This window comes from Salmo salar, chromosome ssa20, assembly GCF_905237065.1.
Source record: "Salmo salar chromosome ssa20, Ssal_v3.1, whole genome shotgun sequence".
Taxonomy (NCBI): Eukaryota; Metazoa; Chordata; class Actinopteri; order Salmoniformes; family Salmonidae; genus Salmo; species Salmo salar.
Genome location: NC_059461.1, coordinates 46,246,788 through 46,318,876, shown reverse-complemented (window position 1 = coordinate 46,318,876; position 72,089 = coordinate 46,246,788). Strand labels below are relative to the sequence as shown.

General features: G+C 41.8%; 3 protein-coding genes across 4 annotated transcripts in view; all 3 read right to left on the bottom strand.

The window, feature by feature from the left end:
• Positions 1-8,897, bottom strand: part of ankk1 (ankyrin repeat and kinase domain containing 1) — a 9,887-nt gene extending 990 nt beyond the window's left edge. Inside the window, exons 1-8 of the mRNA XM_045703445.1 lie at positions 8,577-8,897; positions 7,995-8,277; positions 7,630-7,781; positions 5,651-5,709; positions 5,305-5,460; positions 1,483-1,595; positions 1,189-1,219; positions 1-821 (exon numbers count right to left, since the gene is read on the bottom strand). The exon at positions 1-821 is cut by the window's left edge and continues 990 nt beyond it. Of these exons, the coding sequence (XP_045559401.1) occupies positions 1-821; positions 1,189-1,219; positions 1,483-1,595; positions 5,305-5,460; positions 5,651-5,709; positions 7,630-7,781; positions 7,995-8,277; positions 8,577-8,761 (1,800 nt within the window). The 5' untranslated portion in view covers positions 8,762-8,897. The remainder of the gene's footprint in view (positions 822-1,188; positions 1,220-1,482; positions 1,596-5,304; positions 5,461-5,650; positions 5,710-7,629; positions 7,782-7,994; positions 8,278-8,576) is intronic.
• Positions 8,898-19,111: 10,214 nt separating this feature from the next.
• On the bottom strand, positions 19,112-22,165 carry LOC123729321 (uncharacterized). Its single transcript, XM_045704203.1, has 2 exons — positions 19,778-22,165; positions 19,112-19,506 (listed from the first exon to the last, which is right to left on the bottom strand). The coding sequence occupies exons 1-2, from the start codon at positions 22,153-22,155 to the stop codon at positions 19,269-19,271; spliced, it is 2,616 nt and encodes an 871-aa protein (XP_045560159.1). The 5' UTR covers positions 22,156-22,165; the 3' UTR covers positions 19,112-19,268.
• Positions 22,166-26,047: 3,882 nt separating this feature from the next.
• On the bottom strand, positions 26,048-71,868 carry ttc12 (tetratricopeptide repeat domain 12). Of its 2 annotated transcripts, XM_045703443.1 has the most exons (21): positions 71,675-71,868; positions 66,217-66,386; positions 65,924-65,954; positions 61,623-61,700; positions 61,382-61,503; positions 61,221-61,280; positions 60,705-60,776; positions 60,255-60,315; positions 58,865-59,053; positions 57,280-57,349; positions 56,715-56,803; positions 55,802-55,970; positions 55,290-55,382; positions 49,496-49,559; positions 49,157-49,291; positions 48,677-48,769; positions 48,270-48,338; positions 39,182-39,283; positions 38,881-38,980; positions 38,413-38,641; positions 26,048-26,552 (listed from the first exon to the last, which is right to left on the bottom strand). In XM_045703443.1, the coding sequence occupies exons 1-21, from the start codon at positions 71,727-71,729 to the stop codon at positions 26,483-26,485; spliced, it is 2,121 nt and encodes a 706-aa protein (XP_045559399.1). In that variant the 5' UTR covers positions 71,730-71,868; the 3' UTR covers positions 26,048-26,482. The 2 variants fall into 2 exon arrangements, with proteins under 2 accessions (XP_045559399.1, XP_045559400.1); XM_045703444.1 differs by lacking the exon at positions 60,705-60,776.
• Positions 71,869-72,089: the final 221 nt, after the last annotated feature.

The window sequence follows — 72,089 nt, the reverse complement described above, 5'->3', positions numbered from 1 at the left end:
GTGCATGGGCGTCCAACCCTGGAGGGTCCTGGGGTCGGGATTCGCCCCGTTGCCCAACAGTAGCCTGCAGATGCCCGTGTGTCCCTTGAGGGCGGCGAAGTGTAATGGGGTGTAGTGCCGGCTGTCCAGAGAGTTGACATCGGCGCCAGCTGTCACCAGCTGCCTGGCTATCCTGTTGTGGCCCTCCTCGGCTGCCAGGTGTAGAGCGGTGGTCAGGGAGTGGTCCGTCCCGTTGGGGTCAACTCCCTTACTGAGCAGGAGCTTGGCGATTGCGAGGTGGCCATACACACTCGCCACGTGGAGCGCCGTCCTCCCGTGGACCTCCTCGTGCTCGTCGGCGCTCCCCAGCCGCGTCAGGAGTAGACGCACAATGTTCTCGTGGCCGTTCTGAGTGGCCAGGTGAAGCGGCGTCCACCCAGCTTTCTCCTTAACGCTAGGCTGGGCGCCACTGTCCAGTAGCAGACGGACGACTCTGCTGTCGTCGCTTTGAGCGGCAAAGTGCAGAGGAGTCCACTGGTCCCCATCTCCGAGTGTAACATCTGCCTTGTGCTCCGTCAGTAAGGAACATATCTCGTGGAACTTGTGGAGCACAGCCACAATGAGAGGGGTGTATCCTCTGATGCTCTGGGAGTTTACCTCCGCACCAAGACTCAAGACATGCTTCACACTCTCTGTGTCACCACTAACCACTGTGTAGTGGAGAAGAGTGTTGTTGTCTTTGAAGAGCATAGACACATGCTCCTTCCTAAGGGCCTGTCTGAAGTTTTCAAAGTCTTTCCTTGATAGAATATTGAGAATGTCATCGCTGGTGTTGCTCATGTCTGTGAATGTAGAAATACAACATAAACCAGATAAGACACAGAGGCAGAGGTATTGCCAATGCAAATCAATCTGATACAGTATAGCAATTTGTCTGCTGCCTCATTTGATTGTGGCAGTGGCCATGGTTTATTGAAGCGTGCATGCATTTGCATACAAGTTGGCTTTGTCTAAAGGGACATGGCTTTCCTCCAATGCATTTTGTACAGTCTAAGAGCCAGAGCTAAATAAGCATTTTTTTTCACATGATCCAAAGCGACACCTTCTCCAGTTTTCCATATGTGGAAAACACTTGATAGAATTGCATTTTAAATGTCAGCCCTAGAAGCACTGCGACACACGGAACATAAGTTTCCCCGATTCACTCACCTGGAGGGTTGGCGAGTGAGCATGTGGATTTCTTAATGGAGATATAATGAAAAAGTGTTAATGGTAGTCATCATAATAGCAGCACGTCAACAAGTTAATGTTGACAGACAGACAGACAGACAGACAGACAGACAGACAGACAGACAGACAGACAGACAGACAGACAGACAGACAGACAGACAGACAGACAGACAGACTTTGTTTGAGAGCTTTGTATCTGTTATCTCAACATTGATGGTGGATGCTGTATCTGTTATCTCAACATTGATGGAGGATGCAGCACTGAGCACTCACTCTTCTGAAGCTGGGCGACAGCATGGTATAATCAGGTTTGTGTGTCTTATCCCCGTTGCTACATCCACCTATTCCCAGGATGTCGCTCAGAGCTTCTGTCTTTCGAACAGTGTCTGGAAATAAACAAACAGACAAAGAGGATTGGTCATTAAAAACATATTCTCAAATTCAGAGGGATTTGATTGATGCAGTGCATGCATCCGTCATACTCAAAATGTTAACAAGGTGTAAAAGTGTGAATACTGTATACTTTTTTATTTTCAATTCTGTTCAAACATTTGTGTTTTCGATCTTGGGAAAAACAGATTGTAAAATCCGAGGCACTATAGTTTTATGAAAACTTTTCATATTATACAGTAACTGCTGTAGTCAACACAATACTAAAGGGCACAGAAGATGAGGAACAATTACCCTGAAACAATTGCACACTTTTGGTCATACAGATTTAAGGTGTCCATTTTATAACATGTGAAGTAGAATGCAAATAACCTATTCTTATGCATAATAATGCTGTAATATGGAAAATTGCTTAGTAATGTTGCTAATTTCAATGCGGCAGTGTATGCATACACATGGTGTTAATTAGTATTCATTAACATGGCACTTTAACCCTTTGCCTTAATTGCTTGCCTAAATAGGTGACCTTTATTTTAGAATATTACAATAAGAAATCTCACATCAGTGAGCATTACATTGAACAGAGCATGTGCTCTCCGAGTCTCTCCGAGTCTCTCTGAGTCTCCTCAAAGTCTACAATCAGAAAGCTGACAGTGTACAAGCCCTGGACAGGATAATTATGATCTTTATGCAGAAACAGATGCAGATTTACTGAGTGCTGTGCATTTCAGGTCCGAGAGATGTCTGAGCACTTGGTAAATAAACAACCGGTAATTTACCAAAGTTACCATAATTTTCTGTAATTTCGGTAATTAACAGGACATCTATAGCAATCTATGGTAATTTAAGGGCTCCCGAGTGGCGCATCGGTCTAAGGCACTGCATCTCAGTGCTGGAGGTTTGATTCCAAGCTGTATCACAACCGTCTGTGATTGGGAGTCCCATAGGACGGTGCACAATTGTCCCAGCGTCGTCGGGGTTAGGGTTTGGCCGGGGTCGGCCGTCATTGTAAATAAGAATTTGTTCTTAACTGACTTGCCTAGTTAAATAAATAAAAAAACTTAGTACATTTATACTTTAATACCTTTTTTAAAAATGCATTCATATAAAGTATTCCTTTTTTTATATATATGTGTCCATTACAGCTTTGTCGTTCCATTTATTATTTTAAAATCGTCTTATTTTATCATTTTATATATTTTACATGTGAAAACAAAATAGTGAAGGTGCTGGAGGCAAAATGCAAAACAGGAGAAACTTCCAGTCAGATGCACATTTATTTTGATAAAGACTAAACTTTGTCAGTCGACCTTCATCAGAGCATAACTCCACAAACAATAGTGGGACAGATAATGCCACACAGTGGGCCAAAGTTAATTAAAGACCCATGTGATAATCTAAAGTACCCAAAAAGGCCACTTGATGTCATGTGATGAAAATGCCATAACATCCTTGAAAGTTACCAACATTCTGGTAGTTCACTGGTACATTTACCCGTCTGAGCATCTGGCCTCAGCAGTGGTGACCCGTCATTCAGGGCAGCTGGGTTAGAGCTCCACATTTTGGGCTTGCCTGTTTTGCATCTTATTTTGGCATTAATACGTGTCACATATCAGTTTGCATTCAACGTAAAAACAATAATTAAGTTAATAAAGCCGCATTCAAATATGGTCTCTTTTTTGTTAACTTGAGTAAAGCAGCTCCAACATGCAGGTGTTTCAGCCTAGCTCAGTGCTTTCTGTGGTGGTGGGGCAAGCCAGCAGAAAATATGGAACATTGCACCATGATTGGCTCAGAGTTCTGTCACTCATGGGGATACTACGTCACCGCAAAGACCTCGAAAATTCTAGCCCTTTGGGTGCTGACATAGAGTTACATTAGAAGTGCCCATCCAAGAAGGCTCAAGGTCATTGGCCACAGATAAAATGACATCAAATCACGTTATATATACAGTAGCTTTGATTGGACTGATCATGTTAACATCATACTTTCAAAATCTTAGATAGCAGTCTTCATCATGAATCAAGTTGCCAATCTACTGGCAAATCCTTTTAAATTCTTGTCAAATAATAAAGAGAAATGATAGATAAAACGTATTGGTGCTCATCGGCCATTTGACATAAACATTACACAACAAGTTGTAAATTGCAAATTCAACAATGAGTGGTTTGGAAGGAAGTAAGCACAGCACAACAAGGTGAGTCCAAAAATGTATTGTATGCTCCTGCATAAATTATGTAATATGCCAGAGAGATATGTATACTGTAGCTAAGAAAGTAATACTATGTGTATGTTGTGTAGTGAGCTGTTAGTAGCCCATGTACCTCATGCTAATAATCTTAATTTTGCCTACTTTTCTGACTTGGTGGTGCACGTGCACATGTAGCCTGTTGTAGAGAAACGTAATCATTGGATATTGTAAGAGCTTTCATTGTCTGCTTATATGCCCCAGTTATTTATCCTACAGTTCTGACTTGGTGTACAGGGAGAACTCTGTAAGAATGGAACATGTTCTGAATTCTGTTGCTGTACATTTCAAAAGTGCTGAACAAATAGTTATATTGACAACGTCCGTCCTAGCTTGCTCATTAATGTCTTAATCGAAATTACAAATTGCCTCTTATTTGCTCGTCGTTCCCTTATGCCAGAGTTTGTACATCTGAATTGTCAGTAGAAACCACATTTGTTGAAGCAAGTCAGCCATATCAGCTATGTTTTTTAAGAAGGCAGTAAATGAGGCTGAATGAACTGTTTCGCTGCCAGACAAGGCTCCGCTGATAGCCAGGTGTAGCGGTGGTAAGGTGTTGGGACTCTGCTGTTGGGACAGCTGTATGTAGGCCCTAATAGTTTGTGGACACCGTTTGTTATGGTTGTAGTGCAATGAATGTATTGTTTAGTGTTGTATTGTGTAGTGGCTTATGCTAAAATCGCCACTGGGCCTCAGCCGGTGTAAGATCGTTTACTGAACAAAGTCCACACAACATGTTCAGCCATATTGTGTCAATCTCCAACATATGGGCTTGCCTTGTTTTGAAGAAACAATGTGCTGGAGCAATCACATGGGTAATGTGTATAGCTATAGGCTTAAAAGGTTTATTTTTCTTTGAAAAGGGAAGCCTATGACACTTGGAAACAACAAAGGAGGCCCTTCATAATTTCTTTCTTCACTTTTTCTGATTAAAAAGTGGTGTCCATTCTGTTTCTATACTGTTTCTGATCGTAACAAGGGGTGGCTATTCTCCCACTTTTGTTGTCTCGAAGATAGTTTGTTTTGTTGTTGTTCTTTGCGGTTTGGTATGGAGAGGGACACACAATGTTATCCAGCCTGATCTAAGATATTTTCCTATGTCTGGCATTGATGACAATGACCATAAGAGTTGGTTGGCGGTAAGTAGACAGAGGTGGACCAGTAACCAAAGGTTCCAGGCCGGGCAATGGAAAAGTGTGAGCTGAATTTGCTACTGTAGGGCTGCTGGTGTCAGATCATTACCATTATGCCATTGAGTAAGCCACTTAGCCCCAAAAATATCTCTCCATCTTGCACTGCACAATGGCTGACCATGTGCCTCTCAACATGTGGGTGTGTCTGAGGTAGGGAAAAAAGCAGAATACTAATTTTCTTTTTAACCAAATGGACAATAACGTATCTATTCTATTCTACAGTATTTTATAGCACAAATAGATCTGGAATCAGGTGAGTGTTACCTGAGAAATCTGGCCTCTCTCTGGGATCCTGATCCCAGCACCGTTGCATTATTGTGATCATCTGCTCACATTCTTGTGGCTTGTCATCAGGGATCTTTTCCAAGCCTGGCCTTCTACCTGATGCCACCTTCATCAGCACTGTCGTTGTACTGCTTGCTGTGACACAGGAAGTTATATGTTTTTTCAGATGAGAAATGATTTTCAAAAATGTCCTCTCAATGTAAAATGTGATTATAAGCTTGTATAGTTTAACTACCTGAACTTTGTCAAACACTACTGTGTCTGTGATTAGATTATTTTATTTTTTTATCTGATACTTGAATCAGAATGCATTACCACTACTCACGTTTCCCAGCTTGATAAGGTCTCTTCTGGGTCAGGATTTCCCACATCACAATAGAGAAGCTAAATTAAAACAAGGAACACGTAAGACCACTCAATGTGGTTCTTTCTCCATATATCTAATAACACTGAAGAAAAATATAAACGCAACATCAACAATTTTACTGGGTTACAGTTCATATAAGGAAATCCGACAATTGAAATACATTTATTAGGCCCTAATCTATGGATTTCACATCAATCAATGTATTTATAAAACACTTTTTACATCAGCAGATGTCACAAAGTGCTGTACAGAAACCCAGCCTAAAACCCCAAACAGCAAACAATGCAGATGTAGAAGCACGGAGGCTAAGAAAAACTCCCTAGAAAGGCCAGAACCTAGGAAGAAACCTAGAGAGGAACCAGGCTCTGAGGGGTGGCCAGTCCTCTTCTGGCTGTGCTAGGTGGAGGTTATAGCAGAACATGGCCAAGATGTTCAAACGTTCATAGATGACCTGCAGGGTCAGATAATAATAATCACAGTGGTTGTAGATGGTGCAACAGGTCAGCACCTCAGGAGTAAATGTCAGATGGCTTTTCATAGCCGAACATGACTGGGAATACAGATATGCATCTGTTAGTGACAGATAACTTTTTTTTAAGTAGGGGCGTGGATCAGAAAATCAGTCAGTATCTGGTGTGACTACCATCATGCAGCACGACACATCTCCACACATCTCCTTCGCATATAGTTGATCAGGATGTCGAATGTTGTCCCTCTCCTCTTCAATGACTGTGCAAAGTTGCTGGATATTGGCGGGAACTGGAACACGCTGTCGTACACGTCAATCCAGAGCATTCTAAACATGCTCAATGGGTGAGATATCTCAGTGCATTCAAATTGCCAAAGATAAAATGCAATTTGGTTTGTTGTCCGTAGCTTATGCCTGCCCATACCATAACCCCACTGCCACCATGGGGCACTCTGTTCACAATGTTGACATCAGCAAACCGCTCGCCCACACAACACCATACACGCTGTCTGCAATCTGCCCGGTACAGTTGAAACTAGGATTAATCTGTGAAGAGCACACTTCTCCAGCGTGGAGAAGTGGCCATCAAAGGTGAGCATTTGCCCACTGAAGTCAATTACAACGCCGAACTGCAGTCAGGTCAAAACCCTGGTGAGAACGACAAGCATGCAGATGAGTTTCCCTGAGACGGTTTCTGACTGTTTGTGCAGAAATTCTTCAGTTGTGCAAATCAACAGTTTCATCAGCTGTCCGGGTGGCTGGTATCAGGTGAGGAAGCCGAATGTGGGCGGGATGGTTGTGAGGCCGGTTGGACCTACTGCCAATTTCTCTAAAACGACGTTGGTAGAGAAATTAATATTCAATTATCTGGCAACAGCTCTGGTGGACATTCCTGCAGTCAGTATGCTAATTTCCCGCTCCCTCAAAATTTGAGACATCTGTGGCATTGTGTTGTGTGACAGAACTGTACATTTTAGAGTGGCCTTTTACTGTCCCCAGCACAAGGTACACCTGTGTAATGATCATGCTATTTAATCAGTTTCTTTATATGTCACACTTGTCGGGTGGATGGATTGTCATGGCAAAAGAGAAATGCTCACTAACAGGGATGTAAACAAATGTGTGAACAACATTTGAGCATATGGAACATTTTTGTGCGTATGGAACATTTCTGGGATAATTTATTTCTCCTCATGAAACAAGGGACCAACACTAAACCTGTTGCGTTTATATTTTTGTTCAGAGTACATTAAATCTAAATTACATTATCAAAGATTATACATCATTAGAAACTATATTGAAAACAATCTATGACTTTAGGATCAAATACTGAAGAAATTATTGAAATATTTAGTTAGTAACTCATAATCTTTCTATTACAGAGAGAGAAAAAACTAGCCTATTAACACAGTTCTATAGTGGGCGTGTGTGAGAGTTTGTAGGAATTCGTCCTTGGCAACTACCTCACCTGTAAACATCAAACTTGGTTCCCGGATGCTCAGGGCACAGGGTGAATGTCTCTGGAGGTATGTAGAAAATGTTTCCTCTCGCAGTCAAATTTTCAATGAATTCCTTCTTGTTCCCAGCCTCCTCCCACTTAATTAAGCCAAAATCTGAAATCTTTGGAGGGGAATTTTCTTCAGACAGATAATCATTACTGTGTACGTACCACTGCATTCTTATTCAGATATAACCTTACACTTTTTAATGTTTGCATGCCTAATTAAAAGATAGTCAAGATATCATTAAGGACCCTCGTCTCACTCATTACACTTTTTAAACAGGAATAGCTGCTTAAACGGCATACCAGCATCTCTGTGGAGCTATCCTCACCTTGATGTGGAGGTGATCGTCTAGAAGGATGTTTGAAGGCTTCAGGTTCAGGTGGAGAAGTGGAGGGTTCATGCTGTGAAGGAAGTTCATGCCCATGGTGACCTCGTGAATCATCTGGAACTTCTTGGGCCACATCAACATGTGGCTGTTAAGGAGACGATCCAGGGAGCCATTACTCATGTACTCCATCACCATGGAGGGAGGGTCATTACACACCCCGTAGATGGACACAATGTACTTGAATGTCACTTTCTCCATCTTGGATGCCTCCTCTATCATTCTCCTACAAATAAAGAAAAGATAAGTGTAAGGGGGGTTGACAGGTTTTTTCCACACCTGAGCAGCGTCAGCCCAACGATTTGTATTGTCACTTTCAACCTTTCTAATCTAACACATTTATTTTCCCAGTAATTAGACCACTACTGCAAACTGCTAATTATTCAAACGCCCAAATGTGCTCTCTTTTAGTGATTGTTATTCCATTAAAAACTGGCAATTAAATGATGTGATTTATTTGGTGAAATGTCTGCTCTGTTCTAGAGTATATCTTCAAGGCCTGTAATAAAGCCACATTAACCATACCTGTAGAGACTGGTGCCAGTAAGAGTGGTATTGAAGCTTTTCAGGGCACACTTTTCCCTCCAAAGCTTGAGTTTCACTCTGTAGACCTGGCCAAAGCTGCGTTCCGTCACCTTAATCCAGTCAGCCTCAAAGTCTTCCTTCCTGAAGATCCTGAACTTCTCCAGGCCCCCTTCAACATGATCCATGGGGGCAGAGCTCCTCCTGTGTGTCACAACACCGTCTCTAATCTCACACCAACTCAGAATAATTTCTCCGTGGGGTCTCCCTTGTCCATGAAGTGTGTAGACAACTACTGAGGAGGCGAAGCAGCGAACGAGTGTGTCTAAGACTTGATAGTGGTTAACGGTGGGTTGTGGGAGGTGCCATGTCACTGCTTGTTTGCATAGCAATGTAACAAGACCGGTTTCCACTGCACTACCTGCCAAGAAAATTGCTTATGTTCCCACCAGAGACAGAAGGAAACCTGATAAACCAGGTAGCTCTAATACCTGGAATGCTGTAGTGTATATACTCACTCAAGTGCTATGATGAGCTTTTGCGCATGAGTGTTTGACAGTGTTTGACAGAGTATCAACCAATCACAATAGAGACATCCATAATGATGGGTACTTTTTCTAATCATAGCCATTTTCTCCGTTTTTAGAGGGTATCCAATGCAATCCATCCAAACAGATATTACTGTGTGATAAATGTATTGTCCAGCAGTACTTTACGTTTGGGGACTGCAATCAGGCAGGAAGAATTTAAAAAACGGTCAGAATTAAAAACCCATAAGAGTCTAAGCCGGGGGGAGGGATTGTTTTAATTGTTTTAAGAAGGTCATCCTTATGACAATTTTGATAGTTGATATATACATTTTAAGATCCCTTGAAGTATAAAAAAAATATTTTCAAAAATGATTTGATAATTGGCCTTACTGCTATTTGCCCATTCAAACGCATTGAATAACAGATTCACTACATAGAAGAACAGATAGTTCCCCCCCCAAAAAATTTAAAGGAAGTTTGTTCTGAAGTGTCTATCCTAAATCTGAAAGATATAAGATCAGGAAATGTTATATATATATTTTTTACATGTATTTAATGCCTTGTTTTTTCCCTAAACAGTCTCCACATACTGTATACTTCCCTAGAGCAAAACAACTGACAAGTACGTGTTCATGAGAGTCTCACCTTTACACAGAGGGGTCATATTAGTGTGTAGCCCAAACGGTTTGGACGCTACAGACAGAAGTTGTCAGATCGGCTGTACCGACTTCAGACGAGTCCCAATACACTTGTGGGGGTCGTGGAGGAAAACAGAGAGCACCATCATGTTCGTAAGAGTCTCATCTTTCTATTGATGGGTCATAATATATTGTAGGCCGTTCAGATGCTATAGATGATTTTGTGAGAATGTCTCATGGTCTGACAAACACCGCTCACCCTTCACTGCAGATGTGGATGTGGTGGATTGAGATGCATCCAATGCAAAACAACTGCTACAGTATTTCCAGCTTAAACTGACAGATTTGTATGGGAATTTTTGTATTATGTTAATTAGAGGACATCGACCTTAGCAGGTTAAGAGAAATTGTGTGCACAGCAGAAAAAAAATTGCCTGACTTGACACTTGATTGCCAGCAATACTTTACTTTACGATTATGGAAATGAAACCATCATTCATGTTCTGCATGATGACACAGCATGAAAGGAACATCACACGAAAAAATCTGCCGTTTTCACCTGAAAAGTGGTCCAATGTTAAAATGAATTCACATTTTCAAGCTATGAGGAAGATAATCTGGAAATTATATGGCTATTCTCTTTTCCACTCATTTTGGATTGTGTCATATCGCTGGATCTACAAAACAGACGGCCTCGGACGTCAAAGTATGTTATCAGAAGAAAACGTTTGAAGTCTGAAAACATCTGATCAAACTTTGATTTTGTCCTGTAATGATACATGAACTACTTGCTGAAGAGTCAGCTTCTTGGACCAACTGAAAACGACATTCAAAAACCTGTTAGAGAGAGCATATATGCTCATTATGATTTTTCAGACTCTGTGGGACACCGACACATTATCTCATATTATACTCTAATTTATTCTCAGACTTCACATGCGTAGTCATCCTTGATAGCCGGGGCCTCTTCTGCACAATGAACAAAAACAATGTCACATTGTGAAACTTCTCCTGTCTGGAATCTTCCTAGAGAGAGACGCGTTTCATTTGTATGACACTTGTCTTCTCTGTGCTCAGAGGAACTGCACTCAGAGTCAAAAGAAAAGTCCCCACGGAAGCTTTACGCACATGCCTGGTAACTAATTGGACGACAGCACATACAGCGCTGGGCAAATTGCACATCATTGTGCTTTGCATATTCAGATTTTCGGGTGATGCAGCAGAGGCTGTCGCAGGAGGATTGCACATGCGCCAGTCTCCAATCGTAACAATGCCATCATAACAATGTCATTCCCTAGATAGAGAACAACCTTTGACCAGGGCTTAATAGGGGATGCCCATAGAGATCTGGTCAAAAGTAGTGCACTAAATAGGGAATAGGGTGACATTTGGCACAAACATTCTGTCTTTACCTTTCTGCTCCATTAGTTTAGCCTATCTTTCAGGAAAGGTGTGAAGCGATATCCTTTATGAGTGGCCCGGGGGCATGTGAAGTCAATTCAGGAAGATGATCAAATAAAGATATCCTCCTCGAGCTATCCTTTTATCACCCATGTTGTTGTGCTTATGGCTTGCACATTTATATCATATTTACACTCTTGTAACATTTTACAAGGTATATTTGTCTGAGACAGAGTGGGTCTTTGTGAACGATTTAGAAATGTAACATTGATAGGCCTATCTTATTGATAGGCCCCTACATTTATGTGTATGGGGGAGAGGTTTGCTTAGAGGCCTATACATTGTGGTACTGTACACCATGACCTCCTGCTGTTTTTAATTCACACGTTAACAAAACAAAATGATCAGTTTCAGGATATTTCAGAACTACTGAAAGCACATTCCAAATTTCTGCCACACTCAGATTGTTTTCATCTTCCCTTCCGTCTCTCTTTTGCATCCGTCTCCTTCCCTGCAGTGCAGTTTTGAGGAGCTTTCGTATTAACGGTCCCTTGATTCATTTGGACTTGGGCTCATGTGTCTCAAAATGCCTGGAGGTTGGGATCCTGAGACTATTTCTCCTTTTATGATTCCAGCTGCGCACACTTTGTTCACCCTTTCAATTACAAGACGCCATTAAGGATTTTTTTATTAACAAATTCTCTTCAACACAATTTCCCCTTGCCTCCTAAATCTGCTCAGCTTCTTCTCCCTCCAGGCTGTCTGCGCTGGTCTCCCTTTGTGTGTGTGTGTGTGTGTTCGTGTTCTTGCATGCGCTGTGCATGTGTGTGTGTGCGATCTGTGTTTTACATATGGAGTTACTCTATCTCAAAGGCGACGTCTGCCTATTGGCTGCTTTTCATTTATCTTTGCCTGTCCAGGGAGAGAGTAAACACATAGTGACGCTTTATGCAATTCTGGCTCAAAACTTTGTCTCACAACGGGATGCTATGGATCATGGCAGCTGTTAATTTGAAAGGGGTGTATGCATGAGAGACAGATACAATGTGATCCATCTTTATTAATAGAAAAAAATAATGAAGAGTGATAGGCCTATCATTAAACAACTCAATGAGATAACAAATAGCTTTTCATTGGGATACTGCTACCTCCGGGACTTTTTTGTCAATTGGTAGGTAATAAAAGTCCAAACTCAAAACTGTTATATATCTTTTAAATAGTACATTTTGCCAATACTCCACAAATGAAATGTCCAGCCTTACATCCATTCCCCAGGTTACTCGAGACACACATTTAGCTCAAATTGCCAACTACTGTATGCCAAATTTCCTGTCGTAGGATAGCCCGAGGCAAAGTCATTATTATCCTTTGGTGATTGCTTGAGTCCTCTGGGTGCGTGATATCACTTCGAGCCCTTACCAAACAATGGCGGTCAATTTCTCTCCCATCGGATCTAGAACCAGTAGTAACCACCAATTTCAATGAAAGTTATCTTAAATGTAAAAGACACATCTAATATTAGCTAGCTAAAGGGTTTGAGTCACCTCAGCCGTTTTCTTATAAAACAACTCAGTTAGCAACGCTAGCTCGTTAACGTTACATGCTGACCACACCGCCAGCGTTGCGAGCGCGAGTGTTGCTAAATAAATGTACACATACATGTTATTCAATAATACATTTAATTTTTTTTTTTAAATGTATTCAATAATTTCATCTCAACTGTTGGCGCACGTCAATGAGTGTCTGCATAGCCAGGCACTAAAATAGAACTTGATTCTATTTTTGAAACTTCACGCACTGCAAGTCCCGCCTCTCCCATCTCCTCATTGGTTTTGAGGCGCATATACCCACTTGGGTGACTGAAAGATGAACTGAGGTCCACACTCCAGTCCAGTTGGTGATGGTAATGCATCTTAAAGTTGGTTGCCAACTGCCATATAAAGTCCACAGAAGAAGAAGAAGAAGAAGAAGAAGACTACTGAAGGAGGAGATTACATTTGCATCCAACTTTTAAGGTGCATACACCGCCACCTACTGTACTGGAGTGTGAGGCCAGTCACGACCTACCTACATTAAATTCTCTTCATTAGTCCTGTTCTTCTAAGAAAGTTAAATAGACACCACCTCCCTCCCCTTTCCTCCCCCCACTACACCACCCAAACCCCAACCCTGTCCAGCCTTTCTAACCCTTTCTCACAATTTCACCCTGTCTACGTCATACAGTTCACAAAATATCAACACATGCTCCCCCATTTCCCCCACGAAACACTCATCACACAGACTTGTTTCATGTCTCCCTATCATCCACAACGTGACATTCAGACCTGTGTGCCCAAACCGTAGTCTACTCCACACAACCTCTCTTACATCCCATACTCCCCACCTCTTCCTTTACTGACCAGTGCACGGGATAAACTACTACTAGCATCCCACTCCCTTTGCCAAAGATTGAGACGTTTTGCCCGGATCAAGGTCTTCCTTTACTGACCAGTGCACGGGATAAACTACTACTAGCATCCCACTCCCTTTGCCAAAGATTGAGACGTTTTGCCCGGATCAAGGACTTAACCTCCCTGCGGCCCAACGTGACCTGAATATCTACCCACTCGCTCCTCACCGCACACTTAGCCACCACATCAGCCTTCTGATTACCCTCCATAGCCACATGGGCAGGAGCCCATCAAAAGCTTACTACCACACCCATCCTCTCCAATCCCATTGACAGCACCATCATCTCCACAAACAAGTCTCCCCTATTCAACCTGCCTGTCTTCACACTACTCAACACTGCAGCCAAATCAGAACAGATCTCCACTCTTGAGTGGTTTCACCTCCTCCATGCTTCTCAAACCTATCATCATGGCCATCGACACGGTCGCATACACTGACACATGATCAGTTAACCGCTTACATACTCTAACATTAAAATCTTGGACATACACCCCTGCCCTACCACTGACTGAATCATTTGAACCATCTGTATATGTCCTTAAAAAAACGAATAAAACCAATTAATCTATACTGTATATTTCTTCACACACCGTCTCTCCTACCGTCAATAACATCCACACTTGGTTTCAGAAACAGCCACAGAGGAATGTTCCCCAATGCAATTGCCAGCCCTATCTCACTCTCCCCCAGTCCATATTCTACAACTTTCTGCCTGCAATCCACCTGCAATGCCTCAACAGATGTCATCCTGAAGGCACCCACACACATTTTTTTATTTTTTATTTTACCTTTATTTAACTAGGCAAGTCAGTTAATCAAGTCAGTCAAATTCTTATTTTCAATGACAGCCTAGGAACAGTGGGTTAACTGCCTTGTTCAAGGGCAGAACAACAGATTTTTACCTTGTCAGCTCGGGGATTCAATCTTTCAACCTTTCGGTTACAAGTCCAACGCCCTAACCACTAGGCTACCTGCCACCCGATCTCAGGGCCCTTGACTGTATCCTATCCAGGCGCTGTAGTACCGTTTTGGCTACCGATCCATATACAAAGCACCCAGAACCCAAAGATGACTTGATCAATGCCTGATACATACACAGCAGTGTTTGTCTATCTGACCCCCTATCGTATCCTGCCACTGTCCTCATGAGGGTCAGCACCTTCCTACACTTCATTTTAATATACTCAACAAGTCTCTTCCATATAAGCCTCTCGTAAAATCACATACCTAAATACTTAAACTCAGACACCCTGCCTATATCCTGCCGTATATTTGAAGCCTAACATATTTAACCGTACTCATAGAAAACACCACAAAGCAGGACTTGGCCACAGACATCATAAACCCCCATGTTAGAGACCAATCTTCCCAAACTCCCACAGCTTCTTGCATCTTCCTCATCACATATTTCACATTCCCACCTCTCTTCCATATAGCCCCATCATCAGCATACAAGGCCACACCCACTCCCTGTTCCACCTCCTTAAATGTGTAATCTATCATCAGGGTGAACAACACTGGACTAACCACACTTCCCTGAAGAGTACCATTGTCCACTTCAAACCACATGGACAATTCTGACCCCACCCTCAACTGTATGACCCGATCAAACAGGAAGTCCATGATCCAGTTATACAGACATCCTCCAATGCCCAACGCACTCAACTTGATCAACAACCCTTCCTTCCACATGGTATCGTAAGCTTTTTCAATGTCAAAATACACAACATTCATCATGCCTTTTATTTTCAGGGCCTTGGCTATCTCTGTACTAACTGTCACCAGGGCATCCATGGCAGACCTCCCTCTGAACAGACTTTGCCTCCAGCTATCCTACAAAAGTACATTTTGGCTACAATACAGCTTGCTAACATACTATTGGGATTGGCTTCTGAACGATCCACCAAAGGGATCTGCCAATGATTATTCCAATCTCGCAGAGTCGTAAGAGGCTACCTGAGGGGTGTGTCCTTAGATACAAACCTCAGTCAATCACTAAAACAAGCTCTTTCATGCAAGGAGATTTGATTGGGTAAGGCCCCTGGCTTCTAGTCCTCCTTTGCACTCTAATTGGTTGTTGAGTAGGGTACCTGTATCTCATCTACATGGTGTGCACAGGGACATAACTGTTTACTTTCCCAAACACAATTAAGAAGTGATGAATTACGTACCAACACATTTCATATTCTGTTCTGTTGGCAATGCTACAGTGAACACTGTATATGAGCTTTGCATACAAGGATATTAATTAGCATTTATTCATGCATGTGTATGAAAGGACCAGTCATCCACGCATCTATCTGAGCATTGTGGAAGTTGTTTAATCATTTGAGCTTGTGGCAAATCAGGAACAAATTGTTGTAGCATTTTAGGTAATATGGTGCATGATGAAGTAGTGCAGACAGAGATGTTAATGAATTGTCGGTGTAATTTGTGTCTTCGTGAGAGTAGCCAGTGATCTGTATTGTTTTTAAAAGCATTTGGCCAGAATTGGAATGATAATATGCGTCATGCTTGAGATGAAGATTGAGAATCATTGAGAGGATAATAAACTTTTTTAACAAACAATTACTTCCAGATAGTAGCAGGGTTAGAGGACTTAGTACAAGAGACTAGCAATAATAATATGGTGTTTACACAATACGCACATCATGTTTAAATTCACATGATCATAAAACATTCTCGATCATCAATTCATCTTGAATCACTGTGCACAGTTGTTTGGTGAATTAGCAATTGTTGCCATGCAAAAAAATTGACCGAGATAATCCACCATCAGGTAATGTATTCTGTACATGTGTTTCTGTGTCATATTACTACAGTGTAAAGGTAAGACATTCACTGCGTCGGTGAAGGGAGTGAGATATGGGACCACAGAAGCTCTGCCCGGGTGTCATGTGTGATAGGAGTGAATTGGATTGATTCTGGCCAGGGTCTGGTCTGGTCTGCAGGCTGACGTGATTGACCATCGTCTCCTACTTGGCTATGGTAAGATCATGTCTCCTCTACGCAGGCAGCCGCAGCACGCTCTGGACTCTGAGTAAACCATCCAATCGGCCCGCCGCCGTCTATAGGCCATCCAGAGAAGCAGCAGTGTCCCCGTCATCAGCGAACACCCCACCACCATCCCCAGTATGACAAGCATAATCTCCATCTCTGCTGCTGTGTCTGAAATTCATACAGTAACACAAGTCGTCACAAATGCCATCCTATTCCCTATATAATGCACTACTTTTGACCAGGGCCCATAGGGAATAGGGTGCCATTTGTGATGCATCCACAGTCTACACACAGCAGGCACTAATTTCCTCTCTGATAAGGATCTTTTGAGCGTATTATCAAAGACTGATCACATTTTATTACTTAGTCGCGCTAATAATTACCCATCTCCCCTGGGAGAGAAGAATTCTCTGCTCCTTTCAACATGGGACCAAAGGATATGCGGTTCCTCAGATTGGTGATAGCCTCTGGACCCTCCTCAGAGAAGAGATCTCTGGGCTGAAGACACTGCTGCAGTTAGAACAGAGAAAAACATGGCGTGTGTGCATGGAAAACGATGAGTTGGAGGAGATAACCGGTAATTACGATGTTTCTGGGTCTCTTTCCAGGTACGTGGTGTATTGTACATCCTTCCTCTGTTATTAATATGCCTCAAACATGTTGCCTCAGCTGTTGTTGTTTGATATCAATGTCACTGGAAATAAATAATTTTATACAACACATAATTAATCTTCTAACAATAGTGAGGTTTTAGTTTGAAGGCTACATGCAAGGCTATATACCTCAAACAACACATAAAGGCCTATTTTGAGCTTGAAGGCAGCACACTAGGTCATATGCTAGGCAACATACTAAACAACACATAAAGGCCTATTATCAGCTTGAAGGCTAGGCTAGGCTACAGGCTAAACAATAGAAATTGAGAGAAATGTAGCTTTATGAGCATGTGCCATCTACAGCTATTCCAATGGGCGGGACATCTCCATCTCAGTATCTCAGTAAGTTTCCTTGTTTCCCCCAATGGCTCTAAGAAAAGTGAAATAGAGCCCTAGACACCGCTTCCCTCCCCTTTCCTCCCCCCACTACACCACCCAAACCCCAACCCTGTCCAGGATCTCTAACCCTTTCACAACAATCTCTCCCTGTCTACGTCATACAGTTCACAAAATATCAACACATGCTCCCCCATTTCCCCCACGAAACACTCATCACACAGACTTGTTTCGTGTCTCCCTATCATCCACAACGTGACATTCAGACCTGTGTGCCCAAACCGTAGTCTACTCTGCACAACTTCCTCTCTCTTACATCCCATACCCCCCACCTCTTCCTTAACTGACCGGTGCAAGGGATAAAATTGCCTCGCCTTACTACTAGCATCCCAGTCTCACCCTCTCACACTCGGTATGGTTCCTGAGGCAGATGCTCAGATCGCAGTGTAGGTATGCCATGGAGTAATTAATCATCTGGAAGAGACTGATGGTGAAGCTGGCACGTTTTGACAGGATGCTGGGTAACAGCCTGATTCCTCGCGGGCTCAGTGGTGACCTGGAAGTTCACACAACAAATCACAACAACTGTGGGACTGAGAGGGGGGGGTGAGTATCGGTCGACAGGAGCAGAAAAACATTCACAGGACATTTTAGTAGACGCTCTTATCCAGAGTGACTTACAGTAGTGAATGCATACATTTCATACATTTATTTTAGTTTTTTCCCCTGTACTAGTCCCCCGTGGGAATCAAACCCACAACCCTGGCGTTGCAAACACCATGCTCTACCACCTGAGCCACATGGGATCCATGATAGGACGTGTGATAGGAACAACACTGAACTTTGTTTTGAAGTGAATTTGACGGTGAGTGTAATTCAAATAGCAAGGGTCACAAATGTTTCCGACAACAGCAAGTCAACACAAAGTAAAGAAGAGTGGAACAATGGATTTGGTGGTTATCATTGACGTCCTGTTCATATTGATCGTGACGGCCTTGCCATTTGAGGTTAAATGCCCCCTCTCCTAAAACTGTTATGAGGATGTGTTTATGTGATATGATCTTAAGACAAGTCATTTGATAAAAGCATATTCAGCACTAATTCAGGGATTTTTCAGACTTAAAAGATGGATCTTTGGAAACCATAGGCTACTCAGCCGACTAAAGCGGAGTTCCGAATGGTCTGGGAGCAAACCTGACCGCAAGGAGACATGTTTCGCTGTCCTTCAATCCTCATCCTAACTGGGGGATTAAAAAGACACCCCTCTTTCTTGTCAACACTTTTCCAAGTAAATAAAACTTCCCTGTAGGAAGTTTTATTTATATATAGGCAGTGGTGGTAGTCCACAGCTAAAGAGTTTATTTACTGTTGGTAGACATTTATTTTTTTTGCTATGCGCTCTCTAAGTGTTTCATTTGCCATCCATCCCAAAAATGCTGCTTAACTGCAATAAGCCAATCAGCAAGCAAGCCTTTGGAGGTGCTGTCTATATACGGTGAAAAAAATATTCCAACATTCAACACATGCCTGCTAACCTGGATCAAGCGGGATTGATTTGATTCCAGGACATTATTTTACTTGATTGGAATGTTAGTCAGTATTGACAGTTTAGTCCCATTCTGGAGCTGTTGGTAGTAGGGCTGCTGGAGATATTCCATATATGAAACACAACAATATGAACACCTACCTGGAAAACACACAACAAGTGGTGTTGATTTCATCAAGCTGAACAGTGGGCGAGAGACAGCAGGACTTTATCTCTAGGTTCACCTGGCTGTTGTTGGTTTTCAGTTTGATTACCACGTGGAGAATCCCCAGAGCCGGGACAAAGTCTCCGGGCAGAACGTCGCGCTCCAGGTTCAAGTTCATCTCGGCCGTGTAGTTGCCAGTGCCACAAATATCATCGGAAATTACCGCTAATCTGAAAACAGATTAGAACAAACATGAAACCTATAATTTAAAAGCAGTTGTAATGCAAATACATGTTAAAAAAAATATTGGTATTACTGTGTAGTTGCATAGGTATAGTGGCAACTTAAGGTATAGGGGCAACTTAAGGTAAAGTGTTACTACCTATCCAATTCAATTCAAATAACTTGATTAACGAATGTTGAATGTTAATATTAGAATGCACTTTTTAATGTCATAATAAATTAATTTGTTAATTAAATTAAGTATCCTGTGATAATTACCCAGTGAGGAGATCAGGGGATGATAACCCAATCCTCTGGTGCAAGGCCAATGGATCTGACCCACTCCCAGACCCCAGGAGCTTTCTACCAGACTCATGCGCTGGACTTACTCCAGACAAAGCATGGTCATTCCCGACCCCATTAGTGGTCTGGTGCAGTAGTGCACTTGGCAGGGTGTGTTCCTTGGCCCTCAATCCCATGGTCTCATCAGGTCGTGATTGGGTTAAGTTAATGTGGCTGGTGCCAGCTGAACTATCGGCAGCGAACAGCGCCGGCCATGTGCTAAACCCAGATTGCTCACTTTTCACTTCATGCACTATTGGAGCCTCTGAAGGGCTTATTTGCTCGTTATCGGCAGAAGCATGTGAGGCATTTGAATGCCGTTCCACTTTCTCCTCCGAATCTGTAAACGAGTCCCATTGGCTTTGAGATGGAGCGTCGAAAGGCATTATCTCAGAAGAAGATTGCCCTTGGCGATGATGCAAAGCCAGGCTGGCGGTAAGTGGCCCTGTGGGCGAGTAATCGTCGGTGGGTGGACTAGTTGATGTGTCATTATATGGACGAGGCGGTAAAAGGGGAACAAGGTGACTCCCCTTTAATGCCTCAGTGATGTCAGAGGTCACGATGTCCTCTTTAGCAATGTCAAAGAGAGGTGTCGCCGGTCGTTCACGTTGCAGATGTTTTCCAACAGTTATGGACTGAGAGACTGAGTTTCCTGATGTTGTTAATGTCGAAATGCTTATGTGATGCTTTCGAGCTGAAACATGTTGAATTATTGATGTGTGGGAATTAGACGTCTTTATTGCAATATTAGGCTGAATAGTTGACTGCCCAACTGTGATTAATGATTTTGCAGCGGTAAGTGAATACAGATTTCCAACACTGTTAGGTGTAGAAAATGTTGATTTCACAATCTCTGGAGAGTCGTTAAATGTTACTTTCACATTTCTGATTTGATTTGGAGGGCCTGGGACTGTGCTTCGCGAGAAAGTCGTCATAAATACTTGTTTTTTTCCTTTTGTTGAGTGTCTTTGCTGATTGCTTTGCTTATGTTTTGTTGATGCATTGGCATATTTTGTAAGCGTGACCCTATGGGTAGAGAATTGTTGTGGTTTAGACACAATATGTGGTTTCTTATTAAAAGATACAATTCGTGATAGTGTCTGGCTTGGGGTTATCACAGTCTGCACTGGCATTTTATGACTTGGCGCTTGGCTGGAGAATGACTTATTTTCTTCTTCCAGCAATTCAGAGAGATTTTCAGCCCGATGAATGTCTCTGTGTGCTGTTGCTCCCAACAGTTTAATTAAAAGATGGGAGGGAGACATGTTTGCAGACGTGCGTTTTTCCTCTCTAGCCAGTCTTTCTGTGCTTTTCATTATCCCATGGTGAACAGTACTGCTCTTGTCCATTGTCATTTCTGTCACCTCCTCAAGAGAACCTTGAGGCTGAGAGAAGTCAGACTCCTGTCCTTTGTTGTTTTTCAGCTTTAGTATGTTCACATTTTTCAATTCGTTAGGTGTTTCAAGGTTCCCAGCACTGTCTGCAAAGATTCGAAAGGTGTCACCACTCGACTTGATGTCACCGCGACCTACTGCAAGTCTTTGTTCGGTTGACCTTTTCACATCAACGTGTGTTGTTGTTGTCATCATGGCGGACACATAAATGTCTAACTTACTTGTGGTTTCAGAAATACGTTTTGTGGAAAACGTAACTCCTTTCTCTGTTGTTCTTGGCAACTGAGCATTTACTTTAGCACTTGGCTTTACTGTCTGTGACAAAACAACGGGAGGCGCAGTCCGTTTATCGATACTGTTTACATTGTCGGCACTCTTAGAATATGGCTTTTTGGACAGTGTTCTCATCATAGTTACAGATGCACGTTGCATGTTAGAGACTTCTGGCAGGAGGCTCATAGGCTGCTGCTCTTTGAACAGAACACTGGGCTGTGCTGGCAGGTGGCCAGTGGTACTCAACTCAGACATCAAAGATTTCACACTCTCTGTCAGAGCCTGAGAGGCAGGAGGAACTTTGACAGCTGCCGTGGTCCGCCTCGTAGAGCGGAAGGATGTTGTTGCACTTTGGCTTTCGATTGATGGCATTCTCATAGGCAAGGCTGATTCGTCAATGTGGTCAGTGGTGTGGCTTTTTGATGTGATTATTTCACGAGCTTGGCTAAAGAGAGAATTAAACGAGTCTAGCATACCACTTATTATTGATCCATTGTTGGGGTCGTTAGCCCCACTGATGGGGTCATTAACCCCACTGTTGGGGTCATTAACCCCACTGTTGGGGTCATTAATCCCACTGTTTTCAATGTTCTGGTCAGATAGACCATGGACAGAAGGAGATGGAGCATTGGTGAGAGGAATTGTCATAACTTGCCCAACAGCATGCTCCCGCTCTTCCCCTCCCCCATCTTCAAAACTGAATTCTGTGTCCTTATTTGTAATGTCAACACCCGCCAATGTGTGATCGCCAAGAAAACTATGAAGTAAACTGGAGGATATGTTTTGGAGTTTTACAGATGAATTATCTTGGATTTGAGAAACCAATTTTGACTGGTTTCTGAGATTCACAGTCTTCCCAGACATCTTTTCTTCTTTATCTCTGAATGATAATAATAAAGTGTGAAAGATCTCTGAAGTCGAAAGATAAGGCATGCTGGTTGTTGATAACAACGTTTTATCAAAAGATTTGCTAATATCACTCAATCTGGAAACTGTCTCATTTTCCACCTTTGTAGTGAGAAGCACTGTTCTGGTTGTGTTTGCCTTGACTTCAATCGTTCCTGAGTTTGAGAAAGATGTACTAGCAAATGAATCATTCAACATGATTTTACTGAGATTCATTTCAGAGTTTAATGAGGAAAGGGGGGTTATGAACTCATAATCTAGCCCATCCAAAACATTTACAGAGAAATCAAATGTGCTCTTTTTGGATGTTTTGGCACCATCAAATACTACTGTTTTGTCCTCTTGTTTCTTTGTTGTCACTTCAAATGAGCTCGGCATTGAGGCCTTGTGGTGTCTGGAGTTTACAGTAAGCATATTTCCATTTCCTCCAAGACTGAGTGAGCTGTCTCGGTCGAACAACGCAGACAGAACAGACATTTTTTCTGTTGACGATGGCCTTTTTTCTTGCAGGCAATTCAAACACATGTTTGTCATCACGCGCTCCGTAGTCAAAGAAACGTCCTTTCTGTCACGCAAGATGGATTCTGACTCACTCAATGGATACTTGTTTCTTTCCAATTGCAAAATCCCATTTTCATCTGCGTCTTGGCCTCGTTTTTCCTCATTGTCATTTGACTTGGCCCAGTTATCAATTATGTGAGGATGAGTGGCAGTCACCATAGGTACTCCCAGCCTCCGTCGTGTGGACATAAGAGTGATAGACTCAGCGATTCTTTGATTCCTGTTAACAAGTAGAGAGTGAAGCAGCAATTCTGAGGCTTTCTCTTTCTCCACGTCTTTGGACAAATGAGGCACAGGCATCACAGTGCCATTCTTCATTGATTCAAATCCAGCTTCATAATTAGAGATCAATGTGAGATTTGCTTCATTGGCCTCAGCTGGCATAGGTAAATCGGAGCCCTCTTTCCAAACAAAGCCTCCAGTTGACGAAGCAGCAATTGCATCTTCAGCAGTTGTGGCGTTCGTGAAATTGTGCCTTTCATGTGGCGTATGGAACAAATCTGTCCCTGGGGATGCACTTACAGCCACAGTCTGGAGGTGGCTATTCTCTGTGGGCATTGTTACTGCTCCACCATGACCTTTGTTGTTCTGCTCTTCAGACACTGACTCTATTGAGACTGGAACTTCTGCTGCTGCTGGCGGTGACGGATAGGGATAACCTTGCAGGTCTCCATTTTCAGCTTGCACTACAAGGAGATACATCTGAGTCAATCGTCTTTTCGCTGTCATGAATTGGAAATCATTTCCTATGAAAATGGTTAATATCAATCAACATAATGCAGAAATGTTTAATCATGCATAGCGAAATATCCAGCTTGCGTTCATTAAGTCGACCCAAACAGATCAATATTCATTACTATGTCACGTTTTTAATAAGAAACTCATTTGCAATGCACTCTAACTCAGAATGTATTGTATACTGTAGCAAATAACTAGCAATTTATCAAGCCTTAACAGAGACAATATCATGATTAATCTGCCAATAAGGACACTAGTCTACTGTTAACCTATTAGTAACCTCAGAACAATGGCTGCAGTGAAAATCACTCTGTAGCCATTACCATGAACTATTACCAATATTCTTTGCTTAACATCACTGCCTTGCAGGGAAAACCACAAGCAGCAAGCAGCAAGGAGCCCACCAACATATCATCAATCATACATATATCATATAAAGGCACACAAAAAGCAAATACATACCTGTGAGAATGAAAACAAATAGCATTAAATAGAAATGACTGCTCATCCTGTTTATACCAGAACAGGTGAATATTCTTCCCTCAAAAAAGTGTTGCTTGCAAACCCTGCTTGCTATTAATCCAACACAGGTGGGAGCTGTAGTTTTGTAGATATACAGCCAGTGTGATCACATACGGAGAGCTTTGTCCTCGACTCATTTCATTTTGATACATGGATTAGATTTCGGTGACATGTACTGTAAACAAGTAACAAGCTCCAGGTCTCCTCTCTCTTCAGTCATCGTGCTGCTGATACATTCATAGGTATCCCTTTTCCTACTGTTGCTCCATTTCTAAGATGGCATTATTAAAGAGAGAGCGAGAGACACACACAACCAGACACACACACAACCAGACACACACACACACACACACACACACACACACACACACACACACACACACACACACACACACAATTGCCCTTTTAATTAAACTCATGGTTGTAATCTTTACATGATTGGCAGTGATGCAAAGCTGTTAACAAGCATGCAGTGTAATGATGCATTTAGAGCAGGGGGTCCTCCATGCCATAGATAGAATATATATCCTCAAGCTGTGTACCCAGTGCCAGGGCTTATAATCACATGAACAGCCCTAAACCACAGGAATATACGCTATCATCCTAATCCATTTTCCCCAAACACATCCAGTATATTAATGCTCTTTAAAATCAATGTCAAATGTGAGCATTTCAGCCATTTCCACACATGATTAATATACAGTCGTCTCCAAAAAGATAGGCTCCGTTGATAAAGATGAGCAAAACATTTTGGAAAAGTATGTTATTTTACACGAATACAGTTGCTCAGATAAAGATAGTTTGTAGGTTAATTAACAAGTAATATTTTTTTCTCAAAAGCATAAGGGTCAAAATAATTGGCACCCCTGTTGTCAAAGTAGTTACAAGTTTAGTACTCGGTCCAGTATTCCTAGCACACAATGACTACATCAAGCTTGTGACTACAAACTTGTTAGATGCATTTGCAGTTTGTTTTGGTTGTGTTTCAGATTATTTTGTGCCCAATAGAAATGAATGGTAAATAATGTATTGTGGCATTGATGAGTGAGAAAGTTACAGAGGCACAAAAATAATACGGCCAAGACATGCTAACCTACCTATTATTGGTAATGGTGAGAGGTTAGCATAACTTGGGTGTATGATCTTTGTGCTTCTGTAACTTTCTCACTCATCATCACTCATAATTCATTCAATATTATCCGTTATCATGGTAGCATCCACAATAATGTTTAGAAACATATTCTATTCTCAATTTATAATAAAAATGACTAAATACTAAACTTAGTGGTGACAATGTTCTCCCCTATCTTTTTGAGAATACAAATATTACATGTTAAACAAAATCTTTCTCTGAGCAATTGTATTAGTATAAAATAAAATTCTCAATATTTTTGGAAATTGAGAATACAAAATAGCTCAGTATTTGTATTATTTATTTTATAAAGTATTCTTTGCTCCTCTTTATCAAGGGTGCCAATAATTTTGAACCCCACTGTATGTTAGGAAATGGCTGAGTGATGTACACTGAGTGTACAAAACATTAGGAACTCGTTTTCCAAGACATAGACTGACCAGGTGAATCCACGTGAAAGCTATGATCCCTTATCGATGTCACCTGTTAAGTCCCCTTCAATCAGTGTAGATGAAAGGGCGGCGACATGTTAAAGAAGGATTTTTAAGCCTGGAGACAATTGAGACATGGATTGTGTACAGTATGTGTGCCATTCAGAGGGTGAACTAGCCAACTTGACGTAACTGAACACTGCTAATGTTTATGACCTTGTTTGTGTACAAAATGCAAAGAACAACTAAATCCAATTAAAAATAATGACGTTTTTTTAATAGCGTGCACTCTGCTTAGCTATCCGAACATCTTAAACGCTGTTTGAAGTTAAACTTTACATATTAAGTATTACGCCAGCTGGGAGGGAGGAACTTTTTAATTTATTAGTTAGTGTTTCATAACAGAAAATTAAAAACCATGCGTGAGGCTTAGCTACATTGTCCTTGGGCAACCTGTCATAATACACAACAGAACACAGGGGGGTACATGGGAATATAAAACCGTGCTACAATAAAAAAGGCTTAAGAAACAGCTACTTCAAACAATGTCCGCCTCGGGATATGTTAAGCGTGATACGCTGAATGAAAGGTGTCATTTCCAAATGGCATATGTGAACTTTGTTTTCACGCACAAGAAAGGGATATAAAAAGACTGGGAGTCTTTTTTGGGGTCGGTTGGAGAGACTCATGTGATCAGCTTCATACAGGAGTGGAGTATCTCCAATCCGTGAAGTTCTCTGAGTTTTGCCATATGCCTAGAAACAAAAACAGAAAAGATTCATGTAAGCAAACATAATGATATCCCTCTAGGTTGACCTTTGGGTGAACCTATTCTATTCTTTTCACTCCCCTGAATTGGATGTTGTCATGGGAAGTCAAAAGAGGAGTAGAGACACAGAGCAGACTCCTTTAATTTATACGGTATTCTGCCTCTTTTCTGACACTTCGAGGTTAAACGTGTTTCTACCATCGCACATCAGTTGGGACAACAGTTACATCCATATCAGCAGGGTAGAACCAACTTGCTGAAGGCTGCTGTCTACTGCACCACAGAGTTTAGTAGGAGGATATACAGTGCCTTCAGAAAGTATTCACACCCTTGACTTATTCTACATTATTGTGTTACAGTCTGAATTCAAAATGGATTAAATAGCTTTTTTTTTATCACCCATCTCCAAACAATATCCCATAATGACAAAGGGAACACGTTATTTAAAAAAAAATTAACAAATTTACTGAGAATGAAATACAGAAATGTTAGAATCACCCTTTGGCAGTGATTACAGTGGTGAGTCTTTCTGGGTCAGTCTCTAAGAGCTTTGCACACCTGGATTGTACAATATTTGCACATTATTCTATTCACAAAATTCTCCATGCTCTGTCAAGTTGGTTGTTGATTATTGCTAGATAGCCATTTTCAAGTCTTGCCATAGATTTTCACGGCGATTGAAGTCAAAACTTTACGCTTTTTATTCAGGACATAAAGTTCCTTCTTTGGCAATTTTTTTGCAGTGTCTGTAGGAAAGCAGACTAAACCATATTTTCCTCTAGGATTTTGCCTGTGCTTATAACTGTATTCTGTTTCTTTTTATGCTATGAAACTCCCTAGACCTTACCGATGACAAGCATACTCATAACATGATGCAGCCACCACCATGCTTGAAAATATGAAGAGCAGTACTCAGTGATGTTTTGGATTTGCTCTTTGTAATCAGGACAAAAAGTTCATTTCTTTGCCACATTTTTTGTAGTATTACTTAAGTGCCTTATTGCAAACAGGATGCATATTTTGGAATATTTTTATTCTGTACAGGCTTCCTTCTCTTCACTCTGTCATTTAGGTTAGTTAGGTGGAGTAACTACAATGTTGTTAATCCATCCTCAGTTTTTTGCTATCACAGCCATTAAACTGTAACTGTTTTAAAGTCACCATTGGCCTCATGGTGAAATGTCTGAGCGGTTTCCTTCCTCTCTGGCAACTGAGTTAGGAAGGACACCTGTATCTTTGTAGTCACTTACTGTGTGAAGTAACAATGTTTATGTAACCACGTCCATTTGACTGACATCGGACCCCGAGTTGATGAGTACCTGGAGAGACTTGGACTAGTCGCCCCACAGCAGGTTGGCATGGAGAAGGGGGCGAGTAAGGGGAGAAGAACAATTATCTTTAAGACCCACCAGAGTACTCACTCCAACGAATGAGCTGGGTCTCTTGAAGGGACAGGTAGACACATAATGACCGACAGAACCACAATACAGACAACTCTGGATGTTCAGTCTGCGTACGCGTTCGGCTGGAGGCAGCCTAGCCCTGCCGAGCTGCATCGGCTCGGAAAGAGGCAACTCGGCAGTCTTCCGAGGCTCTTGGAGGAACTCGGGTAAGCTCAGAACTTATCAGGGACTTCCGGAGTTCATCAGATGCAAGGTGGGATCCTTGAGTGAGGAATTGGGACCGCAATCAGACCCCTTCTCCCTCCTACGTTCCCGTAACCATCCATCGATCCGGATGGTTAAGACGATGAGTGAGTCGAGCTCCGTTGGTAGTTCCTGGGCTGCAAGCTCATCCATTACCCCCGCCGATAATCCGTGCAGGAACGTGTCGAACAGCGCTTCCGGGTTCCAGGTACCCTCTGCTGCCAGCGTGCGGAACTCCACCGCATAGTCTGCCACACTGAGGGAGCCCTGCCAAAGCTGGAGTAACTTCCGGGCAGCCTCTCTCCCGGACACCGGAGCCTCAAAAACCTTCCTCACCTCCACCACAAATACCTCCAGACTGAGGCTGACGGCGGACTGTTGCTCCCACACCGCCGTGGCCCAGGCAAGTGCCCTCCCGGACATCAGCATAATAATGTATGCTATCTTCAAGCGGTCCGAGGGGAACGAAGAAGGCTGCAGCTTGAAAACGAGGGAGCACTGGGAGAGAAAGGCCCAGCAGTTTCTGGAATCTCCATCGTAGCGCTCTGGAGAGGTAAGCAGGGTTCCTGGGAAACCGGGGTGACGGCGCTACTACCAGCCGGGTTACTGAGGGGCTGGGAGGTTACCATCATGGTAGGCTGCCTAATAGACAGCACACGGAAGGAATTGCTCCCACAAAGCGTACAATGCTAGGTCGTGACGTTCGGCCACGTCCTGGAACCCTTCCATCAGACCACGAAGCATCTCCTAGTGTGTACCAATGGTGGCTCCTTAGGAGGAGATGGCGTAGTGGAGCTGGTCCAAGTCTGCTGGGTCAGTCATGGCCAGTTCGTACTATCAGGAATACAGTAACAATGTTTATGTAACCACAGGGGCAGGTAAACGACAGGTTAAGGCAGGCAGGGGTCGATCATCCAGAGCAGTGGCCAAGGTACAGGACGGCAAGCAGGCTCAGGATCAGGTCAGGCAGAGGTCGGTAATCCAGAGGTGGAGCAAAGGTACAGGACGGCAGGCAGGCTCAGGGTCAGAGACAGGCAGTGGTCAGCCGGGCGGGTACAGGGTCAGGACAGGCAAAGGACAAAAACCAGGATGAGAAAAAGAGAGACTAGGGAAAAACAGGAGCTGAGACAAAGCGCTGGTAGGCTTGAACAAACAAGACGAACTGGCAAGAGACAGAAAACACAGGTATAAATACACAGGGGATAATGGGGAAGATGGGTGACACCTGGAGGGTGGTGGAGACAAAATACAAGGACAGGTGAAACAGATCAGGGCGTGATACACCATGCTCAAAGGGATATTCAATGTCTGCTTTTTTTATTACCAATAAGTGCCCTTCTTTGTGAGGCATTTGTGAGGCATTGGTCTTTGTGGTTGAATCTGTGTTTGAAATTCCCTGCTCGAATGAGGGACCTTACATATAATTGTATGTGTGGTGTACAGAGATGAGATAGTCATTAAAAAGTCATGTTAAACACTATTATTGCATACAGAGTGAGTCCATGCACATTATTATGTGACTTGTTAAGCACATTTTTACTCCTGAACTTATTTAGGCTTGCCATAAGGTTAGAGCGTATGGCCAGTAACCGAAACGTTGCTGGATTGAATCCCTGAGCTGACAAGGTAAAAATCTGTTGTTCTGCCCCTGAACAAGGCAGTTCCCCGGGTAGGCTGTCATTGTAATTAAGAATTTGTTCTTAACTGACTTGCCTAGTTACATAAAGGTTAAAAAAAAAGGAAATAAGAAAGGGATTGATTACTTGACTCAATTCACATTTCAGCTTTTCATTTTTAATGCATTTTGTTAAAATGTCTAAAAACATCATTCCAATTTGACATTATAACTTTAAAGGGATACTTACTCGCTTATTTCCACTCACAGTATTTGCAGGCAAACGAGAACAGAGCAGCATAAAGAATGAGCCAGAGGTTGACACACTACCTGTACGTAAGAGTATTAGGACAAAGTGAATAAAAAAAGAGTACTTGGATTTTTTGGGGGGGCACGGAGAGTACTTTAAAAACCTGAAATATCCTGAGAATAAAGTCTAAATAAAATAGCGTGACTAAAGTGACAATATTTCGAAAATAAAGTGGCAATATCTAGAGAATAAAGTGACAATATTTTGAGAATAAACCCAACATTTTATTTTCAGAATGGTTCCCTGTTGCTGTGTGCGCCACCGTTAAAATACCTTAATTAGATGACCTGGTGAAACTATACTTTAGAATTGGCTTTAGTAACAAGAAAATCCTTGCTCTTTTAGCACATACTACCCATATTATTATAAGTATTAGGACCTGGAAGAGGTTGTGCCAGAGATAGGGTCTTTTCAGAAGGAGGAACCACACAGACTTGGATGGTTAAATACATAGGTAGAGATGGGTGGGCTGTGTGTGTATGTAGGTGTGTGTGTGTGTGTGTGTGTGTGTGTGTGTGTGTGTGTGTGTGTGTGTGTGTGTGTGGGGGGGGGGTAGTACTACTCTTCAAGCATGGTGATGGCAGCATCATGTTATAAGTAAATACATATTTAACAGGCGTACTGCGCACACACACACACACACACACACACACACACACACACACACACACACACACACACACACACACACACACACACACACACACACACACACACACACACACACACACACACACACACACACACACACACACACACACACACACACACGGTATCCCCAAAGCAATACCATTCTAATGGCCATGGTGCATTGTCAGGACATCGAATCAAGTTCTCTCTCTTGTTACCGTTACTGACTGCGAAGAGAAATGGAGTTGCATGCATCAGTCCCTTTCATGGTGCCCTTTGAATTCGCTACAATGTTGTTCTTTATCCCATACGTATGTCAACACCTTGCATAGTATCTTAGAGAGTAACAGTTAGACCAGTAGCCTATATGTCGAAATTAAGGTTACATTTGTGTGTAATGGCATGGTGTTTTATGTACATTTCTAATGAAGGCTTCTCCGCAGAAGCGACAGTTACAGGGATGATAAAAACAGCTTGATTGCATTTACATTTACATTTTAGTCATTTAGCAGACGCTCTTATCCAGAGCGACTTACAGTAGTGAATGCATACATTTCAGATTGCCTTAGCAACATCAGGGAAACTGGGCAGAAGAGAGTGCTGCTTAAAATACAGCAGTTCTGCAACATCAGTTACATACTGTAACTGTATAGGAAGCTCTGGGGACAAGTCGTCTGGATACTGAACAGCCAATAAATTGGCCGATGCAAACAGATGATTATCTTTAGCTGACAACACTTCTTGAGGGCTTGAACAAAAAAAGCAGATTGCGATTTTGTTCATGCCGGTGAACTTGCATTTGAATTGTGTATCTTAGCATGCATCACTCAAGACTAAGTTTAAAATGTGTGCAGCGCAATGGATATACACTGCTCAAAAAAATAAAGGGAACACTAAAATAACACATCCTAGATTTGAATGAATGAAATAATCTTAGTAAATACTTTTTTCTTTACATAGTTGAATGTGCTGACAACAAAATCACACAAAAATAATCAATGGAAATCCAATTTATCAACCCATGGAGGTCTGGATTTGGAGTCACACTCAAAATTGAAGTGGAAAACCACACAACAGGCTGATCCAACTTTGATGTAATGTCCTTAAAACAAGTCAAAATGAGGCTCAGTAGTGTGTGTGGCCTCCACGTGCCTGTATGACCTCCCTACAACGCCTGGGCATGCTCCTGATGAGGTGGCGGATGGTCTCCTGAGGGATCTCCTCAAAGACCTGGACTAAAGCATCCGCCAACTCCTGGACAGTCTGTGGTGCAACGTGGCGTTGGTGGATGGAGAGAGACATGATGTCCCAGATGTGCTCAATTGGATTCAGGTCTGGGGAACGGGCGGGCCAGTCCATAGCATCAATGCCTTCCTCTTGCAGGAACTGCAGACACACTCCAGCCACATGAGGTCTAGCATTGTCTTGCATTAGGAGGAACCCAGGGCCAACCGCACCAGCATATGGTCTCACAAGGGGTCTGAGGATCTCATCTCGGTACCTAATGGCAGTCAGGCTACCTCTGGCGAGCACATGGAGGGCTGTGCGGCCCCCCAAAGAAATACCACCCCACACCATGACTGACCCACCGCCAAACCGGTCATGCTGGAGGATGTTGCAGGCAGCAGAACGTTCTCCACGGCGTCTCCAGACTCTGTCACATGTGCTCAGTGTGAACCTGCTTTCATCTGTGAAGAGCACGGGCGCCAGTGGCAAATTTGCCAATCTTGGTGTTCTCTGGCAAATGCCAAACGTCCTGCACGGTGTTGGGCTGTAAGCACAACCCCCACCTGTGGACGTCGGGCCCTCATACCACCCTCATGGAGTCTGTTTCTGACCGTTTGAGCAGACACATGCACATTTGTGGCCTGCTGGAGGTCATTTTGCAGGGCTCTGGCAGTGCTTCTCCTGCTCCTCCTTGCACAAAGGCGGAGGTAGCGGTCCTGCTGCTGGGTTGTTGCCCTCCTACGGCCTCCTCCACGTCTCCTGATGTACTGGCCTGTCTCCTGAAAGCGCCTCCATGCTCTGGACACTATGCTGACAGACACAGCGTAGTGTCCAGAGCTGCACTACCTGAGCCACTTGTGTGGGTTGTAGACTCCGTCTCATGCTACCACTAGAGTGAAAGCACCGCCAGCATTCAAAAGTGACCAAAACATCAGCCAGGAAGCATAGGAACTGAGAAGCGGTCTGTGGTCACCACCTGCAGAACCACTCCTTTATTGGGGGTGTCTTGCTAATTGCCTATAATTTCCACCTGTTGTCTATTCCATTTGCACAACAGCATGTGAAATTTATTGTCAATCAGTGTTGCTTCCTAAGTGGACAGTTTGATTTCACAGAAGTGTGATTGACTTGGAGTTACGTTGTGTTGTTTAAGTGTTCCCTTTATTTTTTTGAGCAGTGTATAATGCACAATGTCTCAGTAATGACTGTCTTGGTTGGCAATACTCGGTATAGAAAACAGTCGTGCCGGCAACCTGGACCTACAGGCCGTGATGAAAACATTTGCCCACAGAAAAGCAAGGTGATGCTGTCGCATACTGTAGCTACTGTAGGCCTCAAGATAGAAAAAAGAAAGAGACAAGTACAGACACAGACACAGACACAGAAAAGCAGGAAGGAGGACTTCAGGAGACCAGAGAAGCCTCTGAAGTTGGATTTAACTTAAAATTGGATTTAATTTACCTTGAAACCTGTTGAGTTCAACAATAAATAGTGGCTTAATTTATCCTAAAGTCGACTACTTTTTTCCTCATTGTTAGGCTTTTGATGTGTAATTTTTATAAAGGTTTATAAACAGCAGTTAATTAGGAGCTACATACGGAATATAGCCTAGCTGTAGATAGTAGGCTATACTGCATAATAAAACAATCCCTAGTAAGCAAGTGTTTTGAGGGTGAACTGACTATAATTTGGGATTAATAGACTGGTTTGACGCACAACAATGTTCTATCCCAGCTGGGAGAGAGTGTCGGGATGGCTCATGTCATGCAGGGTCAGATAGGCTATATAGGACAGTTGTATATTCCCAAAAATATTTTGGTACTGTAGCTGATTAGTATGCTGTTGCATCGAAATGTGTATTTTACAATCGTCAATGTTTGAATTTCCAACTTTAATTACAAGTAATTACATTATTCCTGCTAGCCAGCTGTCTAAATGGCAGCATAGCTTTGTGTGTATAACTTTGTGAAATGTTAGACTTAACATGACAAAATTACAGCCAATTGGCATCCCAATAAACATTTATACATTAGCTAAAGCAAAGCTATGGCTACGTGCCATGGCACCACAGAAAGCCTATCATCAATTCGTTAGGCAGCCGCATAGACATTTCACAATTTCAGCACCAATAAAGGAAATCTGAGGAAAATGCTACAGAAATTCTATCAACACATCTATTGTGCTACACGCGCATCGAGGACTCTGGAGCATTGCTACTCTCCCTTCCGGGACGACTACAAGGCTCTCCCCTGCCCTCCCTTTGGCAAATCATATCACACCTCCATTCTGCTCTTCTCCAACCATAGGCAAAAACGTAAGCAGGAAGCACCTGTGGTAAGGATTGTTCAACGTTGGTCTGACCAATCGGGAATATATTCTTCAAGATTGTTTTGATTACGCGGACTGGGAAATGTTCCAGAAATAGTATCGATGTATACACGGACTCAGTGACTTTGTTCGATTAGAACTTATCCAAACCAAAAAACGTGGATAGATGGCAACATTTGAGCAAAACTGAAAGCGCAAACCACCGCATTTAACCATAGCAAGGCGACTGGGAACATGGACGTGTACAAACAGACCAGCTATGACCTCCGTAAGGCAAAGAGGCAAAACAACATTCAAGGTACAAAGTGGAGTCGCAGTTCAACATCTCAGATATGAGACATATGTGACAGGGACTCCAGACAATCATGGATTATAAAGGGAAAACTAAACTAAAGCTAAACACCTTCTTTGCCTGCTTTGAGGAAGTGAGTAAGTCATTCAGGCGTTAACCCTCGCAAGGCTGCCAGCCCAGACGGCATGCCAAACCGCATCCTCAGACCATGTGCAGACCAGCTGGCTGGAGTGTTTACGGACATATTCAATCTCTCCATATCCCAGTCTGTTGTCCCCACTTGCTTCAAGATGTCCACCATTGTTCCTGTACCCAAGAAAGCAAAAGTAACTGAACGAAATGACTATCATAGCACTCAATTCTGTCATCATGAAGTGCTTTGAGAAGCTAGTTAAGGATCATATCACCTCCACTTTACCCGACACCCTAGACCCACTACAATTTGCATACCGCCCCAACAGACCCATGGATGACGCAATCGCCATTGCACTGCACACTGCCCTATCCCACCTGAACAAAATAAATACCTATGTAAGAATGCTGTTCATTGACTACAGCTGAGTATTCGAAACCATAGTGCCCTCCAAAGCGCTAAGCTCAGGGCCCTGGGTCTGAACCTCGCCTTGTGCAACTGGGTCCTAGACTTCCTGACCCATGACTGATTGGCCACTCACGTCGCCAACTCAATCATCAAGTTTGCTGACGACACAACAGTGATAGGACTGATTACCAACAACGACTAGACAGCCTACAGCGAGAAGGTGAGAGCCCTGGCGGAGTGGTGCCAGGAAAATAACCTCTCCCTCAACGTCAACAAAATGAAGGAGCTGATCGTGGATTACAGGAGAAAGCAGAGAGAGCATTCCCCCACTCGAGAGGGTCAAAAGATTCAAGTTCCTTGGCGTGCACATCACTGAGGACCTGAAATGGTCCCTCCACACCGACAGCATGGTGAAGAAGGCACAATAGCACCTCTTCAACCTCAGGAGGCTGAAGAAATACAGCTTGGCCCCTAAGACTTCTACAGATGCACCATCAAGAACATTCTCGGCTGTATCACCACCTGGTAGGGCAGCTGCACCGCCCGCATCCGCAGAGCTCTCCATATGGTGCTGCGGTCAGCCCAACACATCACTGGGGGCACACTGCCTTCCCTCTAGGACATCTATAGCACCGGGGGCAAAGGTAGGCCAAGAAGACCATCAAAGACCTCAGTCACCCGAGCTATGGCCTGTCCACCCCGCTACCATCTAGAAGGCAGAGACAGTACAGGTGCATCAAATCTGGGAACCAAAGAGAACAGCTTCTATCTCCAGGCCATCAGACTGTTAAACAGTCACTCCTAACCAGCCTCCACCCAGTACCCTGCCCTGATCCTTAGAGACTGCTGCCCTATGTACATAGAGTCATTGAACACTGATCACTTTAATATTTATATACTGTTTTACCCACTTCATATGTATACTGAGTCAAAGTATCCAAAACATTAGGAACACCTATATAAGAACGGCTGTAAACACGTTCTTTATGAATATACTGTCCATACCGTCTATAAAAAAACATTATACATACAGTACCAGTCAAAAGTTTGGAAGCACACCTCCTCATTCAAGGGTTTTTCTTTATTTTTTACTATTTTCTACATTGTAGAATAATAGTGAAGACATCAAAACTATGAAATAACACATATGGAATTATGTAGTAACCAAAAAAGTGTTAAACAAAAATATTTTTGATTCTTCAAAGTAGTCACCCTTTGCCTTTGATAGCTTTGCACACTTTGGCATTCTCTCAACCAGCTTCATGAGGTAGTCACCTGGAATGCATTACAATTGATAGGTGTGCCTTGTTAAAATTACATTTGTGGAATTTCTTTTGGGCCAATCAGTTGTGTTGTGACAAGATAGGGGTGGTATACAGAGAATAGCCCTATTTGGTAAAATACCAAGTCCATATTATGGCAAGAACAGCTCAAATAAGCAAAGAGAAGCGACAGTCCATCATTACTTTAAGACATGAAGGTCAGTCAATGTAGAAAATTTAAAGAACCATCAAGCGCTATGATGAAAATGTCTCTCATGAGGACTGCCACAGGAAAGGAAGACCCAGAGTTACCTCTGCTGCAGAGGATAAGTTCATTAGAGTTACCAGGCTCAGAAATTGCAGAGGAGACTGCGTGAATCAGGCCTTCATGGTCGAATTGCTGCAAAGACACCACTACTAAAGGACACCAATAAGAAGAAGAGACTTGCTTGGGCCAAGAAACACGAGCAATGGACAATAGACAGGTGGAAATCTGTCCTTTGGTCTGATGAGTCCAAATTAGAGATTTTTGGTTCCAACCGCTGTGTTTTTGTGAGATGTAGAGTAGGTGAACGGATGATCTACGCATGTGTAGTTCCCACCGTGAAGAAGGAGGTGTGATGGTGTGGGGGTGCATTGCTGGTGACATTGTCAGTGATTTATTTAGAATTCAAGGCACACACCAGCATGGCTACCACAGCATTCTGCAGCGATCCTCAATCCCATCTGGTTTGTGCTTAGTGGGACTATCATTTGTTTTTCAACAGGACAATGACCCAACACACCTCCAGGCTGTGTAAGGGCTATTTGACCAATAATGAGAGTGATGGAGTGCTGCATCAGATGACCTGGCTTCCACAATCACCCGACCTCTGCCCAATTGAGATGGTTTGGGATGAGTTGGACCGCAGAGTGAAGGAAAAGCAGCCAACAAGTGCTCAGCATATGTAGGAACTCCTTCAAGACTTTTGGAAAATCATTCCAGGTGAAGCTGGTTGAGAGAATGCCAAGAGTGTGCAAAGCTGTCATGAAGGCAAAGGTTGGCTACTTTGAAGAATTTCAGATATAAAATATATTTTGATTTGTTTAACACTTTTTTGGTTACTACATGATTCCATATGTGTTATTTCATAGTTGTGATGTTTTCACAATTATTCTACACAATTATTCTGTTGAAAATAAAGAAAAACACTTGAATGAGTAGGTGTGTTCAACCTTTTGACTAGTACTGTATATTCCGGACACTGACATTGCTCGTTCTGATATTTCTTAATTTTGGAATTATGTGTGTATTATTTTGTATGGCTAGGTATTACTGCACTATTGGAGCTATAAACGTTGATTTGATGGACAGCGATCGGTAGTCTATAATCTCAGTGGTGGAAAAAGTACTCAATTGCCATACTTAAGTAAAAGAAAAGATACCTTAATATAAAATGACTTAAGTAAAAGTGAAACTCACCCAGTAGAATACTACTTGAGTAAAAGTCTAAAAGTATTTGGTTTTAAATATACTTAAGTATCAAAAGTAAAAGTATAAATCATTTCAAATGGCTTATATTAAACAAACCAGATGGCACAATTGTCTTATTTAAAAAATGTACTGATAGCCAGGGGCAAAGCACAACATGCAGACATAATTTACAAACAAAGCATTTGTGTTTAGTAAGTCCGCCAGGTCAGAGGCAGTAGGGATGACCAGTGATGTTCTCTTCATAAGTGCGTGAATTGGACCATGTTCCTGTCCTGCTAAGCATTCAAAATGTAACGAGTACTTTTGGGTGTCTCCAAAATGTATGGAGTAAAAAATATATATATTTGTTTTTAGGAATGTATGGAAGATAAGGTTCTCAAATATAAATAACTGCGTTATGCCAGTGTAAGAGCTGAGATGTTGAGGAGTGTGTGTGGGTGCATGTGCCTGCATGTGTGTGTGTATGGGTGCGTGTGTGTGTAAGCATACGTGCACGTGTGATTAATTAACATAGGAATTACCTGGGCTCTGCTTTACACAGCTTCCCCAGAGCGATGGCAGAATTTTGCTGCACAGCACTTCTCTTGGCGTCGCCCGCAGCATGGCGGAGCAGGAGCAGGACAGTGTCGGTGCCCAGGAGGCTGCTGGCTGCCCCCCGCACCCCCAGGCAGTGGCCCAGGCACAGGGCAGCATTCCCTGCCACTGCCTCCTCACTGCTGGGGCCCAGGAGCCTCCTCAGGGTGTGAAGTCCTGATGAGTAGGACAAAATAAAAGTTGCCCAATGTAATCACGTACACTCACAGACAAAAGCACACACACACAGGCACATACAAACAAAATAAAAACAGACGTGCTCATACACACAAACTAACACACACGCACGTGTGAGCACACATCTTACAATACAATATTTGTTTTTGTTATTTAGCATCTTTCACATAACACACTAGTTCAAAAACCAAGACCAATCCATCATACATGTATCTTACTTTTATCACATTTCACCCACTCCTCCTGAGCCGTTTGACTGATAGCCGTGCACACTGTGAGGGTCTTCATCAAATATTTAGTGGTGGTCTTCCCTGATCCCTGCATGGCAAGATAAAACGATTTCTTTCACACCTGATACAGTATATAGAATACTTTATATCAGTCCATATAACACATATTTATTATTTTATCAAGAAGCTGTGGAAGGGAAAGAAGGGAAAAAGGCCTCTTGAATCGGGCAGGCAGTGATCATCTAAAAGAAATATAATAAAGAAGGCAATAAATTATGCTTGGCATTACTTTCAGTAGCATCCGCATTGTCCCCACAACTCCTCTCTGCACAGCGTCTTCAGTAGCAGCGGGGGACTGTGGGAGCACTTTACTCAGCAAACCTGTGGCTCTCTGAGGCCAAGAGAAAGAACAAAATGCAGTCAGTGGGAAAATAAACAAAGTGAGTTTGGAAAGAAACAGAGCAGTCATCAACACCTGCTGCTGATATTCTGTCACATTTACTGACCCAGAAAGAGATCCTTGATGTCACACTGAATGAGAGAGAGAGAGAGAGAGAGAGAGAGAGAGAGAGAGAGAGAGAGAGAGAGAGAGAGAGATCCTCTTGGGAATGTGCATTTGGAAAGTATTAAGACCCCTTGACTTTTTTCACACTTTGCTACGTTACAGCCTTATTCTAAAATTGATTAAATCGTTTTTTTTTCTCTCATCAATATATACACAATACCCAATAATGACAAAGCAAAAACAGGTTTTAGGCAATTTTTGCAAAAAACAATCACATTTACGTAAGTATTCAGACTCTTTGCTCAGTACTTTGTTGAAGCAGCCATTACTTCCTTGAGTCTTCTTGGGTATGACGCTACAAGCTTGGCACACCTGTATTTGGGGAGTTCCTCCCATTCTTCTCTGCAGATCCTCTCAAGCTCTGTCAAGTTGGATGGGGAGCGTTGCTGGAGAGCTATTTTCAGGTCTCTCCAGAGATGTTCAATCAGATTCAAGTCTGGCTCTGGCTGGGCCACTCAAGGACATTCAGAGACATGTCCTGAAGCCACTCCTGCGTTGTCTTGGCTGTGTGCTGTCATGACTCTCCTGTGAGGATCCAAAGATCAGGTTTTCAATGGATCAACTTCTACCAGACCCCTCTCACCCGCAGAGGGGGGGAGGGATTGATGTGGGGGTTTTGTGACACCTCATGCCCGGTCATAAATTGTATGCAGCAAAGGACTCTCTTGGCTCCTTTGTATCAACCAAAGGAATACCTTTGTCTCCAGAAGACTTTTGCCAGCCCAAAACTCTAACGTCCAAAAAGTGAACTTTGGAACAATATTTCTAACACCCGAATGTGGGAAATGGTCAATGGGTAGATGTAGAAAATTAATGTCATATTATTTGTAATTTTGTAATGTTATTAAAAACTGTATGAACCAAATACTGTAACTTAAGAAGGAAACCCCCTTTAGCCATCAAGTTTTCATCCAATCTGATGTGAAAACAACTATTTTTGTTAAGATAGGAATGTGATTTTGGTTTTCTAATGAGATACATTTTTTGATGTCCTTTGCACATTAATTAGCCACGCCCCGAGTGATGTCAGAAAAGCGTGTCAATGTGATGGAACCGCCCTTTTTGACCAGAGTGCTTAAAAGGACTGGCTAAGAATTAACATATCAGACCAGAAAGACGTGAGACCGTGGCCACACATTGAAATGGTTAGAAACTCTGAAACTCTCAGCACGAGGTGAAGAAAATGAACTTACCAGACCAGGACACCGTCGGCCTGCAGCTGTGCGTGTAAAGTGGTTTTGGAACTTTGACTATCTACCTGAGGAAGAGGAGAAGAAAACTCCCGTCTCAGACAATCACTGGTACGGCTAAGTAGCTGTTCTTAGGAAACAACCCATTGGAGACCGGGCAACTAAGAAGAAGGACATTGTGACCTCTGGTGGACAATCAGAGCATGTACAAGTGGCTCACAGGAAAGGCTCACTGAAACAACTTTCCGAGAGGGATTGGTTCCGACCGAGATAAACGATGAACGAACGGCATTCAACACGTAAATATATTCATTATCATTTTTTCCTCCAAACGGGCGGTGGTTCGTGTGCAAGGTATCTGATTAATGTGAGGACAGTCCTAGAATGTATCCACGATAAATGTCCCTTTTTCTCTATCTCTATTATCCCCACCCCATTCTCCATCTCTGTGTAATAAGCCGCCATATCTTGTCAGTCCACTAGGGACCTTTGTCTCATGTAAGTGTGTATGTGTATTCTGTGTTATTATTTAGTTAGCTAGTAAATAATGCTCAAGGTTGGGGTTCTTGCAGGTCCAAGAAGGTTCCGACTGTTCAGAATGAGACTGATATGAGGTAATGATTAATAAGTAACTTAGATCATCTAGAGTTTAATTTGGGAGATGGCAACTCGTTAAACAACTTCTTCCGTGGCGTCCTAAATTCCTAATGAGTAAATTATTTTTTTAGTTTTAAGTAAATCAACAGTATTATTCCCCGCAAACCCTACCACCCTTCCCCCAATTGGAGTAAACTAATAAACAGTAACACTTAGGCTTTTACCTTCAGTTTCTACATCTTATACACATTTTACAGACACAATCTATTTTACAATAGTTACATTTTGTTTGTTTTTAGTCCTTCCTCTATTTCTGATGTCCATCCAGTTTGATTTCTATTTGTAACTGTGCTATTTCACTGTCACGGGAGTCGAAAGGAGGAGCGGACCAAAGTGCAGCGTGTCTGCCGTTCCACATTTTATTTTCACTGTGAAACTCTGCACTACATAAATAACTGAACGAACAAAAACAACAAACCGTGACGCAGAGTAGAAACATACACTAACTCAGAAATAATCTCCCACAAACCCAGGTGGAAAAAACCCCTACTTAAGTATGATCTCCAATTAGAGACAACGAGGACCAGCTGCCTCTAATTGGAGATCATCCCAAACAAAACCCAACACAGAAATACAAAACTACAACCTGACAACATAGAAATAGAAAACATAGAATAGAACAAAGAACTACAAATCTCGAATGCCCACCCAAATCACACCCTGACCTAACCAAAATAGAGAAACAAAACGTCTCTCTCAGGTCAGGGCGTGACAGTACCCCCCCCCATCTACCTATGGTGGCGGCTCCGGTTCGGGGCTCCGCCTGCTGATCCCTCTGCTTTTGTGTTGCCGGAGGAACCAGACCATGGATCATCGCCGGAAGCTCTGAACTGTGGATTGTCGCTGGATGAACTGGGCCGAACTGGGCCGTAGATCATCGCCGGAGGTTCTGGACTGCAGACCGCCGCTGAAGGCTCTGGGCTGCAGACCACCGCTGGAGGCTCTGGGCTGCAGACTGCCGCTGGAGCCTCTGGGCTGCAGACCGCCGCTGGAGGCTCTGGGCTGCAGACCGCCGCTGAAGACTCTGGACTGGGGACCGCCGCTGAAGGCGCCGGACTGCAGGCCATCTCAGGAGGCTCCTGATCCCTCTGCTTTTGTGGATCATCGCCGGAAGCTCTGAACCGTGGATCGTTGCTGGATGAACCGGGCCATAGATCATCGCCAGAGGTTCTGGACTGCAGACCGCCGCTGAAGGCTCAGGGCTGCAGACCGCCGCTGGACGCTCCGGGCTGCAAACCGCCGCTGGAGGCTCCGGGCTGCAGGCCGTCTCAGGAGGTTCCGGACTGCAGGCCGTCTCAGAAGGTTCCGGACTGCAGGCCGTCTCAGGAGGTTCCGGACTACAGGCCGTATCAGGAAGTTCCGGACTGCAGGCCCTCTCAGGAGGTTCCGGACTGTAAGCCGTCTCAGGAGGTTCCGGAGTGCAAAACATTGCCGGAAGCTCTGGACTGGGAACTGTCGCCGGAAGCTCTGGACTGGGAACTGTCGCCGGAAGCTCTGGACTGGGAATGCGCACAGGAGGCCTGATGCGTGGGGCTGGCACAGGTGGAGCCAGACTGGTAACACGCACCTCAGGGCAAGTGCGAGGAGCAGGCACAGGGCGTACCAGGCTGGATAGACTCACTGTAGGCCGGGTACGTGGGACAGGCACAGGATATACTGGACCGTGGAGGCGCACTGGAGGTCTCAAGCATATAGCTGGCACAACCCGTCCTGGCTGGATGCTTACTTTCGCCCGGCAAACGGGGCGCTGGCACAGGACAAACTGGGCTGTGAATACGCACTGGCGACACAGTGCGCAGCGCCAACGCAGGATATCCTGGACCGAGAAGGCGAACTGGAGACCATGAGCGCTGAGCTGGCACCACCCTTCCTGGCTGAATGCTCAACCTAGCTCGGCAAATGCGGGGACGTGGGCACAGATCACACCAGGCTGTGAATGCGCACTGGCAACACAGTGCGCATCACCACATAACACGGTGCTTGCTTCCTCACTCGCTCCCCACGGTAAGCACGGGGAGTTGGCTCAGGTCTCCACCCTGACTCTGCCAAACTCCCCGTGTGCCCCCCCCAAAAAAAGTTGTGGGGCTGCCTCTCGCACTTGCCTCGTGGTTGGTATAGTGCCACGTAATATCGCCGCTCCGCTTTCGCTGCCTCAATCTCCTGCCTCAATCAAACGGCGATACTCCCCAGCCTGCCTCCAGGATCCTTTCCCGTCCAATATCTCTTCCCAAGTCCACTGGTCCATTCCACGCTGCTTGGTCCTTTGGTGGTGGGAGATTCTGTCACGATTGTCGAAGAAAGGAGGAGCGGACCAAAGTGCAGCGTGTGTGGCGTTCCACATTTTATTTTCACTGTGAAACTCTGCAATACATACATAAATAACTGAACGAACAAAAACAACAAACCGTGACGCAGAGTAGAAACATACAGAAATCTCAGAAATAATCTCCCACAAACCCAGGTGGAAAAAAACCCTACTTATGTATGATCTCCAATTAGAGACAATGAGGACCAGCTGCCTCTAATTGGAGATCATCCCAAACAAAACCCAACATAGAAATACAAAACTAGAACCTGACAACATAGAAATAGAAAACATAGAATAGAACAAAGAACTACAAATCTCGAATGCCCACCCAAATCACGCCCCAAAATAGAGAAACAAAATGTCTCTCTCAGGTCAGCACGTGACATTCACAACATTTCTGAACCTATATACATTTTACAGACCCTGTATGTTTTACATTGGTTATCTTGTTATTAGCCCCACACTTAAGCTGTGATGCTTCACAAAAGTACTGAACATTTCTATTCTCATAGCTTCTACAGATTGTAAATTAAAAATAAACATTTTTGCTAAAATAATTATTATATTATTGATTGATTGACTATGGCTTTTCAAATCACCCAGTATTGCTATCTGCAGTGTTAGTTCTTGGCAAATGTTGCAATTCTTCAGCCATTCCTGGACCTGTAACCAAAAACGAGCTACATATGGACAATACCAAAATAAATGATCTAATGACTCTGCCTCCTCACAGCAAAATCTGCAGAGCTTGGAAGATTGTATCCCCCATATATATAACATTCTATTGGTAGCAAGAATTTTGTATAGTCATTTAAATTGAAAAATTTGAATCACCAATAAATACTAGCCGATCAGGCATGATAGAGTGAAATTAAGTAAAAACAAGCAGGTTCTCATGAAAATGAAAGAATGAGGGATTCCTCTGACCTATCAATTCATAAACCATGTGCCATGGAATGGGTACATCGAAAATCTCTTCCCAACTATTTTGCAATTTATATGGCACAGCTGTCAGTTTTTTGGTCCTTAAATGAAATTGGTATATGTTTTTAGTTATCACACTTTTCTTTAACTATTGATGTTCTTTAATACAGGGCCCGACATACAAGCTCCTTACTTTTTCCCCCTTCTACTTGCCTCTTCCATTTTTGTGGTAATGCTGCAATTAGTTGGTTGTAATTTTGGGTAAAGCAGACATTTCTATGTCTGTGTTAGTTGCATGTGTTACATAACTCCACCAGTCCTATTTATAAAATCATTCACTAAAATTATACTTAAAAAAAAAGAATCTTTGAAAAAAACGTTTTTTTGTTTTTTTTTATCAATTAGTATATTTGAGTTTAACCACAATATTTGTTGTATTATTTGTTCTGTCTTTTCAGGTGGATTAAACTGAAATTGCAACCAACTTTCTAAGGCTTGTTTAAAAAATAACGATATTTTGGAGATTATTTCCTTTTCAAACAACCGAAAGTAAGCAGGTGTAATCTGAATAAAGGGAAAAAGGCCATTCTTGAACATAGGATGAGACGTTCCTACCAATTTACTAGAGAACCAGTGTTCATATAATTTAAAAAGCAGGTCACTAGGTGTAGGCAAAACCATAAGCAAATAGGTCAACTGTGATAAGACTAAAGAGTTAATCAGGGTGATTTTTCCACAAATAGACAGGTATTTTCCTTTCCATGTTAGCAACATCTTATCTATTTTTGCTAACTTTCTATAAAAATGTATTGGAGTGAGATCATTTCTTTTTTTTGTGATTTGTATACCGAGTATGTCCATATCTCCGTCAGACCATTTAATTGGTAAACTACACGGTAATGTAAAATTTGCATTTCTTTGTGATCCAATACGTATTTTATCATAATTTGGTTTTAATCCAGAGAGGATAGCAAAAGTATCTGGATCCTCTATGAGGCCGTGGAGAGATGCTAATTGTGGTTTTAAAAGAAAACATGAATTATCAGCGTACAATGACCCCTTAGTTTTTAAGCCACGGATTTCTAATCCCTTAATATTATCGTTTGATCTAATTTTAACAGCTAACATTTCGATGGCAATAATAAATAGATATGCCGATAGTGGACATCCTTGTTTTAATCCTCTAGATAGTTTAAAAACTTTCTGAGATGTAGCCATTATTTACTACTTTACACCTAGGGTTACTATACATAACTTTAACCCATTTTATAAGAGATTCCCCAAAATTGAAATATTCTAGGCATTTACATATAAACTCCAGTCGTACTTTATCAAAAGCCTTTTCAAAATCAGCTATGAAAACCAGGCCTGGTGTCCCCGATATTTCATAGTATTCTATTGTTTCCAGTACTTGTCTTTTATTATCTCCAATGTATCATCCATGTAGAAAACCTGTCTGATTAGGATGAATAATATCTGACAATACTTTTTTAATGCGCCAAGCATTTTGCTAGGATTTTTGCATCACAACACTGAAGTGTAAGAGGTCTCCAATTATTTAAATGGACTGGATCTTTATATATCCCACTTGGGTCCTGTTTCAGTAATAATGATATCAGACCTTGTTGCGTGTCTGATAATCTACCATTTATATAGGAGTGGTTAAAACATGCTAATAACAGTCCTCTGAGTACATAAAAAAAAGTTTTGTATACTTCCACTGGTATGCCATCCAGCACTGGAGTTGTCCCAGCCTTAAAGTTTTTAATTGCATCAACAAGTTCCTCCTCTGTAATTTGGCCTTCACATGAGTCTTTCTGTACAGATGTTAATTTTGCATTATTATTAGGAAAAAAATCCATACAATTAGTTTCAGTTAGTGGAGATGGAGGAGACTGAAATGAAAACATATTCTTAAAGTACTTTACTTCCTCTTTCAAAATATAATTCGGTGAATCATGCGTGACTCATTTGTAATAAGTTTCAATCAATTGTTTTGGTAGCATTTCTATATTGAAGATTGCCACAACCATGCTTAACCGTAGGGATGGTGCCAGGTTTCCTCCAGACCGGACGATTAGCATTCAGGCCAAAGAGTTCAATCTTGGTTTCATCAGACCAGAGAATCTTGTTTCTCATGGTCTGAGAGTCCTTTAGGTGCCTTTTGACAAACTCCAAGTGGGCTGTCATGTGCATTTTACTGAGAAGAGGCTTCCGTGTGGCCACACTACCAAAAAGGCCTGATTGGTGGAGTGCTGCAGAGATGGTTGTCCTTCTGGAAGGTTCTCCCATCTTCACAGAGAAACTCTGGAGCTCTGTCAGAGTGACCATCGGGTTCTTGGCCTTGACTAAGGCCCTTCTCCCCCGATTGCTCAGTTTGGCCGGGTGGCCATCTCAAGGAAGAGTCTTGGTGGTTCCAACCTTCTTCCATTTAAGAATGATGGAGGCCACTGTGTTCTTCGGGACTTTCAATGCTGCAGAAATGTTTTGGTACCATTCCACACATCTGTGCCACGACACAATTCTGTCTCGGAGCTCTACGGACAATTCTTTCGACCTCATGGCTTGGTTTTTGCTCTGACATGCACTGTCAACTGTGGGACTTTATATAGATAGGTGTGTGCCTTTCCAAATCATGTCCAATCAATTGAATTTACCACAGGTGGACTCCAATCAAGTTGTAGAAACATCTCAAGGATGATCAATGGAAACAGGATGCACCTGAGCTCAATTTCGTGTCTCATAGCAAAGGGTATGAAAACCTATATAAATAAGTATTTCTGTTTTACATTTTTTATACATTTGCAAACATTTCTAAACACCTATGTTCGCTTTGCTATTTTGGGGTATTGTGTGTTTTGATGAGGAAAAAATGTGATTTAATTAAGCAATAAGGCCCGAGGGTGTGTGCCTGGACACAGCCCTTAGCCGTGGTATATTTGGTCTCTCGAGTGGCGCAGAGGCCTAAGGCACTCCATCTCAGTGCAAGAGGCATCACTGCACTCTCTGGTTCGAATCCAGGCTGCATCACATCTGCACAATTAGCCCAGCGTCGTCTGGGGTAGGCTGAATTTGTTCTTAACTGACTTGCCTAGGTAAATAAAGGTTAAATAAAAAAATTATAAATATTGGCCATATATCACAAACCCCCGAGGTACCTAACTGCTATTATAAACTGGTTACCAACGTAATTAGAGCAGTAAAAATAAGTGTTTTGTCATACCCGTGGTATACGGTCTGATATACCATGGCTATCAGCCAATAAGCATTCAGGGCTCGACCCACCCAGTTTATAATCCATTTTAGAATAAGGCTGTAATGTAACAAACTGTGGAAGAAGTCAAGGGGTCTGAATACTTTTCGAATGCACTGTATGTTCGAGATACGTTCTGAATAGTTTTTATCCCCTTGAGACTGCTCAGACCAAAACGTGCTATGTTTTCTTATACGTGTTCTAATCTTATCTTTTCAATGCCTCGGGATACATGCTGACGAAGCAGGAGTTGTGTTTATATCTAAAACTAGTTGCTATACATAAAACAAGTATGGTTTCGTCTTGTTTCTCTCCAAATACCCATCTCTTCCATCTATGTTTGCATATAAAAAATGCTTGCGATATGGATAGTTAGAGCATGATAGGCCAGAGGGGCCGTAGAGAAGTGTCCGTGAGAGATGCAGTGGTGTTGGTCTCATCAGCAGAGCTGCGTCGGGGCCCTGTGGTGCAACCACTCACTGTGATGATGCCCCCGTCGGGATCACTCAGCAAGCCCAAGCATACGCCACTGATGGGAACAGCATGCTCCTGCAAGATAAAGGAGAGAGAAAGCGAGAGAGAGAAAGGTTAATCAAATATTCACTGTACATATCACTTTTTCATAGGGGTGCTTATTATTATTACACCAAAGGGGCTGAAACAAAAGCTCTCAGTGCTCTCTTTGTTCTTGTTTTTCCATTCACCTCCTTCCCTCCCTCTTCCCATCAAATTGATGTGTTACCCTGATAGGTGGGCCAAGGACTAGTCAATCACTGCCCAACTCCAAATGGCACCCAGGTGTGCCATGGGCCCTGGTCAAAAGTAGTGCACTATATAGGGAATATGGTGCCATTTGGGATACGCCAGCCTAACAGCCTCTATCGTACCTGGATGGCTGTGGAGGAATTACCAGAGAGGTTGATCATCAGTCCCAGGAGGGGATAAAGGATCTCTCTGTATTCACAGTGCGTACACCACTTCTGTAATAGAGAACCACAGTGCAATACAACACACACTGGATTTGGTTTGAGAAATGACCATTGTACATTGTTATCTGTTCTGGCTTAGTTTCAGTGTATGACATTTCAAAACCCTTTTTTTATTGGAAAGAGAAAAAGCAAGTGTGCCATCATTAGAATTGAAAAATAATAAAATAGAAAAATAAACATCTCAGTTCAGTTTAGGAAAATAAAAAAGTTGTATGCTCCTTTAAAATAAGCTAGTCATAAAAAGCAAGTGTGCCATCATTAGAATTGAAAAATAATAAAATAGAAAAATAAACATCTCAGTTCAGTTTAGGAAAATAACAAAGTTGTATGCTCCTTTAAAATAAGCTAGTCATAAATAAAATATGAAGCAATATTCACCATGGCGATTAGAAAGGCCTGCCAACAATCCTGACAGTTGGCAACCTCGTTATGGATGGCATCATCTCCAATCATATTGCCTATTGTTGATATGAGCGATGGAAAACTATGCCGGTTGAATGTGGTGATGTTTCTCTGCAACCAGAGCACATGAAAAGATTATCCCCAAAATATCTTGACAATGTCTGGTCGCAGATTAGTTTTTACTGTATTGCCTACTCATATGGTTGCAGTCATGTTTGGCATGACAGATCTAGGACCAGGCTACAACAACTACAGTATCAGGAGCAAATTAAGTATTTGATGAGATGTAGCTAACTTCCAACACAAATATCTTACCAGCAGACTTGCGAAAGGCAGCACAATCAATGTTGTAAACGTGTCCCTTAACTGCAAGCAAAATCTGTAACATGAACAGGGAGTTAACCATGATGAACATGAAATGTACAAGAATATACAGTAGATATGCTGCAAATCACTTGCCTATTTATTTTTTTATTTTTTTATTTAACCTTTATTTAACCAGGTAGGCAAGTTGAGAACAAGTTCTCATTTACAATTGCGACCTGGCCAAGATAAAGCAAAGCAGTTCGACACATACAACAACACAGAGTTACACATGGAGTAAAACAAACATAGTCAATAATACAGTAGAAAAATAAGTCTATATACAATGTGAGCAAATGAGGTGAGATAAGGGAGGTAAAGGCAAAAAAAGGCCATGGTGGCAAAGTAAATACAATATAGCAAGTAAAACAATGGAATGGTAGATTTTTTGTGGAAGAAAGTGCAAAGTAGAAATAGAAATAATGGGGTGCAAAGGAGCAAAATAAATAAATAAATACAGTAGGGGAAGCGGTAGTTGTTTGGGCTAAATTATAGATGGGCTATGTACAGGTGCAGTGATCTGTGAGCTGATCTGACAGCTGGTGCTTAAAGCTAGTGAGGGAGATAATTGTTTCCAGTTTCAGAGATTTTTGAAGTTCGTTCCAGTCATTGGCAGCAGAGAACTGGAAGGAGAGATGGCCAAAGGAGGAATTGGCTTTGGGGGTGACCAGAGAGATATACCTGCTGGAGCGCGTGCTACAGGTGGGTGCTGCTATGGTGACCAGTGAGCTGAGATAAGGGGGGACTTTACCTAGCAGGGTCTTGTAGATGACCTGGAGCCAGTGGGTTTGGCGACGACTATGAAGCGAGGGCCAGCCAACGAGAGCGTACAGGTTGCAGTGGTGGGTAGTATATGGGGCTTTGGTGACAAAACGGATGGCACTGTGATAGACTGCATCCAGTTTATTGAGTAGGGTATTGGAGGCTATTTTGTAAATGACATCGCCGAAGTCGAGGATCGGTAGGATGGTCAGTTTTACGAGGGTATGTTTGGCAGCATGAGTGAAGGATGCTTTGTTGCGAAATAGGAAGCCAATTCTAGATTTAACTTTGGATTGGAGATGTTTGATGTGAGTCTGGAAGGAGAGCTTACAGTCTAACCAGACACCTAGGTATTTGTAGTTGTCCACATATTCTAAGTAAGAACCGTCCAGAGTAGTGATGCTGGACGGGCGGGCAGGTACGGGCAGCGATCGGTTGAAGAGCATGCATTTAGTTTTATTAGTATTTAAGAGCAGTTGGAGGCCACGGAAGGAGAGTTGTATGGTATTGAAGCTCGTCTGGAGGGTTGTTAACACAGTGTCCAAAGAAGGGCCAGAAGTATACAGAATGGTGTCGTCTGTGTAGAGGTGGATCAGAGACTCACCAGCAGCAAGAGCGACATCATTGATGTCTACAGAGAAAAGAGTTGGCCCAAGAATTGAACCCTGTGGCACCCCCATAGAGACTACCAGAGGCCCGAACAACAGGCCATCTGATTTGACACATTGAACTCTATCAGAGAAGTAGTTGGTGAACCAGGCGAGGCAATCATTTGGGAAACCAAGGCTATTGAGTCTGCCGATGAGGATGTGGTGATTGACAGAGTTGAAAGCCTTGGCCAGGTCAATGAATACAGCAGCACAGTATTGTTTCTTATCGATGGCGGTTACGATATCATTTAGGACCTTGAGCGTGGCTAAGGTGCACCCATGACCAGCTCTGAAACCAGATTGCATAGCGGAGAAGGTGCTGTGGGATTCGAAATGGTCGGTAATCTGTTTGTTGACTTGGCTTTCGAAGACCATAGAAAGGCAGGGTAGGATAGATATAGGTCTGTAGCAGTTTGGGTCAAGAGTGTCACTTCCTTTGAAGAGGGGGATCACAGCAGCTGCTTTACAATCTTTTGGAATCTCAGACGACACGAAAGAGAGGTGAACAGGCTAGTAATAGGGGTTGCAAAAATTTCGGCAGATAATTTTAGAAAGAAAGGGTCCAGATTGTCTAGCCCGGCTGATTTGTAGGGGTCCAGATTTTGCAGCTCTTTCAGAACATCAGCTGACTGGATTTGGGAGAAGGAGAAATGGGGAAGGCTTGGGCGAGTAGCTGTGGGGGGTGCAGTGCTGTTGACCGCGGTAGGGGTAGCCAGGTGGAAAGCATGGCCAGCCGTAGAAAAATGCTTATTGAAATTCTCAATTATAGTGGATTTATCGGAGGTGACAGAGTTTCCTATCCTCAGTGCAGTGGGTAGCTGGGATGAGGTGTTCTTATTCTCCATGGACTTTACAGTGTCCCAGAACTTTTTTGAGTTTGTGTTGCAGGAAGCAAATTTCTGCTTGAAAAGGCTAGCCTTGGCTTTTCTAACCGCCTGTTTCTAACTTCCCTGAAAAGTTGCATATCACGGGGGCTGTTCGATGCTAATGCAGAACGCCACAGGATGTTTTTGTGTTGGTTAAGGGCAGTCAGGTCTGGAGAGAACCAAGGGCTATATCTGTTCCTGGTTCTAAATTTCTTGAATGGGGCATGCTTATTTAAGATGGTGAGGAAGGCATTTCTAAAAAATAACCAGGCATCCTCTACTGAAGGGATGAGGTCAATATCCTTCCAGGATACCCGGGCCAGGTTGATTAGAAAGGCTTGCTCTCTGAAATGTTTCAGGGAGCGTTTGACAGTGATGAGTGGAGGTCGTTTGACCGCTGACCCATTACGGATGCAGGCAATGAGGCAGTGATCGCTGAGATCTTGGTTGAAAACAGCAGAGGTGTATTTAGAGGGCAAGTTGGTTAGGATGATATCTATGAGGGTGCCCGTGTTTGGGGTGGTACCTAGTAGGTTCATTGATAATTTGTGTAAGATTGAGGGCATCAAGCTTAGATTGTAGGATGGCTGGGGTGTTAAGCATGTCCCAGTTTAGGTCACCTAGCAGCACGAGCTCTGAAGATAGATGGGGGGCAATCAGTTCACATATGGTGTCCAGAGCACAGCTGGGTGCAGAGGGTGGTGTATAGCAGGCGGCAACGGTGAGAGACTTGTTTTTAGAGAGATGGATTTTTAAAAGCAGAAGTTCAAATTGTTTGGGTACAGGCCTACAGCCTATGCTGTATGTGATGTAGCCAACTCTATACAATAGGCTCCCACATGACAAGGAACAATAAAATAATTGGCTGCACACTGCATACAGTATGGGACACAGACAATAAATCTCAGGAGGTTACAAACACAATCGATATTATATTATTATTCATGAGTCATGACGTGCAGTACCAAACCACAGTATGTGACGACATTATCTAAATATTTTATAATACTCACAAGCACACACATACTTAATAAGTTAACACACACACCCCACCGTTAGCAAGTAATGGATGGCTTTTGGCCCCCCAAAAAAGAAAAGATGCTCAATTAAATTGTAGAATTGAAGCCAAACAAATTGTCCTGGAGAGGCTGTCTATCATAGGCTACACAACAATTTCACACTCCACCATTCTCTCACGCTGCTGTGGATAGAGTGAGAGAGGAGCCTTGGCCTAGGCTATTGTTGATTGCGAAGATGGAGGCTTTTTTCATTGAAGTAAAATGAAAGTTAGAGGATAAAGAGTATGCCTACAGTGAAAAAATTACAAGCGCAATGTCCATTGTGTGGACAAGTTTTAATATTGTAGTGGACAATGATGAGAAGAGCGTCGGCACGGCCAAATGCAAGCCACTGCAAATTGCAAACTTAAATGTATTTATTTTCGTATTTATAATCATGTGTTTAATCATTAGCCTATTATTATTGTATATCATTGTTATTATTGTAGGTCTATTTATTAATCTAAACCAGTTCTTTAAATACGCTAAATGTGTTTTGTTTAATTCTGCTGAGACATTTTCGTTGGCTAAATTAAGTTAGAATTGTCTTTTCAATTGTGTGCTCCATCTTTAGTTTAAGATAAGTTAGTTATAAGAAGGCCCGTTGTAAAATAAATATCATTAGAGGTTAATTGCTGCAATATAGCGTGTTCAAAACTTTTGGGATGTTTTAAACCAGTTCACAAGTCTTTTGATTCATTCTGTTGAGCCATTTTCTTTCGCCAAATTAAGTTCCAACTGTAATGTTTTGTTTGTCATATTATAATAGCCTGCTCGTATTTTCCCTATAAATGATGGCTTGACTTACTTTTGATATTACTCTAATAAAGTTTCGAAACTTTTGTGAAGGTTTGGTGTGGTGTGGCTATTATTAAGCTTAACCACTGCAGGCTTATGATATGAAGGCAGTGTGCACCAGCGCTCCAACTGAATCCGAACTCCGTTTTAGGCTACCAGAGTCAAAGAATATAATACTTATCTTTTTACAAATATTTGGATCAGAAATGTATGAATAAGCTTCCTTCTGTACGACTATATCTGTCTAGCAGACACAGTAGCCATCTGACAAATGCATGTCGGTGTCATAGCATGCTGCCGACATATCTCTATGTCTCTGGGGCTTCTCTTCCTTTATGTCATTTTTTCTAATATTAATATCATACAGTGGACGCAAATGCATGCAATGCTCTGAACCGTGAAGTGGACAATTATTGTTTTAGGAAAGTAAAAACCAATAAAGCCAGGGGCTATGAAGTTTAGCATATGCTACACATCGAAACACAAGGAATAGTGTTTTTGTAATTTTTTTTAGGCTGTTTTTAAGCCTAAATGTTGCTAATTTGGCCTATATCCCTCGTTAATTGATGGCGCTGTCTGCACCAGGTCGGAGGTTTCATTATCTCTCTCTTTCTACTCTCGGACATATAGATGTCCGGTAAATTGCTCAAATGTCCGTAAATTAAAATATTTCGTGTCATGTTGTCCGGTGCAAAATCTTCCTAACGGAAACCCAGGCACAGACATCAACTCAATGTCTTTTCCACATTGGTTCAGTGTAATTTCATTTAAATGACGTGGAAACAACGTTGATTCAACCAGTGTGTGCCCAGTGAGACATCTCACACAAACAGCACCGTAGAAGAGGTGATAGCCTTGTTTTCGCAAACGTTAACAAAAAGCGAGTCCCTGACAATGGCTCCAGACTCACATTAGTAATGTAATTCCTTCCAGCACCATTCAAGTCCAACCAAATAGACTGTGATCTTCCCATTTCAACCACTATACGCTCTCTGACTTTATTCCTGTGGCTCTGACTCTCCTTCTGTAGCTTAGTCCCAAATTACACCATATTCCCTTTTTAGTGCACTTCTTTTGACCAGAGCCTATGGGCCCCGGTCAGAATTAGTGCACTATATTAGGAAAAGGGTGCCACTTGGGATGCAGAGACGCAGACTCGATTTTCATAAGTGACAGTGTGAGTTTAGGAATGGAGTGGCCATTCGGCTTTCAACTGAGATTAACGGTGGGATAGAGCATGGTGATGGATTGGGATGTCAACCCCGCTGTTCACTTTGCATTTTCTTGGAGCTGTCCAGCCAAGTGAATTAAAACTGCTCTTTAATATTTACGCCGATGATATATGACAATACAATAGAGTAGCCTGGTGGGTCATAGTCAGAATATGTATTTATTTTTTCCTGTGAAGTGATATCATTGTGATAGCATTGTTCTTCAAACGCTGACGAAGGCTGATGCCGAAACATGTGCATTTGTTCTGACATCGGCTGCTAAGAAAATACATTAAAACTTCAAGAATATTTCAGTGACTGAGTTTTTCCCTCCTTCAAGTAATAGCATCCACCATTTTGTTACGAAAAGCTATTTATTGCATTAGCTACAGTGTACATACTGGTTTTCTGTGGCAAAGTTCTCCAAAATAGTTAGCGCTGTGGTTTCCAGCTGGCTCCGTGTGGATATGCACACCATCAAGTTTCCCACCAACCTGCAGAGTTGTGTGAGAAAGTCTAATATTTCATTTTCACACATCATTAACACTTCTTTAAGCCAAGAAAATTATCCAACTTACTATATCATTGTTTTACTGATTAAATAAGATGGATAACATAATATTCTGAATAAAACGCACCAGCAAGTGCAAATGCAGGTCTGATGTGAGACTAAATATAGCAATAGAATATCAACATGGTGTCAATTCCCACAGTACACAAGGGGTAAAATCCAAAATTAAATGTTTACTGTTAATAGAGCACAACATATTTTGCGATCCTACTCTGAGTGGACGGCTCTATCTGCTGTCTGAAAGAGCTGAAAGAGGAGAAGGCAGGTAGGTTTGATTTGATAATATTGTGTGGTTCTTGTCTGCCAAAACACGCAATTACCAACAGGGATCTAATCTCTTACATGTGCAAATTCAGGTTCTCAATGGCCAAGCATCTTCCATGTGGTGTTTGGGAGTACAAAGACAGAATCGCCAGGCATTCTTTCCGCACCGCCGCCATTCCTGATACTAATAAGTCAACAATGTACTCTTTGGAGGCTGGGCATCTCATCAGCATCTTTTGGTTTTCATCTGAAAGCAAGCAGCCCAGGAGAAAAAATGTCTTCAGCAACAGGGACAGTTCCAGTGACAGTTGTGGCAAAGATTGAATTTAATAATACATTGCATGCACTTTGAATCGATTTTAATGCTATTTGTCAGGGAATGATTGTAGGCCTACTTTAAATGCAATAGCAACAATATAATTGCACTTGCCTCCTTAATTGGCAGATTTTATAAATCAAATGCATTTCCCCTATTTTGACATTGGCACAACAGGTTTTGGATAGCTGTATAATTGATTTGTCACCGTTTGGGAGAAGAAGGAGCAATTATTTTCTCTTGGTAGCAAGTGTTCATGAATTTTGATGTGGTAAAAGGGGCAGTCTGGGATTCAAACAACAATGAAGCAGTCACAAAGTGTGTGTTTACAATTACAATGTTTACAAATAATGGAGTAAAACAAGCTTATATGTTGTGGGTTCTGCAAGACATGAGGCATGTATAAATTATATTCTTCAAGAATCAATGGCTATATCATTCATAAAAAATGGATGTACCAATCCCAGATTGCCACTTAAGCACACATTGCTTGTGTAACTACAGAACAAGTGGGCACTTAATAAGGAGTTGGCAAAAATGCATGACAGGCAGAATAATGAGAAAACAACGGGATAATTGAAGATGTTTGGCATTTCATGCATTTTTTTCACACAATTTCTCTTGACAAAAAAATCTATGTGCAAAAAAGAGGAGGAATAATGTCTGTCTACAAACCATTTCCATCGGAAATCACCCTCCACAATTTCAGCACGGACACGCATAGCTCCTCTGCGCATGGCGATGTCGATTTCTGCAACAGGCAACTGAAAATAAGAAAACCCAATTGTGTTCTTTTAGTACAGGCATATTTTTCTCCTTACTTTGTACTGAAAACTTGAAACACTTTCCTGACAATATGTGCTGGTCTGAAATATGACCACAAGTCCACAATGCTTCACGAGAACAATTGTGAACGACTTTAGGCTAATAATACCCACACTAATTTCACATGAGGGAGTTGTGATTAGTGTCTCACCCAACATAACCCCTACTATATATACATGTAGTACATTGCGTAGGGCACAGCACATTACAGGTTCATCCAAATCTCTAAAGGAGCTCATTCTATTTTGGCAATATTTAACTAGCAACTAACAGAGAGAGAGAGTAACTTTTAAAGACAGCATCTCTTTGGTTTGAAAAACTTTTTGGGACCATCGTTGGCTGACTGTCCTTAACTCCCTATCAGTCAGTCAGTCAGTCAGTCAGTCAGTCAGGGGCATCTCTCGAGTCCCCTTACCTTCTTACGGTGTCATTGTTTTGGATGATACTGAAGCCATTGTTTAATCGGAACAGCGTCTGGCCAGTGCCTGTTAGGAAGAGCAGATAACGTCAGGACTGGGAGGCCTCTCCGTACCTCAGTGAGCCACATACATCATCACAGTGCGCCCTTGGCCAGGCTTCAGAAACACAATGCCTGGCGGTCAAGGGCAGGAGAGAGTGGAAATAAATAAAACTCATACAGAGCCAGATCCTCCGCTATTTCCCTCAGAGAGGGTGAGACCGGGCGCGTGTTGCAGAGAAAATCTAGAAGAGCGAAAAAAAAGCTCCCCTGAGGTGATTTGGTGGCGAGAGAGCCGGTAATGTCAGGCAGGCCATTTCTACACTCTTCTTAGAGATGTTCAACTGGGAATTATGTTACATTTGCCCTTTCATTGAATGACATTGTAAGACAGTCAGTCTTACAAGCAGTAGATCATCTGACAGGTTGTATTCATCCATATGAGGAGGGAAGTGAAAACACAGACTGGAAATGTGTAGTAGTAGTCTACCATTGATCATTGATTATTGTCACTGGTGGTGTAGTTGATACCGGCAGTTCACAGATATTGTGTAAATGTAACATTATAATGCGAATGTGTGTGCATCTTAGCCCCAGTGCACTCAAAATTCAGTTTTTTCCTGTGTTTTTTATCATAATGTACAACAGCTGATGAAACTAACACTGTAAAGTGTGAAAAAATGTGATCAGTGTTATTTTCTGCTGGTTGAAAATACAATGTACACAGGACCTTCTAATCAGCCCCACTCACATCACTCCCACAGTGCTATCAACCTTCTTGCTTGAGAAATTGTGTTTTGCTCAAAAGCAATTTTAATGTAAAACTATTACAGTAAGGTACTTCATTGTTACCCAGAAATTATTTGATATTGGTATAAAAATGGTTGCATTGAGCTTTTAAATTTTAAAATGTAAAATTATTCAACATAAAAGCTTGTATACCCTAGCTACTGTACAGCACTACACACTTTTTGCATAAGTCATCCAGTACTGTACCAGTACTCTACATTCTACACAATCGGAGGTGTTGGTAATAGAACAGCTCCCAAATGGATGCTTGGATTGTAAACACATATTTATCATTGCACTTCCGTGTGTCCTTTACTTTCCTCTGCCTTCCTCTGCCTACCGAGCGCCTCGGCTGGGCAATATTGGGGAGTTTGCTGAACTGTGATAAACAAAATGAACCATGAAGAGAAATCAATACCGCAGAGGGGTCAGGTTAGGTCTTCCCTTCTGGATTTTATTTTCAGAGGATTACAAATTGACCATAACCACCACAACAAACATTAGATCTGTGCAGTGATTTGATCTCCTAGGAGTTTCACATTTCTACAGTAACAGTAGATGAATTGCATTTCGACTACTAAAACCATGAATAAGAGAAACCCACCTGTCAACGCTGTCCTCCCTTGACCTGAAGGAGCATCCATTGACATCCTTCTGGCCCACAGGATAGGATGAGGAGGGTTGGGGTAGTGAACATTCACACACACTCACACAAGATTTGGAGGGATGGGGAAACTCCCAACAGCGTACTCACAGTCTGTAATGGCGTGTGACAGAAGCTTGAGCCCTCCGCAGTAGTATAACGGGAACTGATCGGGCCTGTCCAGCTTTTTCAACAGTTGGAGCACTGTCGTGGCCTTTTCTTCTCCCTTATCAAACTCCTCCCACGCTTTGCTTTCCTGGCATTCTCTTTCTTCCTCCAAATCCACTTGGGTCAGATACTCTTGAGGAAGAAAGGAGAAAACATGGGTTCGGAGACAGATGGCTTCTGAGGAGCCTAGTATGAGGTAACCTCATTGCAGTGGATCAAAGGTGTGTAGGACAGTATGACCACCGTGTTCTCATAATATGCATTCATATGTTGTAAATAGCATCATATGCTATAAACAGGTAGTAGGGCCACAGATTAGAAAGGAAACAACTTTACAAGGAGGCCATACGAATGTTTCCTAACCTAACCTACTGAATTAAAGGTATCACCAATTAAATAAATGGATTCAGTAATTATCTTACTTTCAATACATTTAGGGAAAGTTAATGAGGGTATTCCAGAAACGTTGTTGCCGTCTTTTCAGATGATTCATAACATCGCCATAATCACACATCAACAACGAACAACAGCTTCAAACATGTGAAAATGATAGTGTCATTATTCATTGGGAATCCATCCTAATCTAAATTGACACAAAATGAGCAAGCGACTCAGAACAAAACGCTATTGGGACCATCTGTTTTAATGACACAAAATAAGCTTACCACAGTTGACAACGGCAATGATGGCACAAAGATAAAAAATTATGCTTTATTTGCAAGGTAACAATGAGTGCCATCCAGCTTTGGGTTGTCATAGTAGGCTTGTCCTTGTTACAGGACTGTTATCATACTTAAATAAATGAGGATGCCGAACAGACCTCTCTGCTGAGAGGGGATGATTTGGTGACAAGATGGTGGAATGTGATCAGGAGTCAGGACAAAATGTGAATTTTGGCTAAGGGATAGGTTGGTTTCTCTAACATATATGAATACAGTGTACATAAAAAAAGCAGTAATTTCTGATTAATCAGGAAGAATCACATGCCTGATGATGGTGGGTTAGCCTAGTTCCTAGGGTTCCCCTACTGGTGGAGATTTGATTTGGTCCTCCAAGTTTTCTGAGCAAAAAAAGATTTACATCTGCAGCTGAATCTAGTTGATGATCCGCGCCCTATGGTTACATGGGTCATATATAACCCCTTACATAGTATGACTTTGCTGAGTTTGCTCATGAATTATTTGTGAGGCATCTATGTAGTGTTTATTGAGATGTTATGAATGCTCTATAAAGCCTTTATGAATTGTAGTTTGTTTAAGTGGGACGAATCAGCGAATCTGATTAATACACTTCACTAGGAACAAAACGTTGTTATATTGTTATATTGCCTTACCTTTGAGCATCTTTTCCCGTCCTGGCTCAATTTCCAGTATCTTTTTATAGCACATTCGTGACTGTAAAAGAGATATGTAAATTACGTTTCCTACAGCTACCTTCGGTCATGAGACAGGCTGATGCACTCTACTAATCTCAACCAGAGCCATAGATCAATATATGGGACTCTGGTCTCACTAATACACACAGACAGAGAGTAAGCAGAAATGTTGAGACCATTAAAGAAAGAAATGCAGTCACTTTGTATTTTAAATCTTGTATTAAGCAGAACGCTCGTGGGAATTTTTTCGCTGAACGAAGGGTACGCTTAAAAAGTTGCAAAATCTGCATTTTAGGAGATCAATATAAGGTTTGAGGGCAGATAGGCATCCAGAATGACTGAATACAGCTGTAAGCTGTTTTCTCTGCGATGCAGTTAGATATGGTTCAAATGAAATGGAATGCCCACCTCGTTATAATTCTTGAGGGCTAGGTGTGCTTTCCCCATGTGAAGATACGCTTTAACACACTTGTCATTACACTGTAAAGAAATAATATGAGCAAGAGAATCATACGTGACACGTCAACTGAACACATAATCTGCCATATGGACATCATTACACAAAACTGAACCAAAACCACATTTACTCAAGCTTCAAATATGGTACTCCCGTGAATTAGGCCAAACCCATTGTCTAGTTAGTTTGTATGTTTTTCTAAATAGATTGTCCTGAAAGGTGAGCACTGATTTTTTTTTGTACTGCTTTTATTACAGATTCTAAGGGGTATATACAGTACTCCAACCCACTTTCCTCCCCTCTCCACACCACTTACAGTTCATTGCTGTCACTGAGCACTGTACTCTACACTGCACCGTATGTTCTGTGCTCCCAGGACACTACAGGATCACAAGTGCACTGCCTGGAATGGCGTTATGAAGAATGAGGGAGCTAGTGATTGACCCAAAGTTCCTAGTCAGCCTTACCTTTAGAGCCCACTCACAGTCACTTATGGCCTCCTTATATTTCTCCAGTTTGATATAGGACTGCAGAGGAAAAAGTGGGGGAAAAGTGGACCGATAGTATTCAACATACTGTTTTTAAGTTAACTAAAGTGAAGTAAAAGCTGAAATGAAGTTGAGAGTACTTGTGCTCTGTTGGTATACAGCGGCTGCATGTCTCGTCGCTCGTCTAAACCGTCGCTATAAAGCTTCACAGCCGTCTCGTATTCTCCCTGGGCGTATGCTTCATTCCCCTTTTCTTTAAGGGCTGGGGGAATAAGGACATAAACAAATACAGTGTCAGGTTAAAAACAGCTGAATTAAGAGAGATCCTAATTAGGAAATTGCAAGAGCTAATCCATGCTAGAGAAATGACTTCATACACACCATTTGCCTTTTCCTGTCTCCTTTGTCTCCTTTTATGTCTGTCCTCTGCATCGCTTTCCATCATTTTCATGAAATTATCTACAGAAGGAGAATATAAAACAATATTCTTAAACAAGTGTTTAATATGGAATGTAAACTCTACATTTCTAAATGGTGAAATTAGATAATGCATTAATGAGAAGAACATTTGTGGGTCATTAGTGGTCAGCTGGTCACATAGTAGTTCATTCTTGGAGTTGCACTAAACGTTGCACTAAATGATGTTAAATACGATGGAAATCCTTTGGGATTGACTCTATTCCACTTTTTGTACCTGAGTACAGTACGTGTACAGATATTCAATTTTACACTAGGCACAGAAGAGGACCATGTAAGAAGTAGAACCAATTGAAATGAATTACAATTAAATTGGGGACTACAGTACATACTTTTCACAGGGGGGATTTAGAGAGCACTAACTGGATTACGAAAGATAAATTATTTGGAAACATAAGCACAGGCACAGAATACATTTGAGGACAAACAAAAAGAACTACAGGAACTTATTCAAGAAAGATCAAGTGTAATATATTATAAAAAATAAAGTGAAATAAAGGAATTTGGGGAAAAATTCACCAAATGATTTTTTTAATCCTCAAAATAGAAATGCTAACAAAAATAATTTACAGAAACTTGTTACAAATGACGGAGTCATCCATGATACACCAAACAATATTTAGAAAGAGAAACCAAAGTACTTTATGCATACGTTTTTGTTTCAGTCTCCTCCATCTCCACTAACTGAAGTTAATTGTAAGGATTTTTTTCTATTAATAGTGTAAAATTAATAGCTGTACAGAAAGACTAATGTGAAGGCCAAATTACAGAGGAGGAACTTCTTGATGCAATTAAGGCCTGTGAAAACTCCAGGGTTGGATGGCATACCAGTTGAGGTATATCAAACCTTTTTTGATGTACTCAGAGGTCTATTATTAACCTGTTTTAGCCACTCCTATAAAAATGATAGACTATCAGATACTCAGATTTCACTGTTACTGAAACAAGACCCAGGTGGTAAATATAAAAGATCCAGTCCACCTAAAAAAAACTGGATGCCCCTTACACTTCAGTGTTGTGATGCCAAAATTCTAGCAAAATGCAAAGCGCATAGAATTGAAAAGGTATTGTCGGATATTATTCATCCTAATCAGAAAGGTTTTTTACATGGACGATACATTGGAGAAAATATAAAACAAGTACTGGAAACAATAGAAAACTATGAAAAATCTGAGAAACCGGACCTGGTATTCATAGCTGATTTTGAAAAGGCCTTTGTTTATATATAAATGTTTATATATAAATGGACTATTTTCATTTTGGGGCATCTCTTATACAATGAGTTAAAGTTATGTATAGTAACCCTAGGTGTAAAATAGTAAATAATGGCTACTTCTCAGAAAATATTTGTATTTATTTAACTAGGCAAGTCAGTTAAGAACAAATTCTTTTTAAAAAAGATCGACTACCCCGGACCAATTGTGCACCGCCCTATTGGACTCCCAATCACGACTGGATGTGATACAGCATGGATGCGAACCAGGGACTGTAGTGATGCCTCTTGCACTGAGATGCAGTGCCTTAGACCGCTGCGCCACTCAGGAGCCCAGTATTAAACTGTCAAGAGGAGTGAAACAAGATTGTCCACTATTGGCATTAGTATTTATTATGGCCATCGAAATGTTAGTTATGAAAATTGGATCCAACAATATCAATGGGCTAGAAATCCAGGGCTTAAAAACAAAGGTGTCACTGTATGCTGACGACTCATGTTTTCTTTTAAATCCGCAATTTGTATCCCTGCACAGCCTCATAGAGGATCTAGATAATTTCTCTAACCTCTGTGGATTGCATCCAAACTATGATAAGTGTACCTACCATATTACGTATTGGATCACTAAAAAATCACTACCCTGTATTTTACCAATAAAATGGTCTGACGGTGAAGTGGACATAATCTTTATTCATATCCCGAAAGAAAGAAACGATCTCACTGCAATACATTTTGAAAGAAAGTTAGCAAAAACAGATAACATCTTGCTACTATGGAAAGGTAAATACCTGTGTATTTGTGGACAAATCACCCTGTATAATGATTTAGTCATATCCCAGTTTACCTACTTACATATGGCCCTGCCTACACCGAATGACTTGTTTTTATAATTATATGAGAAAAATATATTCCTCTTTATTTGGAATGGAAAGCCAGACCAAATTTAAACCAGCCTATACATATAATGAATATGAATTTGGAGATCTGAAATGATTAAATATTCAAGAATTGAACCTCTCACTAAAGGCTTCAGTCATACAAAAGTTGTATTTAAATCCGAACTGATTAGTAAGAATGGCCAACCCCGTTTTAAAAAATGTCCCTTTCCCCTTTATTCAGATTACAACCTCTCACTTTTGGTTATTTGAAAATGAAATAATCTCCAGAATATCTCCAGCTATTTTTTAAATAAACCATAGAAAGCTGGTTGCAATTTCAGCTTAATCTACCAGAAAAGACAGAACAAATATTACAACAAATATTATGGACCAACTCATATATAGTAACTGATAAAACATTTTTTTAAATCTATAATCTTTGTTAATGATATCATAAATTAGACCGGTGGAGTAATGTCACACATGCAGCTAACAAAAATATATAGAAATGTCTGCTCTATCCAAAAATACAACCAACTGATTGCAGCATTACTGTGAAAATGGAAGAGGCAAGTGGAAGGGGGAGAAGATAAGGAACCTGTCAGTCAACCCTACATTAAAGACCAAATGTGGTTAAAGATAATTGTGCTAAATAAAAAAGTATACCAGTTTAATTTAAGGACCAAAAAATGTACAGCTGCGCCATACAGTTTGCAAAATAGTTGGGAAGAGATTTTTGATCTACTGATTCCATGGCACATGGTTTGTGAACTGATTCAAATTATTATATAAATTCTTGCAATCAATAGTATGTCATGTGTATGGGGGATACAACCATCCCAGCTCTGTAGATTTTGCTGCGAAGAGACAGAATCATTAAATCAATTGTTTTGGTACTGCCCATACGTAGTTTGTTTTTGGTCATAGGTTCAAGAATGGCTGAAGAATTGCAACATTTACCTGGAGCTAACTCTGCAAATAGCACAAATATAATAATACTCTTAGTAAAATTACAGCAGGGTTGAAAAATATATGGTAATTAGAAATCAAAACTGGATGTTTTTCAGAGATAGATGGGAGGGGTTGAGAGTAGCTGAAGGGTGGAATTAAAAATAAATAAAAAATGATAACAATTGTAAAATATACAGTGCCTGTAAAATATATATAGTATGATTAAGCTGGAAGTAATATCTGCAATATTAAAGCTAATCTAACTACTAAAAATAAAAAAATAAAAAATGTAATAAAACACTGTTACCGGACCTTGACAGGCTGCTCTTGGTAATCCAGTCAAGGGTATTGACATCCATATGCTATTGAATTGGAATTTACTGTGCAGTGCAATTTACTAGGTTTGAATTGTATTTATTCTGAGTAAAGCTGATTGATTGATAGTGCAATTAAAGGTGGAGTTGCAGATTAAATAGACCCAGTGCTCTGGGCAGTATGATGTAGTACCATGTAAGCACTTGAAGGGGCAATCTGCAGTTCAAAGAACAATAAAGCGGCCATCCCGCCAGCATTTTGGTAAACAGCTGAGGGACGTGCCTGGAGAAATGTAAACACTCTCAAATTCATAGAGCAATGGATTCAAGGACTGACTGACCATCCATGAGATCAAAATGATAGTTGTAACTATAACTGTGCTTTGAGGCTATACAGTGTTTGTTGACAATAACATTGTTTACAAATTGCAGATGGCCCCTTTAAAGGGACAAATCCTAACTTGAGATACTTGTACAGTATACAGAGCCAGACGCTACCCAAACTTTTTGTGTTTGATTTATGCAAATGTGAAGGACGTTACGCTGTTTACTTAGCGAGTACCGCTTCCTCCTGACTCGGCTTGAACCCATGACCTCTGCCTTGTAAACACAGACCACTGCCCTACTGAAGCATCTTACCCAGTAGCGCTACTGAAAATATAGCTATTCGTCAACGCAAGTGGAGACACTTCAGGCTGAGAAGTGAGTTTCACAGATCACGATCTGCTACACATCTTGAGTACCATGCTCAAATGAAGGAGTTGTTCCTAAATGATTGCTTATATAGTTGTCCCAAACCTTATAATCTCACCATACAGCAAAAGAGAGACCCATTTTAGCTTTACACACCTGCACTTGAACTGGGATCATTTTGTGAACCCTGAAATAAAAGAATAGAAGAAAAATATTCAAAAACACATGTTTCTGCAGCGTCACATCAAATTATTCAACTGTAATTTCTAAGACAAAAAAAATCTAATTAGCCAAATGAAAGGATGCTAACATGTACCTGCTGTTATACAATGCACACATAACCAACCTATTACAGACCACAGGAAAGACCTCAAGTAGATTGGTATACAATCTGAAAAGTCATTATATACTTGCTTTGTGCAGAGAGAGAGTGAGTATTGAGCTGTTACCGTCGGTGCAGGTGCCTGTTGTGAGGGATTGGTGTTTATCACTGTCCTGTTGAGGAGTGTTTTGCATGGTTCCTCCTTCTCCTTCAAGGTACTTATGTAGCAATCAGCCTTTTCTACAGCTCTCTGCTGAGACGTTACATCAGAGGAGTTCAGTTCCTTGACCAGGTCGCCTGTATAAGAACATCACAGATTACATAGAGTAAATTAAAGAGATTAAATCAAATATAATTCTATTTGTCACACGTCCCAGAATAAAATGGGTGTAGTTTTTACCGTGAAATGCTTGCTTACAAGCCCTTCCCAATGATGCAGAGTTAAAAAATAATAATAAAAAGAAAATAATAACACAAGAGGAATAAAATACACAAGAATGAAGCTACAGTATATATATATAGGGAGTACCGGTACCAGATCGATGTGCAGGGGTACGAGGTAATTGAGGTATGTATTTACATGAAGGCAGGGTAAAGTGACTAGGCATCAAGATAGATAATAATAAGAGTAAAAATAAAGAACAGAGTAGCAGCAGCATATAATGAGTGTAAAAGTATTTGTGTGTGTCGGTATGCATGCATGTATTTGTGTTGTCGTTATACATGTGTGTGTGTTATCTACATGTACTGTATGTGTGTGCATGTATGTAATGTATGTGAATGTGTGGAGCTTTTGTGTGAGTGTCAGTGTGTGAGTGTGAGTATGTAACGTATATGTACTGTATAGTCTTGTGAGTGTGCATAGAGTCACTGCAAGATAGGGTCAGTGCAAATTGAACGGGTAACCATTTAATTAACTATATAGCAGTCTTATGGATATGGGGTAGAAGCTGTCTCAGAGCATGTTGGTCCGAGAGTCGATGCTGAGGTACCGTTTGCCGGACAGCATCAGAGTGAACAGTATATGGCTTGGGTGGCTGGAGTCTTTGGTCATTTTTCACGCCTTCCTCCGACACCGCCTGATCTTATTTAATATTTTTTTATTTAACTTGTATTTAACCAGGTAGGCCAGTTGAGAACATCTCATTTACAACTGCAACCTGGCCAAGATAAAGCAAAGCGGTGCGACACAAACAACACAGAGTTACACATGGGATAAACAAACGTACAGTCAATAACACAATAGAAAAATCTATATACAGTGTGTGAAAATGTAGTAAGATTAGGGAGGTAGGGAAATAAATAGGCCATAGTGGCTAAATAATTACAATTTATTATTAATACTGGAGTGATAGATGTGCAGAAGATGAATGGGCAAGTAGAGATACTGGGGTGCAAAGGAGCAAAAAATAAATAACAATATGGGGATGAGGTAGTTGGTTGGGCTATTTACAGATGGGCTGTGTACAGGTGCAATGATCGGTAAGCTGCTCTGACAGCTGAAGTTAGTGAGGGAGATATAAGACTCCATCTTCAGTGATATTTGCAATTCGTTCCAGTCATTGGCAGCAGAGAACTGAAGGAAAGGCGGCCAAACGAGGAGTTGGCTTTGGGGATGACCAGTGAAATATACCTGCTGGAGTGTGTACTACGGGTGGGTGCTGTTATGGTGACCAGTGAGCTGAGATAAGGCAGGGCTTTACCTAGCAAAGACTTATAGATCACCTGGAGCCAGTGGGTTTGGCGACGAATATGTAGCGAGGGCAAGCCAACGAGAGCATACAGGTCGCAGTGGTGGGTAGTATATGGGGCTTTGGTGACAAGACGGATAGCACTGTGATAGACTACATCCAATTTGCTGAGTAGAGTGTTGGAGGCTATTTTGTAAATGACATCGCCGAAGTCAAGGACCGGTAGCATAGTCAGTTTTACGAGGGTATGTTTGGCAGCATGAGTGACGGAGGCTTTGTTGCGAAATAGGAAGCTGATTCTAGATTTAATTTTGGATTGGAGATGCTTAATGTGAGTCTGGAAGGAGAGTGTACAGTCTAACCAGACACCTAGGTATTTGTAGTTGTCCACATATTCTAAGTCAGAACCGTCCAGAGTAGTGATGATAGACGGACGGGCATTGAATGTCAATGTATGCCATTGAAGCGCGTCTGGAGGTTTGTTAACACAGTGTCCAAAGAAGGGCCAGAAGTATACAGAATGGTGTCGTCTGCGTAGAGGTGGATCAGAGAATCACCAGCAGCAAGAGCGACATCATTGATGTATACAGAGAAAAGAGTCAGCCCAAGAATTGAACCTTGTGGCACCCCCATGGAGACTGCCAGAGGTCCGGACAACAGGCCCTCCGATTTGACACACTGAACTCTATCTGAGAAGTAGTTGGTGAACCAGGCAAGGCAGTCATTTGAGAAACCAAGGCTGATATAGAGGTCCTGGATGGCAGGGAGCTCAGGCCCAGTGATGTACTGGGCTGTCCGCAGAATCCTCTGTAGCGCGTTGAGGTCGAGCGCAATGCATTTGCCATACCAAACGGTGACGCAGTCAGTCAAGATGCTCTCAACGGAGCAGATGTAGAACTTTTTGAGGATCCAAGGGCCCATGCTAAATCTTGTCAGGCTCCTGAGGGGGAAGAGGCACTGTTGTGCTGTCCGGCAGCCTTGCAAGTGTTGGCTTGTTTAAAAAATGTACTCACATCGGCCACAGAGAGCGAGATCACACAGATTAAAGGGATAGTCCACCCAAATCACAAAATTACATTTTGGTTTCCTTACCCTGTAAGCAGTCAGACAAGGTAAGATACACTGCATATTCTGCTCACAGAGTAAGGAAACCAGTGACATTTTGTAATTTGGGTGAAATACCCCATTACATGTGTTGACTTTGTCACTCCTCTGGAAATGGCTGTGACCTGCTTTATTCACTTAGTACTACTACCATAGTCCCTGTTATTGTCTGAATTTATAAATGAACACCTTAGGTCTTTCTTGGTAAAGTTTTAGGTTGTAGCCTGCCTTCAGCAGTAGACTACTCTTTATCATTGCATTACCCTGAAATGACTGTGCGCCTCACTAATCTAAAGTAGCAATCTAGCTATTGTAGACGATACCCTATCAGGAATAAACAAATAAAGGTAAAACAAATAAGGGTCTTTCCATTTAATTTCAATCACTTTTTGACTGCACCCTTTTTGAATTGAACAAAACTTACCATACATATTTGCTCATGGTAGAAGTGGTCAGAAAGTTATTTTTTGGACCTGAATGCCAAAATATTTAGAAGGGACCAAAGTTGACCCATTTTGCATACCTCACCATACCATGAGACATTCATGTCTTCATCACTGGAAAATATAAACAGTTGATTTTGATTTCATTTAAACGCTTACAAAAATGGTTGACAAACTATTTGATCATTTCTTGAATTATTATACATTTCTTAATATATACTGTATTTTAGTTTTTTTTACATTTAACATAAACTCTCTAAAAATGCAGAAATTCAGATAATTTTTTTCTCGCATATGTTTTAGCTTAGATCCTATTTTACATAATCTGTATTCAAGAGTATGTTGTGTCTCAACCGATGGTGGGCACAACACATGCAAAGTAAATTAGTGTCTAAACTACAACATATGCGAAAATGGAGAGAAAAAAATTGGAGTTTACGTGGTTTTCTAGAAATTATTCAATTGTTTGACAACCCAGTTTGTAAGCATTTAACTAATGTAAAAAAAAAAGTATACTGTTATGAAGACATCATGGATGTCTCATGGTATGGTGCTTCTGGTGGGTTATGCAAAATGGGTCTACTTTGAGCACCTCCATCTCCTGAATGTTTCAAGTCCAAAAAGTAGATAGGCTAGGTGGTTGAGCTGTCTTTCCAGCAGTGGAGGCTCTTCAGAGGTGGAAGGGGAGGACCATCCTCCTCAGTGAATTTCATACAAATAAAAATGGTAAAACATTGAAAAAGTTATCCTTTTTAGATAAAACTATACTAAATATATTCACGTCGCCAAATAATTTATTAAAACACACTGTTTTGCAATAAAGGTCTACAGTAGCCTCCTCCTCTTGGTACATTGACTTCAATACAAAACCTAGGAGGCTCTTGGTTCTCCCCCCTTCCATAGACTTACACAGTAATTATGACTACTTCCAGAGGACGTCCTCCAACCTACCAGAGCTCTTGCAGCATCAACTGACATGTTGTCCAAAGGATCAGAGTACAATGAATCTAGCACTGAAAGCATAAGCAACTGCTAGCTAGCACTGCAGTTCATAAAATTTGGTGAGTAGTTGCCTCAAAGAGATAGAAAGACAATAGTTGAACAGTTTTCAACAAATTAATTTCTTCAAAAATGAAGGAGAAGCAAGAGAGAGAGAGAGTCATTTTTTTACTTTCAGCTTCACTTACTTAGCTAGCAAATGCAGCTGGCTAGTTTAGTTACTCAAACACCTGGCTCAAACAGAGGGATGCTATGTTTGCTAGCTGGCTATGACTATCCAACACAAGACTGGAACTCTTCCAAGTCAAGGTAAGCTTTTGGTTGTATTAATTTATTGCCCACCGGTGTAACTGCTTACTGACTCTGCACTGTAACATTACTGCATGATTGTATAATAACGCATTAGTTATATTAGCTATGTTGACTAGGACGTTAGCTAATATGGGGACAACGATGTAGGCTGTGTGTAGCAGTTATGACATGGTTGGGCTAGGAAAGGTTTTTTCGCATGGTCACATACAGCTGATGAATTGTTAATTGAAGTCCACAATGAAGGGAAAAGGTGAGAGGAGGAGTGCATAGAGGCTAGAATGAATACAGTGTGGCTGCTATGAATGTGAACTGTATCTATGCATGATCAGGGGTGTATTCATTCCACCGATTCTGTTGAAAAACGTTTCTTAAATGGAAGCAAACGAAACGGGGATAAAAATACCTGAATTTGACCAGTACATCCTAGATAAGCTAGATGCAGACAAGAGTGTGCAAGGGGGTATTGCATGTGTCACTGTCAATCATCTAAAATGTTTCTCTCTACCTGTGTGCACCTACGTTGTAAACGTTCATTCCTAAACTAGGTTGTAGCAACCTCATGATAGGTATTGGGAAATTTCTAGTATCATGTAGTAGCCTACATCTATGTTTAATTGAGCTGGGTGAATGGAATATGAATGACAGTCATTCAACACGCTGTAATAGAAATAAGGCCATGCTCATGAGAAAAGAAAATCGTCCTCCCGCATCATAAACGGCACTGGCCGCCACTGCTTTCCAGAAATTAGGCTACTGGCTGCCCTGAAAGCCTAGATGGTAGCTAGCTAACGTTAGATACAGTATTTTAAAGGTAGAGCTAACGTTAGCCAACCACACTGGTCTTATGTCTTTCACCAGAACAGCCAGCTAAAATGACTTGACTGTATCTGTCCCTAACAAATTTCACACTCAGCTAGATGCTAGTATCTAGTACTCTAGCTAGCTAGCTTCAAACCCGAACGCACACTTACCTAACGTCAGCTAGCAAAGGTTACTGTGGATTAATAACTGGTGGTGGTGCTGGTACAGTACTTACTTATTTCATCAACATTCTTCAAGAAACTCTCAAAATCCTCGAACTCTTTTGTCATGTTGATTTGTTTCCTAGTAGTCTGCTAAATGTAGATTATGCAATACCAAGGAAACAAGGTATTTTATTTGTTTTTATCTAGCTACCGTAGCTACAATAGTTGTGGCTGTCAATCTTTACTCTTCCTCTTGATTTGAGTGTGTCGTATAATTGTAACTATGGTAACGGTAAACTTTTTTTCTTCCAAGTGGGGATTGGATTTCTAAAGGTCACGTGCTCTGGGTAGGGGCGTGTGGTTTCGAACCGTTCAATATCCCGTGCAGTACCTTAACTACATTTTCTACAAACAAATGTATAAAGGCTTGATACAGTATATTAGGCCTGTGATAACAGCTCCAGTCATAGAGCAGAGAGTGCTTGC

Excerpts from the sequence above, each read along its gene's own strand:
- LOC123729321 (XM_045704203.1), bottom strand. The coding sequence starts at position 22,155 with ATGACAATTCCTCTCACCAATGCTCCATCTCCTTCTGTCCATGGTCTA. Across the intron at positions 19,507-19,777 it reads TCCCCTGATCTCCTCACTGG|ATTAGCGGTAATTTCCGATG; the intron begins GTAATTATCACA and ends ATCTGTTTTCAG.
- ttc12 (XM_045703443.1), bottom strand. The coding sequence starts at position 71,729 with ATGACAAAAGAGTTCGAGGATTTTGAGAGTTTCTTGAAGAATGTTGAT. Across the intron at positions 56,804-57,279 it reads AACAATGACACCGTAAGAAG|TTGCCTGTTGCAGAAATCGA; the intron begins GTAAGGGGACTC and ends TCTTATTTTCAG. Across the intron at positions 55,971-56,714 it reads GGTGATTTCCGATGGAAATG|ATGAAAACCAAAAGATGCTG; the intron begins GTTTGTAGACAG and ends GCTTGCTTTCAG.